General features: G+C 39.9%; 1 long non-coding RNA gene and 5 pseudogenes across 1 annotated transcript in view; 5 read left to right on the top strand and 1 right to left on the bottom strand.

Moving 5' to 3' along the window:
- The first annotated feature begins 1,917 nt into the window (after positions 1-1,917).
- On the top strand, positions 1,918-6,719 carry LOC139460285 (uncharacterized; annotated as a pseudogene).
- Positions 6,720-12,245: 5,526 nt separating this feature from the next.
- Positions 12,246-13,090, top strand: LOC139460284 (uncharacterized; annotated as a pseudogene).
- Positions 13,091-27,920: 14,830 nt separating this feature from the next.
- Positions 27,921-31,624, top strand: LOC139460283 (uncharacterized; annotated as a pseudogene).
- Positions 31,625-45,132: 13,508 nt separating this feature from the next.
- Positions 45,133-53,312, top strand: LOC139460282 (uncharacterized; annotated as a pseudogene).
- Positions 53,313-54,324: 1,012 nt separating this feature from the next.
- LOC139460280 (uncharacterized) lies at positions 54,325-55,324 on the top strand (annotated as a pseudogene).
- A 16,220-nt stretch (positions 55,325-71,544) lies between these two features.
- The window catches only part of LOC139461099 (uncharacterized), a 9,516-nt gene continuing 8,971 nt past the window's right edge, over positions 71,545-72,089 (bottom strand). Inside the window, exon 3 of the long non-coding RNA XR_011652874.1 lies at positions 71,545-71,964. This is a non-coding gene — a long non-coding RNA (uncharacterized lncRNA). The remainder of the gene's footprint in view (positions 71,965-72,089) is intronic.

The raw sequence follows: 72,089 nt of genomic DNA, 5'->3' as shown, positions 1-72,089 counted from the left end.
GTTCGCAATCCACAAACAATCATTTTATTAATGGCGAACATTTACCAACCCGCGACAATCGTGTCAACACGCGGGTTCCCCTAGCAATAAACTCGCATCTAAATTCACTACTGTTCTACTGTCGGCTAGCCACAATGGCTAGACGGGACCCTAGTGGAATGGTTCATGCCATAAAAGTCTAGCAACCGAACACTAATTAAGATGGGCCGACCTTGTATTTACGGTCTGGTGAGCACAGCTCAATGGCCGCTCATTAACTCAAATTTCACATCTCACTGTTTTGTTTTATCTCACTATTCATTTGATAAATTTGTCAACTTCAACTGGAACCCGGTCCCGTGTTACACGCGTGGCACACGCGTGTGCAACGGGTTGCACACGCGACGCACACCCGTTGCACACCCGTGTCCAACGGGTGCTCACCCCGTGTGCAACCCGTTGAGCACCCGTGTCACATGCGTGTTACACGCGTTCTCAACGCGTGTTAGGGGAATGAACTTTTAGGCAGTAGTGTATATGCATTCAACGAAATCACCGAGCACAGGCAGGCTACATGGAAACTGGCTGTCTGACTTATAATTAGTAGGGTTTTAATCCACTTTAGCAATATCCCATCAATATCAAACCGAGGGACAGCAAAAATGGGCTTCATATATTGTACCCATGTGGGTATAGAGTGCTACAGTGTCACAGGATACATGGTGGCTGACTGACTGTCTGAGTAGGGTTTTACACCACTTTTAGCAAAATCCCAGAAATGTCAAAATGGGGGCGTCAGAAACGGGTTGATATAATGTACTCAAGTGGGGAATTGAACCTTCGACGTGACTAGCGAACACTACAAACACTTGGCAACGCTATCGGCTCTTGAATAGATAAGTGAAGACTCAGTTTATACCAAACGTGTTATTGTAATGGAACATACGCTTTACTCCCATTAAACATACCTTTACAAAAATAGAATAATGTGGACGGATTGTGTTTTAACTATGAGCTTAATCTTGAATTTTACATTTAGTAGCCACATCAAAGCACCAAAACGGGTGGTTTCTGTCCGCCGAGTTCGTGGCGGATATCACTGAATACCAGGATACATTTCGGGCTAGCACCAGGTTGTATCCGCAAAGACTTTAGTAGCCATATCACAGTGCCAAAAGGAGTTGTTCTCTCCGCCGCATCTGTTGCGGAGACTATGAGATACTTACCCTTCCTGGTACCAGTATGCATTTCGGGTAGGGAAGGTGGTATCTGCCAAGAATACGACAGACGCTAACCACACCTTTTTGACAAAGTGATTTCTTCTAAATCAACTGACATGCGACGATGTAAAGCACTGGTCTGTTATTAATTTCGTTTGTTTTAACCATTGGTTGGGTTGAAAGTGTACGAGGAGCACCAATGTCAAGTGATCAAAATAAGTAGGCCTTTCCAACCGCTGTTAATTTGCATTTTTATGGGGGTAATGTACATAGGTTCTCAACCGATCTCGAGGAGTATATTGTGTGATGTACCCCGAACTGTCAGGCGAGGGTTACACAGGCTCTAAAACAATGTACATCACGCCATGTGCACCGAGGGTCGGTTGACAACGAATTAATTTTTCCGATATTCATACTTAGAGGTCCGGAATCTTTGTAATGTCATCAATCAATGAACTGTAATTATAGGATTACTTTTGAGCTACCACTTATCTGTTTGTTTGGTATTGTTAGGTTTCTATTTTCATATTGAGCGAGGTATATATTGTATTCTGAAGGTTTTGTTTGATATTGTATTAAAGTAAACAAATCCAAAATCGCGTGAATACATCATTAACATATCCCACTGGAAACCTTCTGAATTGTGTAAGGATTGAAGTTGTATTTGTTCACGTTAATCAGCTGATGAAGACAGTGCCTTACGTTATCAAATTCCATGATGCGCGAAACATCGCAGTTTCAGTTCGCTAAGATACTGTCTGCTTTTTGAAATTCTCATCATGTTCTTATAGTTCATATATTCAAAACACCTGATTCAGGGGACTATCTTCATATAAGTTCTTTTGCGAAATATTTGGCTCAATCCTCACCTATGATTTGGTTACATGTGACGTGTTTAAATCACAACAAATCAGAAATTACAAAGATGTGTTAAGACTGGACTGTGATTTGAAAAAGAAGTTCCAGTCTTTGTCTATTGACATATTCGAAAATGGGTTGAAACGAAAAAATAAGACAATTCCTGTTTTCCTTGCGCACGACAGAGAGCAGAGAAGCTGCTTTGAAGGGTATTTCTCCAAGGAAGCAAAATGTGAAAGCTTTGAGGTTGTGTTATGCCAGACCCATTCTCGTGCCAAATGCCTCTTCTGCACTTAAGGAGAGATAGTGGATGACATCATGACTAGCCTATCTAGCCCTGAACATATGACAGCCCTTTCAAAGAAAAACGTGGCGGAACTATATTCGTTGTTGGAGGTTGGCTCAAATATGAAGACACTCATCTAGATCTACAAGAACATAGAAAGGACCATCTGATGCATGGACTGAAGAAGAATTGTGTGTTCCGAAAAACAACATTAGTTCAAAGCTTCAGTCAGCAATATTCCAACTATATCCCAGCAGCCTTAAATATTAAGTCTGAACCAAGTAAACCAGTAACTTGCGTTTCGAGGTCCAAGTTTGCCGAGGGACAGTGATACGCAATCAACCATCTCACAGAGACCACCCGATCCATTGAGTAAATTCTTGATTGATTTCATAGATTAATGGCATCCTTCCCGTAACTTCACACTTTCCTCAAATTTATATTAGCTATTGTATTAAATGTAATATGTTTTATTACTTGCCCGTGAAGAGATCACCCGTTTAATAAACATGCAGTTGTATTACACATTGTGTAATACCAAAACGCGTGCTTATGTACTCTCGGAACATGTTTCACGAAAAATATTGAAAGCTCTCAACATCCCTTGGCTTATTCAACGACAATTGCGTGTGGAGATGATAGATCACTGAGAGGAGCTGAAGCACACTCGATGACCACAGCAACCTTGTTGCTAGGCTGACGTCACATGGCATTGTTTCGCCGAAGATTCTTGCAACAAAATTCCACAAATTACGTCATCGGGTATTGTGACGTGATTGTAAACTTTGAGGTGCAAGGCCCCGTTCCACAAGGCGATCGTGCTGTAGCGCAACGACAGTCGTTGGTCTAAGTTTAAGTATGTGAGTTGCGATAACCTTAACGCTACGATAATTTTGTGGAACGGACGCCTGAATTCTAAAGATAGACCGTTGTATGGTATTAAATTCATACGTTTCAACTTTTGACGTGTTTGAAGTATTATTCTGTTAAACTCAATTGTATTATGCCGTGGATCGTTTAGGTTCAGCCTATTCACACTCGACAGTATAATTCTAAAAACGTTTTAAATGGCAAGTAATAAATAAAATACTAAACTCGCTCCCGTGTAAAACCAATTTTATGAAACTCGTGAATAGTTGTGGTATCTGACTCGCTTTCGCTCGTCAAATACCACAACTATTCACTCGTTTCATAAATTTGGTATTACACGGGAGCTCGTTTAGTATTCTATATGTATCTTATACACGGGTTTTATGTGTCAATCTACGCACGGATCAATCGAATTTGTGTTTATTTACAGTAATATAATTCGTGGAATGACAAAGCGTAACAGGATACATGGAGACTGACTGACTAAGTAGGGATTTATTCAGCCTTAGCAATATCCCAGAAATATCATGTCCGGGGACAGCAGAAATGAGCTTCATATATTGTACCCATCTGGGGAATTGAACCTACGACGTGTCAAGCGATCGCTACAACCACTGGGCTACCAAGAGGTGCCTTGAATAAATAATGAAGAGTCAGTTTGGACCACCCGTTTTATTGTAATGGAACATACACTTTACTCCCAATAGATGTTCTTTTTCAAACATAGAATCATGTCCACAGTATATGTTTCAAGTAAGAGTTAAATCGTGATATTCACATTCACTAGCCATATCATAGTGCCGAAAGGCATAAGCGTTGTTTATGTCGCTCACATTTGTGGCTGATATCACCGGATACTAGGATGCATATCGTGTTAGCATCACGTGGTATCAGCCATTTGATACATTTGGCCACTTTGTAAATGGCGTTGTGTGCTCATAGATTTCGGACGTGGGAGTCTAGCCAAATGGCAATTTACACTTGTCAGAGGGGTACACAAAGTGTGTGATCTGGACTACCAATGTCGAACTTTCTTTTTTTGTGGAAGCCTCGTTGGCTGAGTGTGTCAGATTGCTGACTTTGAGTGCTGGCGATTAGGTGCCTCACTCTGGAAGTGTGGGTTGGAATCCCGGACGGGACTCAACCCAAAAATGTACGAGAATCTGTACTTTAGTAAGAAAATACTATCCCAAATATAACGTTTGTTACATTTGACCACTTTCTAAATGGCATTGTGTGTTCACATCTATTATAGTAATTATGAACCACGCACCATTGCGCAATAAAATAAAGCAGTATAGGATTCTAGGGGTGATATTGTTATTAGTTACTTCAGAGTTACCAGTCATGTAATTTCTGTGGAAGGGTAAACTTGGACACAAATGTCTTTGTAATTTTTCAGGTGTTTTACATGTGTTAATTTAATTAAGTGTCCAGCCAAAAGTTTGAAATTTTTAGAGAGTTTCCAGAAGTTACCCGTCTCGCAAACCTTTCGGATCCAAAATGAAACAGAACCTGGAACGTTACGGGAGCGTTTTTGGAAAACAGAAACCTGTCGTTTCATTCTCTTATTGGTATTAATGCATGGTTATGCCAGTCCGATGTAAATGGGGGTGGTTTATTATCTTTATTGTCATGTCTTTTATCAAGTTTAAAATTTTGCCAGAATTAAAAATCAGATGGACATCATATCAAATACAGCGAATGACAAAGCGTCACATATCATTAGCAATATCCCAGAAATATCAAGCCGAGGGACAGCAGAAATGGGCTTCATATATTGTACCCATGTGGGGATCGAGTGCCACAGTGTCACAGGATACATGGTGACTGACTGACTGACTGAGTAGGGTTTTACATCACTTTTAGCAATATCCCAGTAATAACACAATGGGGGGCCTTAGAAACGGGGTTGATATAATGTACTCAAGTGGGGAATTGAACCTTCGACGTGACCAGCGAACACTACAAACACTTGGCCACGCTACTGGCTCTTGAATAGATAAATGAAGACTCAGTTTATACCACACATGTTCTTATCATGGAACACACACTTTACTCCAATTAAACATATCTTTGCAAAAATACAATTTATGTGGACGGATTGTGTTTTAACCAGGAGCTTAATCTTGAATTTCACATTCAGTAGCCTCATCAAAGCACCAAAACGGGTGGTTTCTGTCCGCCTAGTTCGTGGCGGATATCACCGAATGCCAGGATACATTTCGGGCTAGCATCAGGTGGTATCCGCCAAGACTTTAATAGCCATATCACAGTGCCAAAAGGAGTGGTTCTCTCCGGCGCATCCGTGGCGGAGACTATGAGATACTTACCCTTCCGGATACCAGTATGCATTTCGGGAATGTATCAGGTGGTATCTGCAAAGAATACGACAGACGCAAACCACATCTTTTAGACAAAGTGATTGCTTCTAAATCAACTGACATGCGACGATGTAAAGCACTGGTCTGTTATTAATTTCGTTTGTTTTAACCATTAGTTGGGTTGAAAGTGTACGTGGAGCACCAATGTCAAGTGATCAAAATAAGTAGGCCTTTCTAACCGCTGTTAATTAGCATTTTTATGGGAGTAATGTCCATAGGTTCTCAACCGATCTCGAGGAGTATATGGTGTGATGTACCCCGAACTGTCAGCCGAGGGTTACACAGGCTCAAACACAAGGTACATCACACCATGTGTCCCAAGGGTCGGTTGACAACGAATTAATTTTTCCGATATTCATACTTAAAGGTCCGGAATCTTTGTAATGTCATCAATCAATGAACTGTAATTATAGGATTACTCTTGAGCCACCACTTATCTGTTTGTTTGTTATTGTTAAATCAGAAATTACAAAGATGTGTTTAGACTGGACTGTGATTTGAAAAAGAAGTTCCAGCCATTGTGTATTGACAAATTCGAAAATGGTTCAAACGAAAAAATAAGACAATTCCTGTTTTCTTCGCGCACGACAGAGAGCAGAGAAGCTGCTTTGAAGGGTATTTCTCCCAGGAGCAAAATGAGTAAGCTTTGAGGTTGTTTTATGCCAGACCCATTCTCGTGCCAACTGCCTCTTCAGCACTTTAGGAGAGAATGTGAAACGACATAGTGGAAGACATCATGACTAGCCTATCTAGCCCTGAACATATGACAGCCCTTTCAAAGAAAAAAAGTGGCAGAACTATGTTCACTGTCGTGGTTTTGGCTAAAATATGAAGACACTCCTTAAGATCAACAAGAATATAGAAAGGACCATCTGATGCACGGACTGAAGAAGAATTTGCGTGTTCCAACAAACAAACATTCAAATGTTTCACTTCAAGACATTTGTGTCATGAAGATAGCATTATCAAAATACGCGGACAATGGAGGCTGTATTATAGAGATTGCAGTGGGACATGTCAATCGCTGTGTGTGTCCTTCAAGGACCCGAATCTTATCAAATTGAAGGGGAGAGAATGGTTCGACCTCCATTTGAAACATGGGTTAACGAGGCCTTTGAGTGAACAACGAGGATTCGACCATATATTCTGAGAAACCTAGGATATTTCTTTTAAGACAGATAATGTTTTTGATACTATCAGTAGTATTCAGGTAGGTTTTGAATTTTGTAAAAATATAAAACAAAAATATGTCTTGATACAATGATAAAGTAAGTATCAAGCACAATAAATTTTTAACACCTAGTTTGTATAGGGATTTGTTATTGTGAAATGAGATATTTACTTTTGGCGAATATTATGGTGTTTCAAGTAGGAGCTTAATCTTGACAGTCACATTCAGTAGCCATATCACAGCACCAAAAGTAGTGGTTTCTGTCCGTCGGTTTCGTGGCTAATATCACCGGATGCCTTTCCAACGAGTATCAGGTGGTATCCGCCAAAACTCCGACAGACGCAAGCAACACCTTTTTGATAAAAAAAATCCTGGGATCCCTACCGATAGTTTAACAGTTATCTATGTACATGTTGTCAAGTGTATTAAATGTGAGCTTTTATATGTCTTGAACACTAATTCAATTTATACGCATAGATCAATTGATTGTGTGTTTATTAACCGTAAAATAATTCTGTCTTCCAGACGGAAGTGTGGAGCTTGCTGAATTGCGTAAGTATGCAATGGTACAGTGTCACAGGATACATGGAGACTGACTGACTTACAGAGTAGGGTTTTACTTCACGATAATTAGCATCACAGGAATATCAAGGTCGGGACAGCTGAAATCAACTTCACTTATAATACCCATGTTGGGAATTGAAGCTTCGACGTGAACACCGAACGCTACAACCACTGAGCTACCTAGCCCTTCCTCAATTAGATAAATGAAGAGTCAGTTTAGACCAACCGTAGGATACTTACACGTCCGGATACCTGTATGCATTTCGGGGATGTATCAGGTGGTATCCGCTTAGAATACGATAGGCGCTCGCCACACCTTTTTGGAAAAATGTCGAAACAACTTATAAGACAATTTGAATTTGTTGTTTACGCTTCGGTCAGCACTATTTCAGCTATATCACAGCAGCCTAAAATTAATTGAGTGGACCACACAGAGCAGTAACCGGCATTTCGAGCACCGTCGCATATTGTCGGGATACAATGACACACAATTAACCAAATCAACGAGTCTGACCACCCGATCCATTTAGGTGTTGCTTATTATTCTCATAGGATACTTGGGACCAATTCGATCCTGACATACCTACCAACAAATTACCACTAACCACACGTTTATGTTATATAATGTATTAAATGTGAGCGCTTCATGGTAAACAGATTCTATTTGGCGTAAAGGGCAAAATAGCTGTAAACATAATTTTTGAATGGCCCTTTGAAAATCATGGTAACGGGAGTGATGACGTTGCTCCTGTTTAGCAAGTGATTAAAATGCAATTCTAGTTTGTTTTTTGTTTTTTATTATTGACATATTGAATTTGAACACGACTGCGTCTCTTTTGGAATCCAATTTTAAATCCTGAAGTTATAATTATGTTAATGAGTGTGATGGTATTCTGTAATAACATCAACAGTATAAATCATAAGTCCCAAGCACGAGAATCTGATGGCACACAAGTTCAGTAGCGTGACTGGCCACCATGTGCGTTGACAACTGCCACACAACGCCTCCGCATGGACCTTGTGATGCTTGTGAACACATGCTTGGGAAGACGACGCCATTGTTGCTGCAAAATGGTGCCAAGATCTTGCAAATTCTCTGGTTCGTTCTGGAGAGTGCGCAGACTTCTGCCAAGAGGATCCCAGACGTGTTCGATGGGATTGAGATCGGGAGACCTTGACGGCCAGTCCTTGATGTTGACTTCCGCATTCTGAAGAAAATTCCTTGTCAAAATTGCTGTTAGGGTTCTGGCATTGTCGTGTTGGAAGATCCTAACGGGTCCATGTGCTGCCATAAAACGCAGACGTTCTGGTGCCGGTACCTGGTCGCGGTAAGCAGCAGCGTTGAGGTTGCCACGGATGACAAGAAGCCTGGAACATGCATTGCCACAGAAAGCACCCTACACCATGACACTTCCGCCTCGAAATCTGTCAATTTCCTGTACACATCACTGGGCGTAACGTTCATGACGGCGCCTCCACACCCTCGCCCTACCATTAGCAAATCGAAGATTAAATCGGGATTCATCGGTGAAGACGACTTGATTCCAATTCCTCTGAGTCCAACGTAAGTGTCGCTGTGCCCACACTTGACGTTGACATCTATGTAATTGAGTCAGAATCGGCCCGCAGTATGGCCGTCGTGCTTGAAGGTGAGCAGTTCTTAGACGGTTTTGAACAGTTTGGGCACTCAGTCTACCACTAAACAGTTCATTTCTAATTGATGTAGCCGTCAAAAATCAGTTACGGAGGTGACGTAAGACAATCTGACGATCCTCTGCATGTGACGTCACACGTGGTCGACCTGGCCAAGGGCGATCAGCGGTGGTACCCGTTCGCTGTAGACGCGTCTGTAAATCATAAACAGTCCGTCGACTACAACTCATCGTCCTTGCGACTTCAGCTACGGAAGTTTCCGTCTGCACCATGCCGATTGAAAGTTCACGTTGCACATTTGAAAGGCGTGGCATGACAAATTTCCGTATTTAATACTTGCTACCGAGTAGTTTAGTATAGGTCACGTTACTGTCTAGATCGGATTGTTCTGTATATATTGTTTGCATATTCTCCAGATAAGTGTGGAAGATACTCAGAGGATACATAGGGCGTCAGAAACGGGGTTGATTTAATGTACTCAAGTGGGGAATTGAACCGTCGACGTACCCACGAACGCTACAAACTACGCTACCGCCTCTTGAATAGCTATATGAAGACTCAGTTTAGACCACCCGTTTTATTGTAATGGAACATACACTTTACTCCAAATAGATGTTCTTTTTCAAACATAGTATCATGTCAATAGTATATGTTTCAAGTAAGAGTTAAATCATGATATTCATATTCAGTAGCCATGTATATATCATAGCGCCGAAAGGCATAGGCGTGGTTTATGTCGCTCAGATTCGTGGCTGACATCACCGGGTACTAGGGTGCATATCGCGTTAGAATCACGTGGTATCCGCCATTTGTTAGATTTGACCTCTTTCTAAACAGTGTTTTGTGCTCACAGCTTGGGATGTCTTTTCATCGTGTGAGCCTAGCCAATTAACACTTGTCAGAGGGGTACACAAAGTATGTGATCTAGACTACCAGTCGTCGGAAAGTGGTAAATGTATTTCCATAGAATAATGTACACCGTTTGCGTTTCAAGTAGGAGCTTAATCTTGAAATTCACATTCAGTAGCTATATCATAGCACCAATAGAATGGTTTCTGTCTGCCGGATTCCACCGGATAGCAGGATGCATATCGGCTAAGTAGCAAGCAGTACCCGCCAAGAATACAACAGACGCAAACCACACCTTTTTGACGATTATTTCGAAACATAGTCGCAAATGTAAGAGTGTAAGACAAATTTAAGGCTTTAGTCGGCAATATAGCAGCTATATCACAGCGGCCTAAACAAACATAAGGTCTGAACCAGATAAACCAGTAACTTGCACTTCGAGCAATGTAATAGGAACAGGTATATGCATTCAACGAAATCACCGAGCACAGGCAGGCTACATGGAAACTGGCTGTCTGACTTATAATTAGTAGGGTTTTAATCCACTTTAGCAATATCCCGTCAATATCAAACCGAGGGACAGCAGAAATGGGCTTCATATATTGTACCCATGTGGGTATCGAGTGCTACAGTGTCACAGCATACATGGTGGCTGACTGACTGTCTGAGTAGGGTTTTGCACCACTTTTAGCAATATCCCAGAAATGTCAAAATGGGGGCGTCAGAAACGGGTTGATATAATGTACTCAAAAGGGGAACTGAACCTTCGACGTGACTAGCGAACACTACAAACACTTGGCAACGCTATCGGCTCTTGAATAGATAAGTGAAGACTCAGTTTATACCAAACTTGTTATTGTAATGGAACATACACTTTACTCCCATTGAACATACCTTTACAAAAATAGAATAATGTGGACGGATTGTGTTTTAACTATGAGCTTTATCTTGAATTTTACATTTAGTAGCCACATCAAAGCACCAAAACGGGTGGTTTCTGTCCGCCGAGTTCGTGGCGGATATCACCGAATACCAGGATACATTTCGGGCAAGCACCAGGTTGTATCCGCAAAGACTTTAGAAGCCATATCACAGTGCCAAAAGGAGTTGTTCTCTCCGCCGCATCTGTTGCGGAGACTATGGGATACTTTCCGATATTCGTACTGTGTGAAATGTTTGGCAGAATAGGTCCGCAGCACCCAATGCTTATTGCGAGCACTGACTTTAGTGAGGATCGGGTGGTAAGAATGAATTACTTGCTGATTGTTGTCATCGTCCTATGGTGGCGTGAATTGGGGCTTGAATGTTTATGAACCACATTTTGTCTGTTCTAGTCTAGATATTTAAAGGCGGCTATTATATAGTAGTGTTGTTGACATTTACTGTTGTATGATATTTCTTAAAAAGGAATGTCCGACTGTAAGACCACATACAAAATCCTTGTTCCTCTGAATCCGAAAATTGTTTTGTATTTTGTGTATGCTTAATTCGGTTCCGGTCCCGCATTTTAAAAGTTATTTGCCATTCCAAAATTCTTCTTTTGTATGTTACCGGTCATGCCTCGTGGCTCACGACACATAAACGCATAAACGTAAACCCTACTTCTTTTCGCTATTGCTTTCATCGGGTATTATTATCACAGTGCCAAAAGGAGTTGTTCTCTCCGCCGCATCTGTTGCGGAGACTATGGGATACTTACCCTTCCTGGTACCAGTATACATTTCGGGTAGGGAAGGTGGTATCTGCAAAGAATACGACAGACGCAAACCACACCTTTTTCACAAAGTGATTGCTTCTAAATCAACTGACATGCGACGATGTAAAGCACTGGTCTGTTATTAATTTCGTTTGTTTTAACCATTGGTTGGGTTGAAAGTGTACGAGGAGCACCAATGTCAAGTGATCAAAATAAGTAGGCCTTTCCAACCGCTGTTAATTTGCATTTTTATGGGGGTCATGTACATAGGTTCTCAACCGATCTCGAGGAGTATATTGTGTGATGTACCCCGAACTGTCAGGCGAGGGTTACACAGGCTCTACAACAAGGTACATCACGCCATGTGCACCGAGGGTCGGTTGACAACGAATGAATTTTTCCGATATTCATACTTAGAGGTCCGGAATCTTTGTAATGTCATAAATCAATGAACTGTTATTATAGGATTACTTTTGAGCTACCACTTATATGTTTGTTTGGTATTGTTAGGTTTCTATTTTCATATTGAGCGAGGTATATATTGTATTCTGAAGGTTTTGTTTGATATTGTATTAAAGTAAACAAATCCAAAATCGCGTGAATACATCATTAACATATCCCACTGGAAACCTTCTGAATTGTGTAAGGATTGAAGTTGTATTTGTTCACGTTAATCAGCTGATGAAGACAGTGCCTTACGTTATCAAATTCCATGATGCGCGAAGCATCGCAGTTTCAGTTCACTAAGATACTGTCTGTTTTATGAAATTCTCATCATGTTCTTATAGTTCATATGTTCAAAACACCTGATTCAGGGGACTATCTTCATATAAGTTCTTTTGCGAAATATTTGGCTCAATCCTCACCTATGATTTGGTTACATGTGACGTGTTTAAATCACAACAAATCAGAAATTACCAAGATGTGTTAAGACTGGACTGTGATTTGAAAAAGAAGTTCCAGTCTTTGTCTATTGACAAATTCGAAAATGGTTCAAACGAAAAAATAAGACAATTCCTGTTTTCTTCGCTCACGACAGAGAGCAGAGAAGCTGCTTTGAAGGGTATTTCTCCAAGGAAGCAAAATGTGAAAGCTTTGAGGTTGTGTTATGCCAGACCCATTCTCGTGCCAAATGCCTCCTCTGCACTTAAGGAGAGATAGTGGATGACATCATGACTAGCCTATCTAGCCCTGAACATATGACAGCCCTTTCAAAGAAAAACGTGGCGGAACTATATTTGTTGTTGGAGTTTGGCTCAAATATGAAGACACTCATCTAGATCTACAAGAACACAGAAAGGACCATCTGATGCATGGACTGAAGAAGAATTGCGTGTTCCGAAAAACAAACATTAAAAGGTCTCACTTCAAGACAATGGTGTGATGGACTTAGCATTATCCAAAGACGCGGACAATGGAGGCTGTATTATAGTGATTGCAGTGGGACATGTCAATGGCTGTGTGTTTTATGACCCTCAAGGACCGAAATCTCATCACATTGAAGTGGAGAGAATAGTTCGACTACCCTTTGAAAGAGGTGTTGAGGAGGCCTTTGAATGAACAACGAGGATTCGACCATATATTCTGAGAAACCTAGGATATTTCGTTTAAGACAGATTATGTTTTTGATATTTTTCATTCAGTTCAAGTTCACAGAGAAAAACCTAGACATATGTGTGTCGCCTGACTGTCTCTCTGTAATTCTGTCTGTCTTCGACTCTGATATAGATATCACGTGTAATATTAACAGTGCTTGAAGTACTGTGTGAAATGTTTGGCAGAATAGGTCCGCAGCACCCAATGCTTATTGCGAGCACTGACTTTAGTGAGGATCGGGTGGTAAGAATGAATTACTTGCTGATTGTTGTCATCGTCCTATGGTGGCGTGAATTGGGGCTTGAATGTTTATGAACCACATTTTGTCTGTTCTAGTCTAGATATTTAAAGGCGGCTATTATATAGTAGTGTTGTTGACATTTACTGTTGTATGATATTTCTTAAAAAGGAATGTCCGACTGTAAGACCACATACAAAATCCTTGTTCCTCTGAATCCGAAAATTGTTTTGTATTTTGTGTATGCTTAATTCGGTTCCGGTCCCGCATTTTAAAAGTTATTTGCCATTCCAAAATTCTTCTTTTGTATGTTACCGGTCATGCCTCGTGGCTCACGACACATAAACGCATAAACGTAAACCCTACTTCTTTTCGCTATTGCTTTCATCGGGTATTATTGTGCAGTTTGGTTGATGTGTGTTAGAAATCGACTAAATAAGATAAAAAATCTACTACTAACAGACCCATTTATTGATTATAAAAAGGGATGAGAAACCAGAATCTTTTATGGCCTAAAATGCAAATGATTGTGATATTTCTTTATTTAGTGATTATGGCTTGCTTTAGGAAACATGCTGGTGTAATTACTGCTAAAGAATACAAAGTTAATGCCCTGTGGTATGTGATAATGACATTCATAGGCGTATAGACGTATAACCTCAACTACGTTGGCAACACATTGGTTCCTTTTCCGACTGTTTTATAGAGGTTACCCAATTGAGTATTTTACGTTGTGGAGGGATGTTCCTCATACGTTCCAAGTTATGACATTGTCGACATTGTTTTCCTCCGACCACGTTGCCACTTGGCATAAATGGTTCCTGACATGGTTTATCTAGGATTCTAAGGTACAGCTTTGAAGGAAACGGGGAACAAATAGTAATTTTGTTCACATTTTGGACTTTTTAAGTTCTTATTGTTTTGATTTTAGAGGTATTTTGATATTGCATTGCATGGTGCGGTTATCAGTGAAATACAATGTCTGTCTCCTGATTTGGGAACTTTTCAGCAAAGAGTGGGACTGAACATCTGCCTCGTCAAGTTCTATCCCTGTACTCGTTACACACAATGCATTAGTGTAGATACGTCCAAGGTGGATGGAAAGAGAAAATGAACAGTAATTAGATGAACCGGTATTCGGCATGACTTTTCGTATTTACACTGAAGCAAAAGTCGGAATCGTTCGGCAGTTTCACTGACATTTTACTGTGAGTTACTTTTTTATATGATGTTTTATTACTGAAAACATGAGGAAATATTACCATGTGCTATATTTTATGTATTTCCATCTTTGCTCGATTATGTAAACTCTGTAGTTTCTTTCATTATGTAATTCATAGTCAAGGCGTGGGGCAGCAGAAATGGGCTTCATATATTGCACCAATGCGAACGGTACCCCACCGCCCGTTGAGTAGATAAATGAAGAGGCAGCTTAGACTTCCAGTAAATACTTTTTCAAACAGGGAATCATGTACACAGTTTGTGTTTCAAGTAAGAGCTTAATCATGATATTCACATTCAGTAGCTATATCACTGTGCCAAAAGGCCTATGTGTGATTTATGTCCGTTAGATTCGTAGCGAAAATCACCGGATACTTACCTTTCCGGATACCAGGATACATTTCGAGTAAGTTTCAGGTGGTAGACTGCCGGGCTACAGTGACATGCAATCAACCAAATCACCGTGAGTGACCATCCGACACACTGAGTTGCATCTCATAACAATCTTAGGTTACTGGGGACCAATTTAAACCTGGAACCCCTACCGACAGTTTAACACTTACCTGGGTTCAAGATATCTATTGTATCAAATGTGAGCTTTTGCATATTTCGTAAACTGATTCAATGTGTCTATATACGCATAGATTTATCAATCGAATTGTGTGTTTATTAACAGTAACTTATTTCGTTTGTTCCAGCCGACGAAACTGAGACAAGGTTTTCAGTCCATGGTAAGTATGGAATAGCACAGTGTTACAGGATATATGGAGCCTTACTGACTGTCTGATTATGGTTTTACTGCACTTTTAGCAATATTCCAGTTACATGAAAGCAGTCGAAAAATAATTGAGTGTGTACCAGACAATGCAGCAACTGACATTTCGAGGAAAGTCCCAGGTTGTTGGGGTACAGTGACATGCAATCAACCAAATCACCGAGAGTGACCACCCGATCCAGTTGCCGCTTATTACTCTCATAGCTCACTGTGAACCAATTTGAACCCGATATCCCTACCAATAAATTAACACTTACCACGAGTTTATGTTATCTACTGTATTAGATGTGAGCTGTTGTATATCTGGTACACTGGTTCCATGTATCTATGTACACATAGATCAGTCAATTGTGTGTTTATTACCAGTAAAACCGTTCGTTTCTTTTTCTATTACTAGGAACGTTAAGTATTGAATGACACAGTGGCACATGAAAAATGGAGACTGACTGACGCAATATGGCTTTAATCCGCTTTTAGGAGTAATCCATCAATATAAAGCTAAGGGACAGTAGAAATGGCATTCATATGTGTTATTCATGTGGGGAATTGAACCTCCCACGTGATCAGAAAACGCTACAACCACTGGGCTACCTCATCGCCCCTTGACTAGATTAATGAGGAGGCAGTTTAGACTGTGTTAATGAAATGAAACATTCACTTTATTCCTGATAAATATACTTTTACAAACATAGAATCATGTACACGGTTTGTGTTTCAAGTAGGAGCTTAATCATGAAATTCACATTCAGTAGCCATATGACAGTACCAACAGGCCAAGGTGCATCTTCTGTCTCTGGGACTCGTGGCGGATGCCACCGGATACTTACCGTTCCGGATACCAGTATGCATTTCGGGTTAGCATCATGCGGTATCCGCGAACAACACGACATATGCAAACCACAGGCTCTTTGAAAATTATGTCGAATCATATTTTAGAACGTTGTAAATCCAAGCGTTTAAGTCAATTTGTTTTTGTTTTTTAACGCTTCACTCAACAAAATTCAAGCCATATCACAGCGGCCTGAAAGTAATTGAATGTTGACTTAGACAAAGCAGCAACTGGCATTTCGAGCAAAGTTCCAGTTTGTCGAGGTACAGTGACATGCAATCAACGAAATCGCTAAGACTGCCTCCCGATCCCCTGAGTTGTATCTTACAACAATATTCCAGAAATATCAAGCCGAGGGACAGCAGAATTGGTTTCATATATTGTACCCATGTGGGCATGGAGTGCTACAGTGTCACAGGATACATAGTGACTGACTGTCTGACTGTCTGACTGAGTAGAGTTTTACACCACTTTTAGCAATATCTCAGAAATATCACGGTGGAGGGCGTCAGAAACGGGTTGATATAATGTAGTCACGTGGGGAATTGAACCCCCGACGTACCCGCGAACGCTACAAACACTTGGCTACGCTACCACCTCTTGAATAGCTATATGAAGACTCAGTTTAGACCGACTGTTTTATTGTAATGGAACATACACTTTACTCCCAATAAATGTACTTTTCCAAACATAGAATCATGTCCACAGTATCTATTTCAAGTAAGAGTTAAATCATGAATCATATTCAAATTCAGTAGCCATGCATATATCAAAACGCCGAAAGGCATAGGCGTGGTTTATGTTCGTTAAATTCGTGGCTCATATCACCGGACACTTGGATGCATATCGTGTTAGTATCACGTGGTATCCGCCATTTGTAACATTTGGCTACTTTGTAAATGGCGTTGTGTGCTCATAGATTTCGGACGTGGGAGCCTAGCCAATTTAGACTTGTCAGAGGGGTACACCAAGTGTGTGATCTAGACTACCAGTCTTTTTCGTGGAAGCCTCGTTGGCTGAGTGTCAGATTGCTGACTTTGTGTGCTGGAGATTAGGTGCCTCACTCTGGCAGTATAGGCTGGAATCCCGGACGGGATTCTACCCGAAAATGTACGAGGATCTGTACTTTACTAAGAAAGTACTATCCCAAATATAACATTTGTTAGATTTGACCACTTTCTAAATACCATTGTGTGTTCATATCAACTATAGTAATTATGAACCACGCATCATTGCGCAATAAAATAATGTAGTATAGGATTCTAGGGGTGATATTGTTTTAAGATACTTCAGAGTGACAAGTCATATAATTTCTGTGGTACAGTAAAATTGGACACAAGACTCATATCAATGAAACATCGTTTCCCTAAAAATGATCAATATATGACTAATACGTTTTTTTTACAGAACTTCCAGGTCCTGTATCGTCAATCCCTTTGTGTAAGTATTGTGGCTAGGACATCCACAACATGAAAAGTCACGTTTCTATTTCCCGTAACCTTCTCGGTGTACTACCTCATTCTAGATATCTTCAGCAGCCTTCAAATGTCTTTGTAATTTTTCAAGTGTTTTACATGAGTTAATTTAATTAAGTGTCCAGCCAAAAGTTTGACATTTTTAGAGAGTATGCCGAAGTTATCCGTCTCGCAAACTTTTCGGATCCGAAATGAAACGGACCTGGAACGTTACGGGAGCGTTTTTGGAAAACAGAAACCTGTCTGTTCATTGTCTTATTGGCATTAATGCATGGTTGTGGTAGTCTGATGTAATTGGGGTGGTTTATTATGTTTATTATCATGTCTTTTATCAAGTTTAAAATGTTGCCAGAATTAATCACATGGACATCATATCAAATATGACGTCCTAATTACCTTGGGGTTTCTTTTGAGACAATGTTTTTCATGTCATGTGTCAGTTTACGCATGGATCAATCGAATTTGTCTTTATTAACAGTAATATAATTCGTTTCTTCCAGTCGCAAGAATCAAAAGTAAGTATAGAATGACAAAGCGTGACAGGATTCATCTAGACTGACTGACTAAGTAGGGTTTTGTTCTGCTTCAGCAATATCCCAGAAATATCATGGCCGGGGACAGCAGAAATGAGCTTCATATATTGTACCCATGTTGGGAATCGAACCTACGACGATTCCAGAGATCGCTACAACCACTGGGCTACCCAAACATGCCTTGAATAGATAAATGAAGAGTCAGTTTAGACCATCCGTGTTACTGTTATGAAACATACAGTTTACTCCCAATAGATGTACTTTTTCAAACATAGAATCATGTCCACTGTATATGTTTCAAGTAAGAGTTAAATCGTGATATTCACATTCAGTAGTCATATCATAGTGCCGAAAGGCATAGGCGTTGTTTACGTCGCTCAGATTCGTGGCTGGTATCCACCGGATACCAGGATGCATATCGCGTTCGCATCACGTGGTATCCGCCATTTGTTAGATTTGACCTCTTTCTAAATAGCGTTGTGTGCTCATAGCTTGGGATATCCTATCACCGTGGGAGCCTAGCCAATTAACACTTGTCAGAAGTATGTGATCTAGACTACCAGTTGTCGGAAAGTGGTAAATGTACTTCCACTGAATAATGTACACCGTTTGCGTTTCAAGTAGGAGCTTAATCTTGAAATTCACATTCAGTAGCCATATCACAACACCAATAGTGGTTGTTTCTGTCAGGGCAGATACCACCGGATAGCAGGAAGCATATCGGCTAAGTAGCAAGCAGTATCCGCCAAGAATACGACAAACGCAAACCACACCTTTTTGACGATTATTTCGAAACATAGTCGCAAATGTAAGAGTGTTAGACAAACTGTTTTGTTTTTTTAAGGTTTTAGTCGGCAATATTGCAGCTATTTCACAGCGGCCTAAACAAACATTAGGTCTTAACCAGATAAGCCAGTAACTTGCACTTCGAGCAATGTAATAGGTTATTGGGGAACAGATATACATATTCAACGAAATCACCGAGCCTGACACAGGCTACATGGAAACTGACTGTCTGACTGAGTAGGGTTTTAATCCGCTTTAGCAATATCCCAGCCCCAAATATCAAGCCGAGGGACAGCAGAAATGGGCTTCACATATTGTACCCATGTTGGGATGGAGTGCTACAGTGTCACAGGATACATAGTGACTGACTGACTGACTGAGTAGGGTTTTACATCACTTTTTGTTTTTTCTTTTATTGTTTTTAGAAAGACGCACCTGTTACATAAATGGGCTTCCGCCCAGGGTAGCAGAAAACCCGTGATATAAAGCCCAACATATCAGTACATCTTACTTTGTTGTTTTTCTTACAGAAAATAACATACTTCTCACTCACACATTCACTCTTGTTTATATATCATATTGCAGTTTAGGAAAGTACATGGTCTCAAACATTAAAATCTTAAGTACAAAACTAAAATTAAATTGAAAGCTGCTCCTCATTTTCGAAAAGTTGATGATGCAGCATCCAACCATAGAATTTCTGTTGATTACCTGTCTTGAAAGCAATATCTTTTTCAAAGTTGTATTGTGAAAAAGCTTCCTTTTTATAAACGTGAAAATAAGGTTTTGTATTTTGGAATTTGCATCTAGAAATATAGTATGTTGCAATCAGTAAAAGTAAATCAAACACTTTATCTGTTTTTATATTTTCTTTAACTCCAAAAAGTATCAATTCTGCAAAAAATGTCATATTATAAACATGAAAGCACTGGTCGATACACAATGACACTTCATCCCAAAATTGTTTTATTACATCACATTCCCAAAACAAGTGAGTAATTGTTTCCTTTTCATTGTGACAGAATGAGCACAAATCATTCTGAGCATAATTGAGTAAATACAGAAAAGTATTAGTGGTGAGAATTCTGTGGGTAATTTTGTATTGAAACCATCGCAGTTTGACATCCTGTGTTGTACTGAAAATTTTATTACAAATATTGTTCCAATTTAAGTTTTCAAATTGTAATTCCCACTTTTCCTGCCCTATAGTTTTTACTTCTGTAGAAACCAATGAAAAATAAATATGTTTTGAACCGGACTTGGAACTACAAATAGTTTTTACCACACAGCGCTGATCCTCCACAGAATGTGTTGGAACTCTAACTAAATTTAGACCTCCAAGGTATTGTTTAACGCTGCTAACAACACCATAAAACTCCAAATAGGATGAACAAATACCATACATATCATTAAATTCCTCACATGACAGAAACTCCTTATTGGCCTTGACCAAATCTATAAATTGGGAGACGCCCTTCTCAAACCAGTATTTCAAGAAAAATGATTTCCTATTAATTTTAATATTAGGGTTATAAAAAATTGGTTCATTTAAAAAACTACTGAAAGATTCTGGCTTGATTTTCTTATCAAGCACTATAAATGACTGAAAACAACTTTTCCAAAACTCATTACTTATCAAAGATAATTTTCTTTCAAAAAACGTCACACCAAACTCACCAAGTTTACACAAATAAGGATATGTAAATTTAAATAGGTGCTTCCATTTTTGATCAACTGAGGACACAAGTCTCCTTATCCATGTGGCCTTAAGAGATGTTGCATATGAAAAGATATTCACCATACCTAAGCCCCCTTGCTTAACAGGTTGACAAACTTTAATCCTCTTTACTTTGTCTCGTTTATCACTCCAAAGAAATTTAAAAAGCATAGCATTTAAAGTAACAAGAAAATCATTTGGGGGATCAGGCAGTGATAACAATAGATAATTGAGTTTTGAAATCAACAAGGATTTAATGATTGCCACCCTACCAATTGATGTAACTATCCGTTTCATCCACCTATTCATAATCTGTTTTAACTCAAATAATTTGTCTTTAAAGTTCAACTGAACCATTTTTTTCAGATTTGTGCAAAATTTGACTCCTAGAATTCTGAACTCTTCTGGATTCCAACCAATAGGCAAATCATCTTTGAACTTTGCCTTACAACCACTCTTGGAGCCAAGCCAGATAACTTGAGTTTTATTATAGTTAATCTTAAGACCAGATATTTTGGCAAAACAATCAAGAGAGTTAATACATGATACAAAGGAGGACTGACTACCATCAAGTAATAATTCCATATCGTCAGCATACTGACTAAGAAGATACTCACTACCGTCCACCAGGATACCTTTGACATCTCTATTAGAGCGGATCATATTGGCTAGTATTTCTGCACCGAGAATAAATATATACGGTGATAATGGGTCACCCTGTCGGCAACCGCGTCTGATATTAAACCAAAATGACAACTGAACATTGATAGACATACAGCTTTTTATATCATTGTGAAATACCGATATATATTTTCTTAAATTTTCACTAAATCCCCAAAAGGATAAAGATTTGTCTATAAATGACCAAGCAATGGAATCAAATGCCTTCTCAAAGTGTATAAGAAGAAGCATACCAGGAATGTTTGATTTTTCTGTACATGAGATGGCATCATAGATTAAGCGAATATTGTCACCAATGTAGCGACCTGTCATAAAGCCAGTCTGATCTTCATTAATGATAAATGGCAATCTTGATTTGATTCTATTTGCTATGCACGAAGATGCCAGTTTATATGAAACATTCAATAGTGATATGGGCCTCCAGTTAGCTATGAAGCGTTTAGGCTTGTCCACCTTTGGAATACAGACAATAACCCCTTGTTTCTGGGTAACAGAGAGTTCACCAGATATTAAACCACAATTCAATGATCGCAATAAAAATTGTCCATTACTTTCGAAAAGAATTTATAAAATTCAGTGGGAAAGCCATCTGAGCCTGGGCTTTTGTTATTTTGCATATTTTTCAAAGCTTTTGCCAGCTCTATCAAGAGTTAATAGATCTTCCATCTCATTCACATCACTTTTATTTAAAAAGGGGAGAGAATCTCTGTCCAACAGGGTATTCAAATCACAATCTTGCACCATTGGTTCTTTGCTACTGTATAAATTCTCATAGAAATTGGCAGCTTCAGCAATAATATCACTTGAATTTAGCAATGTGGTGCCATCGTTTAACTCAAAATGAGTCATAGACTTGCTGACAAAATTCCTGTTCTCAAGGTTACAGAAATAGCTGCTAACTCTTTCACCATCCATAATCCACTTAGTTCTAGATCTTATGGCAATTCCAGCCGTCTTGTGTTTCCTAATTTCCTCCAATTCTTTTCTTTTATCTTCCAAATCATCAAAATTAATAACACTAGCAGTTTCAAGAATTTCGATCTGTTGTATCCGGTTTTGTTCTTTTTCAATAATTTTTTTCTTGAAGGAAGAATAAGAAACTGTTTTTCCTCTGATTTCCAGAAGCAGGACTTCAAAGAATAATTGATCATTTATATTAAACTGAATTTCATGATTAGGTATATCATTAATATTTCGAGCATCCCCATATATTTGAATATACTGCGATTTAACCTTTAAAATAGTTTCTTTTACTAGATCTATGTAATACTTATCTTTCAACAAAGAAGTATTAAATTTCCAGTATGTATTACACTTTGGACAAGTTTGAAATGAAATACTCAGATCAATGATTGAATGATCAGTTCTATAACCTGCAGTGATTTTTGCCTGTGTGGCAAAAGAATAGAGTCTTTCTGAGATGAGGAAGAAATCTAATCTTGCTTGTTTTAAGGGTGACTTTTTACGCCAAGTAAACCTTTTGATTTCTGGAAATCTCTCCACACATTACCAAATCAAAATCACCAATTCATTTTAATATTTTTTCACGAGCACGAGGGTTATTGATATTCTGGTAATTATTAACACCTAGTGACTCATTCAAAACAAGATTCCAATCTGCAGCTAAAATATAATCCTAATTTCCCATGAAATGAGCTTGCTCTTTAACCTGCTCATAGAATTCTGGTGAGTCTAAATTGGGACCATAAATATTCACAAGTGTTACCCGTTGATCACTAATAGTTATATCTAATATAAGTAAGTTACCATTGTCATCCATGTAAGTCCTATGAATCTTATAGTCCACATTTTTGTTAAACAAAATCGCAACACCCCTGGACTGGCTGTTTTTGGAATTGAAGATGCAATCAAATCCCCTCTGTGATCTTATAATTGGTTCTTGTTCTTTTGTAAAATGTCTATCCTGTAGTAGATAAAATGAGTAGGCTTTAGATCGTAAAAAGTTAAAAACATCCTATCTCTTGGCATTATCTTGCAGTCCTCTACAGTTCATAGAGCAACAGGTAAAACCTAAGTTAGCCATTGTCAATAAAAGATTTGTTCACATACACAGAGGCCATATGAAAGATTGAATTTACACATACATACACTTTCACAACTATCTGAAGAAAAAGCTTTAAAACCATAAATGACTGAAATCAAACTCACACTTGCTTCTACAAACTTCAAGTAAAGCATCGTATGATACAAACTGGCACCATGTGGCTACCACCAGAAAAAAGGGGTAAAATCTTCACCCAAAAGTATCAGTTGCATATAACAGAAAAGACCAGGAGCAAAAATAGCTGTCATAATGATAAGTAAGAAGCACACAAGTGTCAAACCATTACACAACTAAATACTGTCCAATGTGAAGCTAACATCCCAAATTCACAGTTACTAGTGATTCGGTTGAATATTTCCTCATGCAATATTCAACTGACCAAAATAACCAAACCAACACGCTGTCCGATATGTGATTTACGAGTTTTACACACTTACAAGTTCTCTATTGATCAAAAGTTTAACTGATGAACTAATGGTGCAATGCATATAAGACTTATATCTGATATTATGCAAATAAGTCTTATCATAATTATCTCATACAGTAATTCTACAGTATACTAGTTTGTTTTTTAATTGATTTCTCCAGTTTTTTGTGTTCTTTTTGTTTTTGTTTTTTTCACAACGAAACAACGTGACAATGGATCTTCACATGTCCAAGAGCGAGATCAAGAAACCCTAACATGTTGATGTGCACTAAAATAAAGTTAACACTTCATTTGTGATTTATAACAAACAAAATAAAAATTGACCGAGAGAATGGGTCACTCATCATCAGTAATTCTACAGTGTATTCCTTATTTTAAGCTCACCTCCCCATAAGCGGCTATCTCATTTTATTTTTCACACCTTATCCATGAAAGAAATATTATAAAAATATCGTCCTCTCCACGAGTCCTGTGGGCCGCCATTTTGAATGGTCACGTGACAGACGTACACACCTTGGTCATGTGATATGCAAAATACCAATGTAAAAAGTTCAAGAAGCGTCTCCGGTAACACTGTGACTCAACGTGACAGTGGATCTTCACATGTCCGAGAGCGAGATCAAGAAACCCTAACATGTTGATCTACACTAAAATAAAGTTAACACTACATTTGTGATTTATAACAAACAAAATAAAAATCGACCTAGAGAACGGGTCACTCATCATCAGTAATTCTACAGTGTATTCGTTATTTTAAACTCACCTCCCAAAAAGCGGCTATCTGATTTTATTTTTCACACCTTATCCATTTAAGAAATATTATAAAAATATCGTCCTCTCCACGAGTCCTGCGGGCCGCTATTTTGAATGGTCACGTGACAGACGTACACACCTTGGTCATGTGATATGCGAAATACCAATGTAAAAAGTTCAAGAAGCGTCTCCGGTAACACTGTGAAACAACGTGACAGTGGATCTTCACATGTCCGAGAGCGAGATCAAGAAACCCTAACATGATCTGCATGTGATCTGCACTCAAATAAAGTTTATACTTGATTTGTGTTTAAAAGAAACAAATAAAACATTGATCGAGAAAATGGGTCACTCATCATCACATACATTTAGCTAGGTTAGATTCTTGGTTCCTCGTCCTCTTTGAGAGTTTTCCATGCGCTCCTGGCATCCTTTCTGTAATACAGGGTAACAACGATACCCTTTTCGCGAACCTTTGCATGTAGTTGTTGTTTACGTAATTCAGCGGCTTTTCGTACCAGGCGGCCACGAAGTTTTTTTAAGTCGACAGGCAGGTCTGTACGAACACTGAGCCGGTCTTGTGCCAATTCCCTCCCCACGGAATAGGTAGTATTCAGAATGAGATCTTTGTCCTCCATGCGCATGAATTTAATGATGATAGGATTAGGTTCTTCGCTCGGTGTGAATCGAGGGAGTCTGTGAATATTCACAAACAACATGTTGTCCACCGCATGTGAATCCAGGTGTAAATTATCCTTGAAAATGCTTCTACAGGCCTTGTCAACATCTGTGACTGTATTCGGTACACCGTAGATAAGTAAGTTGGATCTCTGAGATCAGTAGCTTTTCTCTTAGCTTGTCGATTTCGTCACGGAGGCGTTGTTCTGACGACGCCATTTTGTCACCAAGGTCGTCGATAGATTTCGACATAAATTCCACCGACGACTCCACTGAAGATACCCGTTTGAACAAGTCAGCCACTTCTTCTTTAACAGAGTCGATCTTGGAACATATCTGGCTGGTCTGTTTGTCCAATTCCTCGCGATGGAACGTTTTCAAGTCGCTGGGTGCAACGTCAGCAGGCGGGGAGGACGAAGGTGAATGTAAGGGCAGAATAACGTCAGAGCTTTCCTCCTCATCTGTCAGCTCCGGGCGTAAATACGAGCTGATTTTATGTGTAGCAGTACTGCTGGGGTAGATTTGTTGTTCTGTTTGTTTGTATTTCGTCTCCCCGCCATGCTTGTGGAAAGATTGAAGTGGATTTACACGAGAGCGCCAGTCGCACGTCTTTACGCTTCGAGCGCCATACCGAAAGTCGTTTTACATCACTTTTAGCAACATCCCAGAAATATCGCGGTTGGGGGTGTCAGAAACGGGGTTGATATAATGTACTCATGATGGGGATTGAACCTTTGAAGTGACCAGCGAACACTACAAACACTAGGCTACGCTACCGGCTCTTGAATAGATAAATGAAGACCAAATATGTAATTGTAGTTGAACATACACTTTGCTCCCATCAAACATACCTTTGCAAAATAGAATTATGTGGACGGATTGTGTTTTAACTATGAGCTTTATCTTGAATTTTAAATTCAGTAGCCACATCAAAGCACCAAAACGGGTGGGTTCTGTCCGCCGAGTTCGTGGTGGATATCACTGAATACCAAGATACATTTCGGGCTAGCATCAGGTGGTATCCGCCAAGACTTTAGTAGCGATATCACAGTGCCAAAAGGAGTTGTTCTCTCCGTCGGATCCGTGGCGGGGACTATAGGATACTTACCCTTCCGTACCAGTATGCATTTTGGGATTGTATCTGCCAAGAATACGACAGACGCAAAACATACCTTTTTGACAAAGTGATTGCTTCTAAATCAACTGACATGCGGCGATGTAAAGTACTGGTCTGTTATTAATTTCGTTTGTTTTATAGAGCTGCTTTTTTATAGAGATTGTGTAAATCATAAGTTCTCAACCGACCCCGAGGAGTATATGGTGTGATGTCCCCTGTGTACCCCCAACCGTCAGTCGAGGGGTACACAGGCTCACACACAAGGTACATCACACCACACGCCCCGAGGGTCGGTTGACAACGAATTTCTTTTACCGATATTCATTCACACAGGTCCGGAATGCTTGTAATGTTATGAGTCTGGACTTAATGCTATCAATAAACTGTAATTATAGGATTACTTTAATGCCAACACTTATCTTTTATGTTTGTTATTGTTAGTTGTTCTATTATCATATTGAGTGAGATATATATTAAACCTTCCTATCTTGGATTTGGAAGTTATGGTCTTACATTCTGTAGAATTGACACCTCCAAATATCTGTGAATGCATTATCAAGTTATTCAACTGGTTACTCTCTGAAATTTTAGTCAGCTGTTAATACACCGTAGCCAAAAACATTAAACTTGGCAATTGACGATAACTCGTATTATCTACGCTTCATTTGTGGGCATACATGACTGAATAATTCTAAAAATCTGAACATTTCTCGTAAACTAAACTCTAAATGGATAGAAAAAGCATTTGGAAAAAAACAATCTGTCCTATAGCAGTGTCTCTTCAGTATGGTAGAAATGGAAAGACATAAAATATCTACTTAGTATATAGTAACAGCTTGCTTGTTTACCTTGTAATGATATGCGGCAACTAATAACTTTAAACTCAATAATTGACGAAAAGTCACTTTTTATTATCTACAACTCGGTTGTGATGCCACATTGTTGAATCTTAAATCTGCACAATTCTCGTAAACTAATTTTTATGAAAATAGATATTTCTCTGATTATTTTTCTGATTTATTTAAATTTTATCATATTGTTGATAAAATGAAATACACGCAATATTTATTCGCTAACATTAATAATGTTCTTTACAGTGTATTATCTTGCCCTTGGGCAACTTTTCCCTGATTAGCTGATAACAGAATGGCGTGTCTTGTGTTGGATTAATACGCCGATTGATGAGACAGATTTCGTATTGTTGTCTTCAGCTGTACCACACAAATTATACATCAAATAGTTTCTCCGAGTGATTATCCTAAAACGAATTTTGCTTTCTGGTGTTTCATTTTATTTAGGCAAAGTGTGAAACAAACGGATGCGAAAGGATTGTTTGTCGCCATATAGCCATACACAACAATGTATGTTTGTTTAGGCTTTGTACATCACGGACATCTCAAGTCAATTTTATCGGCAATATACCTGTTTTGTTTCAGTTTTATACCGCTGTGGCGGGCAAATTTATGAAAACCATTAACCCCCAAAACTAACTATTTTAGATGTTAGGCAAGATAAAAGGTAAGTCCCACTACAGGCACATTTAATGGTTTACAATAAGAGAAATATCCATGGGGAGCATTAAGGTTGAATACATAATAGGTATGGTAGTGTATTTATGTCATATTTATATTTACAAGGTTTAGAAACAATTGTAGATGTGTTACTATTACTGTTTGTTTACTTTCAGACTTTTTTAAAAGAATTCGGCCATCGGAAGTCCGTCTTTGTAAGTATTGTGGTCACGACCTGTGGTATTTGTGACATGCTTTAAAACATCCACAGCATGAAAAGTTATGTTTCTATTTTCCGAAAAGCTCTCAGATATATATCTCTCCATTTTCGAGCCCTTCAGCAGTCTTTAAATGTGTTTTTAATTTACGGATGTTTTAAGTTTCAGGTATATTGATGATCTGATACCGTTCAATAACAATCACATAGCCAATTCTCTTCCACTGATCTACAAACCTGAACAAGAAATAAAGGATACCAGTGAGACCTCATCAGTTTCATATTTAGATATATGCATAAAGCTTCAGAGTGACAAAACACTCTCCACAAGACTGTTTGACAATAGTCAACTTTCCCTACATGTCGAGCAATATTCCAGCAGCACCAATCTTAGGTTTTTACATTTCATAACTTTTTAGATATAAACGAGCATGCTCTTTCTACAAAAATTTAAACGAGCATAATACGACTATTGCTCAAATGTTGTTTGATCAAGTTTACCATATTCCAGCCCTCTGTAAAGCTTTCAAAAAGTTTTATGGAAGCCTTGTGGAGGACATTTCCAAATTTGACGCATCAGTGACAAAAATGATGCCAGATGCAATTCTCTGTTTTGACTTCTGCCATATGTTCCGGTATTTTTTAATGTGAACAATTTACTTGCCTTTACTTGTGTTTATGATGGTTACCACCGGTGGTGCAGGATACGCTCACCTTTTCGCGAACACCTGGTATTACTGTTTGATAGTGATTCATAAACACATGCTCATGTAATGATCGGAATCGTACAATCGATTCTGCTTTATGCAGAAATTTCTATTGGGCATGGAAAAAGTTTTGCCGCTTTATTTACAAGGTATCCGTCCCGCAATTTTTCGGATCCAAAATGGGAAGGTACCTGGAGCGTTACTGGAAAGTTATGGAAAACGGAAAACTGACTTTTCATTCTGTTATTGGTAATAATGCATGTTTATGACAGCCCGTTGTAACTTGGGATGCTTTACCATGTTTAATGTCATGTTTTTTTATTAACTTTATAATTTTGCCGAAATTAAACATCACATAAATATAGCGTCTTGATTACCTTTGGAATTCTTACGAGACAAAGATTATTCATGTCATCCCCAATGTCGAAACCTGAAACAATTTACCAGACAACATGTCATCCTCGGGGTGGGTCTGACATGGTCGTGAATGACTTCCATTTAAGGTCAAAGGCACTGTGAATATGTAGCTGTCACTACCATGGCTTTTACTGCATGTTGTTATGTTATAAGTCTTATACAGTAATGAGTAATATAATCACGTGATCACAATCTGTTAATAAAAGTAGTTGATCGCGGTGACCTACTTTTAGCCAATTTCTTGTTGTATTAAAAAACATATATCACATTGTGTTGCCCTTTGAATTTTTCTTAGATGCATGTGAACTATAATGATAGTCAAATTCTTCCTCAAAGTCACTCAAGTCAAGGGCGGTCGGGGTGCCTAGTAGTTAAAGCATTCGCTTGTCAGGCCGAAGACCCGGGTTCGATTCCCCACATAGGTACAATGTGTGAAGCCCATTTCTTGTGTCCCCCGCCGTGATATTGCTGGAATATTGCTAAAAGCGGCGTAAAACTATACTCACTCACTCAAGTCAACAGTGGGTGTGGCTCTGAAGTTTATATATGATATTTATTGAAGGTCGCGGCACTCTTATTGCTATGATACATGGGGATTGAGTACGTAAACCCCGGCCCCTCTGGTTTATCGTGTGATTAGTTGCATTTCCCAAACCGTGGGGCACGGGTGGTCTATGAGTCGTCTAAGATGCCGCAATTTGCTGTACAGAGTTACGTCCCTTGGGCACGCCACATATCTTTGATCGTGGGTTTGGTTCCCGGTTCGCCCCGATTATGTTTCCAACTCTGTCAACACAATACCCGTGCCCGTGGGTGTCACTGAAGTGGAAAACATCAGAGACTTTATCAACTTTCTTCCAGTAAGCTTGCACGCCTTGATATAATTGGAATACCGTTTGAAGCGGCATTAACACCAATGTTTTACAGTCACTTATTTTCGGAAAGGGATAGTGGTGATATCAAACCAAAAGCACATTGTGATTTGTACTGGTTCAGAAGACCTTAAATATATAATGTATATGCAAGAGAATAACCTGTCTTGATTATCCGCCGAAACAGATTCCATTTGGGGTAAAGGGTAAACTAGCTGGGAACATTATGAGAATGGAGCACTGAAAATCATGGTAATAGGAATGATGGAGCTCCTCCTGTTAGCCTCATTAATGTGTCATTTTTTAATGAGTATGTACACGACTGCGTTTCTTTGGAAAATTGTAGATCCTGAAGTTATAATAATGCTAATGAGTATCATATGTCAACCTCACTACTTGGAAAAACTAGCTATCCATGGCTCGGAATCATTAGGTAAACAGACAAAGGAAACAAATCCTTAAAAATCAATATTGACATATGATGAAAGCGCAAAAACTGATTCTCCCAAAATAATATTGATTTAATATTTTGTATAATTGCTTCCAAGTAGATTAGCATAGGTCTGGCGAAGTAGTTGTTTAAAACATATTTTGGTGTTAGTACATGTAGATTTGATGTATTCTCCAGGTGACTGTAGAAGATGCTCAGGGGTGCTTTGGAATTGTGAAAATTTTAGCTGTCAACACTCCCAAACCTATTCTTCATTCATTTAGACCCTAATTTGGAAGACGTGCGCATGAGCACATTGCAGCTTCAGTTCACTAAGATACTGTCTGCTTTTAGAAATTCTCAAGGTGGCGTTCTTATAGTTCATCAGATTCTGTGGACTCTCTTCATAAGTTGGCTCAGTCCTCACCCATGATTTGGTTACATGTTAAGTGATTAAATCACAACAAATCATAAATTTCAAAGATGTGTTCAGAATATACGTCAAACCATCAGAGATGTATATTACGCATGATTACAAAACAAAGTTCCCGTCTTTGTCAACTGGCAAATTCGAAAATGCATCAAACGAAAGAATAAGGCTCGTCCTGTTTTCTTCGAGCACAGTTGCTGCTTTGAAGGGTATTTCTTCCAGGCAGCAAAATGTGAAAGATTTGAGGTTGAGCTACACCAGACCTCATTCCAATGCTGAGTAGTCCTTCAAAGAAAAAACGCAGCGGACCTAAGTTCGTTGCTATGGCAGGACTCAAATTTGATGACTATCCTCTGCATCAACAAGAACCTATGAAGGTTCATTTGATGGAAGCACTGAAGAAGAATTTGCGTGTTCAGAAAAACAAACATTCAAAGGTTTCACTTCAGGACATCGATGTGTTTAAGATAGCATTATCCAAAGACGCGGACAATGGAGGCTGTATTATAGAGATTGCAGTGGGACATGTCAATGGCTGTGTGTATTACGACCCACTTCTGAAGGTGAGAGAATAGTTTGACTACCCTTTGAAAGATGGGTTGAGGAGGCCTTTGACTGACCAACGAGGATTCGACCATACATTCCGAGAAACCTAGGATATTTCTTTTAAGACAGATTATGTTTTTTATATTTTTCATTCAGTTCAAGTTCTCTGAAAGGAAAACCTAGTCATATTTGTGTCTGTCTGTCGTCTGACTGTCTTTTATATGTCTGTCTGTCTGCGACCCTGATATAGATATCACATGTAATATTAATAGTGCTTGAAGTACCGTGTGAAAACTTTGGCAGAATAGGTCCTCAGCACCCAATGTTTTTTGTGAGCGCTGACTTTAATGAGGATCGGGTGGTAAGAATGAGTTACTTGTGTGATTGTTGTCATCGTCCTATGGTGACGTGAATCGTGGCTTGTATTTGTATGAACCACAATTTGTCTGTTCCAGGCTAGATATTTAAAGGCGGCTATTATATAGTAGTGTTGTTGACATTTACTGTTGTATAATATTTCTTGAAAAAGCATTGTTCGACTGTAAGACCACATGCAAAATCCTTGTTCCTCTCAATCCGAAAATGGTTATATATTTTTTGTATGCTTAATTCGGTTCCGGTTCCACATTTTAGAAGTTATTTGCCATTCCAAAATTTTACTTTTGTATGTTACCGGTCATGCCTCGTGGCTCATATAAACGCATAAACGTAAACCCTACTTCTTATCGTTATTGCTTTCATCTGGTATTATTGTGCAGTTCGGTTGATGTGTGTTTGAAATTGACAAAATAAGATAACAATTCCACTACTTACCAACCAATTTATTAATTTTAAAAAGGGATGACGAACCAGAATCTTTTATGGCCTAAAATGCAAATGATTGTGATATTCCTTTATTCAGTGATTATGGCTTGCTTTAGGAAACATGCTGGTGTAATTACTGCTAACGAATACAAAGTTAATGCCCTGTGATAGGTGATAATGACATTCATAGACGTATTCATACCTGAGGTATCCTTAACTACGTTGGCAACCCATCGTTTCCTTTTCCGACTGATTTAACGAGGTTACCCAATTACAACAATAGTAATTTTGTTCACATTGTGGACATTTAAGTTCTTAATGTTTTAATTTCAGAGGTATTTTAATATTGCATTGCATGGTACGGTTATCAGTGAAATACAATGTCTGTCTCCTGATTTGGGAACTTTTCAGCAGAGACTTGGGACTGAACATCTGCCTCGTCAAGTTCTATCCCTGTACTTGTTACTTACAATACATAAGTGTAGATACGTCCAAGGAGGATGGAAACAGAAAATGAACAGTAATTAGATGAACCGGTATTCGGCGTGACGTTTCGTATTTACGCTGAAACAAAAGTCGGATTGTTCGCCAATTTCACTGACATTTTACTATGAGTTACTTTTTTATGTGATGTTTTATTACTGAACACATGAGGAAATATTACCATGTGCTATATTTTACGTATTTCCATCTTTGCCCGATTATGTAAACTCTGTGGTTTCTTTTATTATGTAATCCATAGACAAGGCGTGGGACTTGTGACATGCAGGGCTACAGTGACATCAACCAAATCACTGTGGGACAGCAGAAATAGGCTTCATACATTGCAACATTACGAACGGTACCCTACCGCCCCTTGAGTAGATAAATGAAGAGTCAGCTTAGACCAACCATATCAATGTAATGGTATATCGCTTTACTTCCATTAAAAACTTTTTCAAACAGGGAATCATGTACACAGTTAGTAGAAATGGCATTCATATGTGTTATTCATGTGGGGAATTGAACCTCCCATGTGATAAGAAAACGCTACAACCACTGGGCTACCAAATCTACCAAATAGATTAATGAAGAGGCAGTTTAGACCGACTGTGTTAATGGAATGGAACATTCCCTTTATTCCTAATAATTATAATAATTTTACTTTTACAAACATAGAATCATGTACACGGTTTGTGTTTCAAGCAGGAGCTTAATCATGAAATTCACATTCAGTAGCCATATGACAGTACTAACAGGCCAAGGTGTGGCTTCTGTCTGCCGGACTCGTGGCGGATGCCACCGGATACCAGTATGCATATCGTGTTAGCATCACGCGGTATCCGCGAGAAACACAACAGTTTAGACCACATGGAATGGAACATACGCTTTACTCCAATTAGATGTACTTTTTTAAAACATAGAATCATGTCGATAGTATATGTTTCAAGTAAGAGTTAAATTGTGATATTAACATTCAGCAGCCATATCATAGTGCCGAAAGTCCAAGGCGTTGTTTATGTCGCTCAGATTCGTGACTGATATCACCGGATACCAGGATGCATATCGCGATAGCATCACGTGGAATCCGCCATTTGTTAGAATTGACCTCTTTATAAATAGTGTTGTGTGCTCATAGCTTGGGATATCTTATCACCGTTGGGAGCCTAGCCAATTAACACTTATCAGAGGGGTACACAAAGTATATGATCTAGACTACAAGTTGTTGGAAAATGGTAAATGTACTTCCATAGAATAATGCACACCGTTTGCGTTTCAAGTGAGGCTTAATCTTGAATTCACATTCAGTAGCCATATCACAGCACCAACAGGGGTGGTTTCTGTCTGCCGGATTTGGGGCGAATACCACCGGATAGCAGGATGCATATCAGCTAAGTAGCAAGCAGTATCCGCCAAGAATACGACAGACGCAAACTACACCTTTTTGACAATTACTTCGAAACAAAGTCGCAAATGTAAGAGTGTGAGACAAATTGTTTAAGGCTTTAGTCGGCAATATTGGAGCTATATCACAGCGGCCTAAACAAACATTAGGTCTGTACCAGATAAACCAGTAACTATCACTTCGCGCAACGCCCAAAGTTGTCGGGGAACAGAGATACGCATTCAACCAAATCACCGAGCCTGACACAGGAAACATGGAAACTGACTGTCTGACTGAGTAGGGTTTTGATCCGCTTTAGCAATATCCCAGAAAAGTCAAGCCGAGGGAGGCAGAAATAGGCTTCATATATTGTACCCATGTGGGGATGGAGTGCTCAGTGTCACAGGATACATTGTGACTGACTGACTGACTGAGTAGGGTTTTACACCAATTTTAGCAAAAAATACAGAAATATAACGGTGGGTGGGTCAGAAACGAGGTTGATATAATGTACTCAAGTGGGGAATTGTACCTTCGACGTGACCAGCGAACACTACAAACACTTGGCCACGCCACCGGCTCTTGAATTGATAAATGAAGACTCAGTTTATACCAAACATGTTCTTGTAATGGAAGATACACTTTACTCCCATTAAACATACCTTTACAAAACTAGAATTATGTGGACGGATTGTGTTTTAACTTTAACATTCAGTAGCCACATCAAAGCACCAAAACGGGTGGTTTCTGTCCGCCGGGTTCGTGGCGGGTATCACCGAATACCAGGATACATTTCGTGGTAGCATTAGGTGGTATCCGCCAAGACTTTGGTAGCGATATCACAGTGCCAAAAGGAGTGGTCCTCCCCGCCGCATCCGTGGCGGAGACTATGGGATACTTACACTTCCAGATACCAGTAAGACTGGACTGTGATTTGAAAAAAGTTCCAGTCTTTGTATTGACAAATTCGAAAATGGCTCAAACGCAAAAATAAGACAATTTCTGTTTTCTTCGCACACGACAGAGAGCACAAAAGCTGATTTGAAGGGTATTTCTCTCAGGAAGCAAAATGTGGAAGCTTTGAGGTTGTGTTATGCCAGACCCTTTTTCGTGCAAACTGGCCCTTCAGCACTTAAGGAGAGAATGTTAAACGAATGTTAAATGTTAAACATGGTGGCATCAGAAACGAGCATGATATGTAGTACTCACTATGGGGAATTGAACCTTCCACGAAACCGGTGAACGCTAGAAGTGTGGGCTACCCAAACGCCCCTTGAATAGATAAAATTAAGACTGAGTTTGGTTTGTTTTAACCATGAGTAGGATTCAAAGTGTTCGTGGAGCACCAATGTCAAGTCATCAAAATAAGTAGGTCCTTTCTAATCGCTGTTAATTAGGATTTTTATAGGGATGATGTACATTATAAGTTCTCAGGTAATATCTTCACACAGGTCCGGAATCTAAGTAATGCGTCTGGACTCTATTCTATCGATGAACTGTAATGATAAGACTACATTTGAGCCGCCACTGAGCCATCTGCTTCTGTTTGTTATTGTTAGTTGTTCTATTACCATATTGATTGAGATATATATTAAACCTTCCCATCTTGGATTCGGAAGGTTTGGGATTACATTTTTTGAATTAACACATCACAAAACGTCTGAATACATCAATATATTCCACTGGCAACTTTCTGGAATTTTAGTCACTGAGTCAACTGTTTGTCCATCGTTACCAAAAACACTTTCTTCGACAGTTGACGAAAACTCGTATCATCTACGCTTCACACATGGATGAAAAATTCTAAAATCTAATCCGAACATTTTTTGTGAACTAAACTTTAAATAGATATTGAATGAGAAACACTTTTGGAAAGAACAATCTGTCGCAAAGCAGTTTCTCTTCAGTGTGGTAGAAATAAAAAGACAATATAATATCTACTATGTAAATAGTAACAGCTTGCTTGTTTACCTTGTAAAAATATTTAGCAAGTTATATTATCACACCTGAGCAGTTTATTCACTGTAAGTAATTGATGAAAACTCACTTTGTATTATCTTCAACTCGGTTGTTATGGCTGAATCCATCTTAAGTATGGACAGGTACAGTGTCACAGGATGCATGGAGTTAGACAGAAATATCAAGGCGGGGGACAGAGAAAATCGGCTTCATAAATAATACCCATGTGGGGAATTAACCTTCGACATGACCGCAAACGCTACAACCACTGGGCTACCCAACCGTTCCTTGACTAGAAAAATAAAGAGTCTGTTTAGACAACCGTGTTATTGTAATGGAGCATCCACTTTTCTCCCTTTAAATAAACTTTACATACTTAGAATCATGTGCACGGCTTGTGTTTTAAGTAGGAGCTTCATCTTGAAATTAACATCCAGTAGCCATATCACAGTGGCAAAAGGGGTGGTTTCTGTCCGCCGGATTCGTCACTGATACCACCTGATACCAGGATGTACTTCGAGAAAGTATGAGGCGGTATCCGCCAAGAATACGAGCCACGCAAACCACGCCAATTTGATAATTTTGTCGAAACATCTTTCAGAATGTTGCAAATATAAGAGCGTAAGACAAATTGTTTTGTTGTTCAAGGCTTCAGTCAGCAATATTCCAACTATATCACAGCGGCCTTAAAAATTAAGTCTGAACCAAATAAACTAGTAATTTGCACTTCGAACAACGTCTCAGGTTGTTGAGGGACAGCGATACGCAATCAACATACTCACCGAGCCTGATCACCCGATCCACTGAGTTTATTCTTAATTCATAGGTTACTGGCATCCTACCCATAATTTTACACTTTCCTTAAGTTTATATTATCTATTGTATTAAATGTGAGATATTTATCCGGTACACTGGTTTCATGTGTCAAATTACGCATAAATCAATCGAATTTGTGTTTATTAACAGTAATATATTTCGTTTCTTCCAGTCACAAGATCCAGAGGTAAGTATGGAATGACAAAGCGTAACAGGATACATGGAGACTGACTGACTAAGTAGGCTTTTATTCCGCCTTAGCAATATCCCAGAAGTATAAAGGCGGGGGACAGCAGAAATGAGCTTCATATGTAATATCCATGTGGGGAATTAACCTTCGACGTGACCAGCGAACGGTACAAGCACTGGGCTACCCAACTATTCCTTGACTAGATACATGAAGAGTCAGATTGGACAACCATGTTATTGTAATGGAACATTCACTTCACTTCCATTAAATATACTTTTACAAACATAGTATCATGTACACGGTTTGTGTTTAAAGTAATCTCAATCTGGAAATTCACAATCAGTAGCCGGGGCGGTCGGGTAGCCTAGTGGTTAAAGCGTTTGCTCGTCACGCCAAAGACCCGGGTTCGATTCCCGACATGGGTACAATGTGTGAAGCCCATTTCTGGTGTCCCCCGCCGTGATATTGCTGGAATATTGCTAAAAGCGGCGTAAAACCAAACTCACTCACTCACTCACTAACAATCAGTAGCCAGATCACAGCACCAAAAGGGGTGGTTTCTGTCTGCAGGATTTGGGGCGGATATCACCGGATGCCAGGGTGTATTTAGATTAGGTATCCAGAGGTATCTGCCAAAAATCTGACAGACGCAGACATGGAGACTGAATGACTGAGTAGGGTACTACTCCGCTTATAGCATTATCCCAGAAATATCACTTTGGGTGGCATCAGAAACGGGCATGACATAGTGTACTCACTTGGGGAATTGAACCTTCCACGAAACCGGTGAACGCTAGAAGCGTCGGCTACCCAACCGCCCCTTGAATAGATAAACGAAGACTCAGTTTAGACCAACCTTGTTATTGTAATCGAACATGTACTTCACTCCCATTAATTATGCTTTTACAAACATAGAATCATGTGCAAGGTGAGTGTTTTAAGCAGGGGCTTAATCTTGAAATTCACATTAAGTAGCCACATCACAGTACTCAAAGGGATGCTTCAACATAATTGTCAAAAAGACGTTGTTTGTGTCCGCCGCTTTCGTGGCAGATATCACCGGATACCAGGAGGCATTTCGGGCAAGTATCAGGTGGTATCTGTCAAGAATACGACAGACACAAACCACGCCTTTTTGACAATTATGTTGAAGCATATTTTAGAATATTGCAAATCTAAGAGTGAAAGACTAATTGTTTTGTTGTTTTTTTAAGACTTTAGTCGGCATTATTGCAGCTGTATCACAGCGGCCTAAAAACAAATAAGTCTGAACCAAATAAACCAGTAACTTGCACTTCGCGCAACGCCCAAAGTTGTCGGGGAACAGAGATCCGCATTCAACCAAATCATCGAGCCTGACACAGGAAACATGGAAACTGACTGTCTGACTGAGTAGGGTTTTGATCCGCTTTAGCAATATCCCAGAAAAGTCAAGCCGAGGGAGGCAGAAATGAGCTTCATATATTGTACCCATGTGGGGATGGAGTGCTCAGTGTCACAGGATACATTGTGACTGACTGACTGACTGAGTAGGGTTTTACACCAATTTTAGCAAAAAATACAGAAATATAACGGTGGGTGGGTCAGAAACGAGGTTGATATAATGTACTCAAGTGGGGAATTGTACCTTCGACGTGACCAGCGAACACTACAAACACTTGGCCACGCCACCGGCTCTTGAATTGATAAATGAAGACTCAGTTTATACCAAACATGTTCTTGTAATGGAAGATACACTTTACTCCCATTAAACATACCTTTACAAAACTAGAATTATGTGGACGGATTGTGTTTTAACTTTAACATTCAGTAGCCACATCAAAGCACCAAAACGGGTGGTTTCTGTCCGCCGGGTTCGTGGCGGGTATCACCGAATACCAGGATACATTTCGTGGTAGCATTAGGTGGTATCCGCCAAGACTTTAGTAGCGATATCACAGTGCCAAAAGGAGTGGTCCTCCCCGCCGCATCCGTGGCGGAGACTATGGGATACTTACACTTCCAGATACCAGTAAGACTGGACTGTGATTTGAAAAAAGTTCCAGTCTTTGTGTATTGACAAATTCGAAAATGGCTCAAACGCAAAAATAAGACAATTTCTGTTTTCTTCGCACACGACAGAGAGCACAAAAGCTGATTTGAAGGGTATTTCTCTCAGGAAGCAAAATGTGGAAGCTTTGAGGTTGTGTTATGCCAGACCCTTTCTCGTGCAAACTGGCCCTTCAGCACTTAAGGAGAGAATGTTAAACGAATGTTAAATGTTAAACATGGTGGCATCAGAAACGAGCATGATATGTAGTACTCACTATGGGGAATTGAACCTTCCACGAAACCGGTGAACGCTAGAAGTGTGGGCTAGAATAGATAAAATTAAGACTGAGTTTGGTTTGTTTTAACCATGAGTAGGATTCAAAGTGTTCGTGGAGCACCAATGTCAAGTCATCAAAATAAGTAGGTCCTTTCTAATCGCTGTTAATTAGGATTTTTATAGGGATGATGTACATTATAAGTTCTCAGGTAATATCTTGGAGTATATGGTGTGATGTCCCCTGTGTACCCATAACCGTCAGGCAAGGGTTACACAGGCTCACACACAAGGTACATCGCACCATATGCCCCGAGGGCCGGTTGACAACGAGTTTATGTTACCGATATTCATTCACACAGGTCCGGAATCTAAGTAATGCGTCTGGACTCTATTCTATCGATGAACTGTAATGATAAGACTACATTTGAGCCGCCACTGAGCCATCTGCTTCTGTTTGTTATTGTTAGTTGTTCTATTACTGATTGAGATATATATTAAACCTTCCCATCTTGGATTCGGAAGGTTTGGGATTACATTTTTTGAATTAACACATCACAAAACGTCTGAATACATCAATATATTCCACTGGCAACTTTCTGGAATTTTAGTCACTGAGTCAACTGTTTGTCCATCGTTACCAAAAACACTTTCTTCGACAGTTGACGAAAACTCGTATCATCTACGCTTCACACATGGATGAAAAATTCTAAAATCTAATCCGAACATTTTTTGTGAACTAAACTTTAAATGGATATTGAATGAGAAACACTTTTGGAAAGAACAATCTGTCGCAAAGCAGTTTCTCTTCAGTGTGGTAGAAATAAAAAGACAATATAATATCTACTATGTAAATAGTAACAGCTTGCTTGTTTACCTTGTAAAAATATTTAGCAAGTTATATTATCACACCTGAGCAGTTTATTCACTGTAAGTAATTGATGAAAACTCACTTTGTATTATCTTCAGTCGGTTGTTATGGCTGAATCCATCTTAAGTATGGACAGGTACAGTGTCACAGGATGCATGGAGTTAGACAGAAATATCAAGACGGGGGACAAAGAAAATCGGCTTCATAAATAATACCCATGTGGGGAATTAACCTTCGACATGACCGCAAACGCTACAACCACTGGGCTACCCAACCGTTCCTTGACTAGAAAAATAAAGAGTCTGTTTAGACAACCGTGTTATTGTAATGGAGCATCCACTTTTCTCCCTTTAAATAAACTTTACATACTTAGAATCATGTGCACGGCTTGTGTTTTAAGTAGGAGCTTCATCTTGAAATTAACATCCAGTAGCCATATCACAGTGGCAAAAGGGGTGGTTTCTGTCCGCCGGATTCGTCACTGATACCACCTGATACCAGGATGTACTTCGAGAAAGTATGAGGCGGTATCCGCCAAGAATACAAGCCACGCAAACCACGCCAATTTGATAATTTTGTCGAAACATCTTTCAGAATGTTGCAAATGTAAGAGCGTAAGACAAATTGTTTTGTTGTTCAAGGCTTCAGTCAGCAATATTCCAACTATATCACAGCGGCCTTAAAAATTAAGTCTGAACCAAATAAACCAGTAACTTGCACTTCGAACAACGTCCCAGGTTGTTGAGGGACAGCGATACGCAATCAACATACTCACCGAGCCTGATCACCCGATCCACTGAGTTAATTCTTAATTCATAGATTACTGGCATCCTACCCATAATTTTACACTTTCCTTAAGTTTATATTATCTATTGTATTAAATGTGAGATATTTATCCGGTACACTGGTTTCATGTGTCAAATTTCGCATAAATCAATCGAATTTGTGTTTATTAACAGTAATATATTTCGTTTCTTCCAGCCACAAGATCCAGAGGTAAGTATGGAATGACAAAGCGTAACAGGATACATGGAGACTGACTGACTAAGTAGGCTTTTATTCCGCCTTAGCAATATCCCAGAAGTATAAAGGCGGGGGACAGCAGAAATGAGCTTCATATGTAATATCCATGTGGGGAATTAACCTTCGACGTGACCAGCGAACGGTACAAGCACTGGGCTACCCAACTATTCCTTGACTAGATACATGAAGAGTCAGATTGGACAACCATGTTATTGTAATGGAACATTCACTTCACTTCCATTAAATATACTTTTACAAACATAGTATCATGTACACGGTTTGTGTTTAAAGTAATCTCAATCTGGAAATTCACAATCAGTAGCCATATCACAGCAACAAAAGGGGTGGTTTCTGTCTGCAGGATTTGGGGCGGATATCACCGGATGTCAGGGTGCATTTAGGTTAGGTATCCTGTGGTATCTGCCAAAAATCTGACAGACGCAGACATGGAGACTGAATGACTGAGTAGGGTGCTACTCCGCTTATAGCATTATTCCAGAAATATCACTTTGGGTGGCATCAGAGACGGGCATGACATAGTGTACTCACTTGGGACATTGAACCTTCCTCGAAACCGGTGAACGCTAGAAGCGTCGGCTACCCAACCGCCCCTTGAATAGATAAACGAAGACTCAGTTTAGACCAACCTTGTTATTGTAATCGAACATGTACTTCACTCCCATTAATTATGCTTTTACAAACATAGAATCATGTGCAAGGTGAGTGTTTTAAGCAGGGGCTTAATCTTGAAATTCACATTAAGTAGCCACATCACAGTACTCAAAGGGATGCTTCAACATAATTGTCAAAAAGACGTTGTTTGTGTCCGCCGCTTTCGTGGCAGATATCACCGGATACCAGGAGGCATTTCGGGCAAGTATCAGGTGGTATCTGTCAAGAATACGACAGACGCAAACCACGCCTTTTTGACAATTATGTTGAAGCATATTTTAGAATGTTGCAAATCTAAGAGTGAAAGACTAATTGTTTTGTTCTTTTAAGACTTTAGTCGGCATTATTGCAGCTGTATCACAGCGGCCTAAAGTAAATAGGTCTGAACCAAATAAACCAGTAACTTGCACTTCGAGCAACGCCCAAAGTTGTCGGGGAACAGAGATCCGCATTCAACCAAATCACCGAGCCTGACACAGGAAACATGGAAACTGACTGTCTGACTGAGTAGGGTTTTGATCCGCTTTAGCAATATCCCAGAAAAGTCAAGCCGAGGGAGGCAGAAATAGGCTTCATATATTGTACCCATGTGGGGATGGAGTGCTCAGTGTCACAGGATACATTGTGACTGACTGACTGACTGAGTAGGGTTTTACACCAATTTTAGCAAAAAATACAGAAATATCACGTTGGGTGGGTCAGAAACGAGGTTGATATAATGTACTCAAGTGCGAAATTGAATCTTCGACGTGACCAGCGAACACTACAAACACTTGGCCACGCCACCGGCTCTTGAATAGATAAATGAAGACTCTGTTTATACCAAACATGTTCTTGTAATGGAAGATACACTTTATGGCCTAAAAACAAATAGGTCTGAACCAGATAAACCAGTAACTTGCACTTAGAGCAACGCCCTAGGGTGTTTGGGAACAGTGATACACGATCAACCAAATCACCGAGCCTGACACAGGATACATGGAAACTGACTGTCTGAGTAGGGATTTAATCCGCTTTAGCAATACATTAAGCCGAGGGACAGCAGAAATGGGCTTCATATATTGTACCTATGCGGGGATGGAGTAGCACAGTGTCACAGGATACATGGTGACTGACTGACAGACCGCGTTGGGTTTTACACCACTTTTAGCAATTTCCCAGAAATATCACGATGGGGGCGTATTGTATTAGGCCCTTTCTAATCGCAGTTAATTAACTTTTTTATAGGGGTAATGTTCATCATAAACCGGTCTCGAGGAGTATGTATATAATCTAAACATTTCTCGTAAACTCAACTTTAAATCAATATTGAATGAGGAAAACATTTGGAAAGAACAATCTTTCCTATAGCGGTTTCTCTTCAGTATGATAGAAATGAAAAGACAATACAATATGTACTTTGTATATAGTAACAGCTTGCTTGTTAACATTGTAATAATAATTGGCAAGTTATATTATCACACCTGAGCAGTTTATTCACTGTAATTAATAACTTTAAACTCTATAATTGGCGAAAACTCATTTTGTATTATCTTCAACTTGGTTGTGATGCTATATTGCTGAGTCCCTCTTAAATCTGCACAATTCAATATAGCGCCTTGATTACCTCGGTAATTCTTTCGAGACAAAGATTAGTCATGTCATCCACAATGTCTTAACATGAAACAATGTATGTTTACCAGAAACGTATCTACTGTATGTCAATGAAACTTAGAACATGTCATCCTCGGGGCGGGTCTGAAAAAGGTCGTGAATCACTGCCGTGTCAGGTCAAATGCACTATGAAGCTGTACGCTGTAGTTTTCATAAGCACTTTGTATTATCTACAACTTGGTTGTGATACTACATTGCTAAATCCGTTTTAAATCTGCACAATTCTCGTAAGCTTACTTTTATATTAATATAAGTTTCTTTGATTATCTTCAATTAAATTGTATCGCATATATCTATCACCGTATTGATAAAAATTGAATTCCTCGCAATATATATTCTCTAACATTAATTATATTCATTCCAGTGTTGATAAATAAACAATGCAAGCGATTCCATGGCATTTGATTGGCTAACCAAGGTATTATCTTGCTTTGGGGCAACTTTTCCCTGATTGGCTGATAACAGATTGACCTGGCTTGTGTTGTATTAATACGCCGATCGATGACACTGATTTCGTATTGTTGTCTTCAGCTGTACCACACAAAGGATACATCACATAATTTTCTCCGAGCGATTATCCTGACACGAATTTAGCTTGCCGGTGTTTTATATTATTTAGGCAAATCTTAAAGGTAACGGATGCGAAGGGGTGGTTTGTTGCAATATTGCCATGTGAGCTCAAAACGACAATGTATGAATGTTAAGGCTCTGTACATCACGTATATCTCAGGTAAATGTTTTGATACACATTCAGCGACGCATTTAATGTTTTACATTTAGAGAAATATCCATGAGGTCCATTTACGTTGAACACATAATAGTTGCGGTAGTGTACATATGTCATATTTATAATAACAAGGTTTTGAAACAATTGTAGATATTTGAAAAAAGATATTTGTTACTTATATTATTCTTGCCATTTACTGATTGGCTGCTGTGTTTGGGAAATCGAAAAAATATGATAAACATTCTTCTATTAACCGACCCATTTTTTAATTTTAATAATGGATGAGAATGCAGAATCTTTTATGGCCTAAAATACGAATGAATGTTATGTTCCTTTCTTTAGTGATAATAGCTTGCTTTAGGAAACACGCTTGTTATTGCCCTGTGGTAGGTGATTATGACATTGAAAGACTATGCTTAACTGAGGTAACCTTAACTACGTTGGAAACACATCGGTTCCTTTTCAACAGATTTAACGAGGTTACCCAATCGAGTCTTTTAAGTTGTTCCTCATACGTTCCAAGTGATGACATTATTGACATTGTTTGCCTCCGACCACGTTGCCGCTTCAACACTGGTCTGTATTTGACCTAAAGTTTAACAAATATTTTGACAATGTCGTCGCATTCTTTACAACAATGTTCAGTCAGTTGTGCTTTTCAAAAAAAGGTACAGTATACTTTCAAAATAAAATTGTAATGGTCATTGCCAAAAGTGTGTCTGTATTTCCGAAAATAGTTGAATGTGGACCAGACAAAGCAGTTACTGGTATTTCGATTAACGTTCTAGGTTGTCGGGGTATACTGACATGCAATCAACCAAATCATCATGACTGACCATCAGACCCATTGAGATGCATCTTATAACAACCATAGGTTACCGGGGACCACTCTGAACCTGGGATCCCTGGGAAAACTCACTTTGCATCATCTACAACTCGGTTGTTATGCTACATGCCTGAATCTGTCTAAAATCTGCAAAATTCTTGTATACTCACTTTTATATTAATATCTATTTCTCTGATTATTTTCAATCAAATTGAATTACACGCAATATTTATTCGCTAACATTAATTATGTTCATTCATTTTTGTTGATAAATATACCACGCATGCGAATCGATGGCATTTGATTGGCTAACCAAGCAATTATCAAGTGTTTTACATTTGTTAATTTAACGAAATGTCCATCCAAATGTATGATATTTTTTAGGGTATCCAGAAGGTATCCGTCCCGCTAACGTTTCGGATCCAAAATGATATTGTACCTGCAACGTTTCCTGAGATTTTCTGGAAAACGGAAACCTGAAATGTTATTTGTATTATTGCATTGCTATGGTAGTTAATGGGAATGCTTTATCGTGTTTATTATCATGTTTTATTATCAAGTAAATAATTTTGCTAGAATAAAACATCACACGAACATCATATAAATACAGTGTCTTGATTACCTTGGGAATTCTTTCGAGATAAAAAGTATTAATGTCATCCCCAATGACGAAACCTGAAACAATGTATGTTTACGACAGACGCATCTGTATGTCAATGAAACTTAGAACATGCCATCCTTTGGCCGGGTCTGAAAAGGCCGTGTCAGGTCAAACGCGCCATGATGCTGTCCGCTGTAGTTTTCACAAGCATGTCATTTACTGCAGATAGTAATGTTATAAGTCTTATGCAGGTAATGAGTTATATGATCACGTGGTCACAATCTGACAATCAAAGGAGCAGGTAACGGTGAACTACTTTTAGCCTATTTTTGTTGTATAAAAATCCGTCTCTATATCATATTGTGTTGCCCTTGGAAATGTTCCTAAAATGCTTGTAAACTATAATGATTCGTCCTGAAAGTCACTTAAGTCAACGTGGTTGACTCCCTGTTCTGCAGTCACATATTTTAGGAAAGCGGAAATGGTGATAACACACTGAAAGCACATCGTGATGTGTACTGCTTCAGAAGACCTCACATATAGAATGTTAATGCAAGGATATAACCAGTCTTGAATATCCACTGAAACAGATTCCATTTGGCGTAAAGGGCAAAATAACTGTAAACATGATATGAATTGCCCTTTGAAAATCATAGTAATGGGATTGATGACGTTGCTCTGTTTTAGCAAATGATTAAAATGCAATTCTAGTTTCTTTTATTTCTATTATTTTTTTTATAATGTTTATCATCACTATCATAAATGTGTCACTTTATTAAGGAGTGTGAACACGACTGCGCCTCTTTGGAATCCAATTTTAAATCCTGAAGTTATAATTATGTTAATGAGTATGATGTATGTTCTTATAAAAATGGAACAACTATCTACTCATGGCGAGGCAAAAGTAGTAAACACACAGACGTAACAAATCCTTAAAACTCAATAAAGCAACATGATGAAAGCTAAAACTGCTTCCCAGAAAATGTTTTATATTTCTTATTTTCTTTTATACTTGGTACCGAGTAGATTAGTATAGGTCACGTTACAGTCTAGATCGAATTGAAGATTTTATGTTCTGTATATACTGTTTGCATATTCTCCAGATAAGCGTGGAAGATGCTCAGAGGTGCTTCAGAATTGTGAAGATGAGCTGTCAACACTCAAAAACCTATTCTTCATTCATATTTATCCTTATTTGGGCGCATCGCTGTTTCAGTTCACTAAGATACTGTCTGACTTTAGAAATTATCATGGTGGCGTTCTTATAGTACATCAGCCCAAAACAACCGAGTCAGGGGACTGCCTGTCTTCACAACTTTTTAACCAAATATTTGGCTCAATCCTCACCCATAATTTGGTTACATGTGACGTGTTTAAATCACAACAAATCAGAAATTGCATAGATGTGTTCAGAGTAGATGTCGAGCCATCAGAGATGTTTATTACATGTGATTGTAAACGAAGTTCACTTCTTTGTCTATTGACAAATTCGAAAATGGCTCAAACGAAAAATAAGATATATCCTGTTTTCTTCGCGCACGACAGAGAGCACAAAAGCTGATTTGAAGGGTATTTCTTCCGGGAAGCAAAATGTGGAAGCTTTGAGGTTGTGTTATGCCAGACCCAATCTCGTGCAAACTGCCTCTTCAGCACTTTAGGAGAGAATGTTAAACGAATGTTAAATGTTAAAGATCGTGGCATCAGACACGGGCGTGATATAGAGTTCTCACTTGGGGAATTGAAACTTCCATGAAACCGATGAACTCTGGAAGCGTGGGCTACCCAACCGCCCTTTGAATAGATAAAATTAAGACTCAGTTTGGTTTGGTTTAACCATGAGTAGGATTCAAAGTGTTTGTGGAGCACCAATGTAAAGTGATCAAAATAAGTAGGTCCTTTCTAATCGCAGTTAATTAGCATTTTTAAGTTCTCAGCCAATCTCTTGGAGTATATGGTGTGATGTACGTACTCTGTATCGTCAGGCGAGGGTTACACAGGCTCACACGCAAGGTACAGCCTACAATATGCCCCGAGGGTCGGTTGACAACGAATTTATGTTACCAATATTCATTCACACAGGTCCGGAATCTAAGTAGTGAGTCAATGATGCTATCAATGAACTGTAATTATAAGACTACGTTTGAGCCACCATTGAGCCACCTGCTTCTGTTTGTTATTGTTAGTTGTTCTATTACCATATTGATTGAGATATATATTAAACCTTCCCATCTTGGATTCGGAAGGTTTGGGATTACATTTTATTGAATTAACACATCAAAAAACGTCTGAATGCATCATCAATATATTCCACTGGCATCTTTCTGGAATTTTCAACTGTCAACTGTTTATCCATCGTTACCAAAAACACTTTCCTAGACAGATGACGAAAACTGGTATCATCTACACTTCAGATGTGATCACACATGGATGAAAAATTCTAAAATGTAATCTGAGCATTTCTCGTAAACTAAACTTTAAATGGATATTGAATGAGAAAAAACATTTGGAAAGAACAATCTGTCGCATAGCAGTTTCTCTTCAGTGTGGTAGAAATAAAAAGACAATATAATATCTTCTATGTTAATAGTAACAGCTTGCTTGTTTACCTTGTAAAAATATTTAGCAAGTTATATTATCACACCTGAGCAGTTTATTCACTGTTACTAATTGATGAAAACTCACTTTGTATTATCTTCAACTCGGTTGTTATGCCACATGCCTGAATCCGTCTGAAGTATGGACTGGCACAGTGTCACAGAATGCATGGAGTTAGACTGGCTGACTAAGTAGGGTCTTACTCTGCTTTTAGCAATATCCCAGAAATATCAAGGCGGGGGACAGGGGAAATCGGCTTCATATATAATACCTATGTGGGGAATTAACCTTCGACGTGACCAGCGATCGCTACAACAACTTGGCTACCCAAACGTGCCTTGAATAAATAAATGAGGAGTCAGTTTAGACCAACACTTATCTATGTTCAAATTGTCTATTGCATTAAATTTGAGCATTTGTATATCCGATACACTGGTTCCATGTATCTATTTACGCATATATCTATTAATTGTGATAGATCAATCAATTGTGTGTTTACTAATAGTAAATCATTCTTTTCTTCATTTGCAGGAAAGGAAATGGAAAAAATACGTAAGTATAGAATGGCACAGTGTCATGATTAAATACTTTTTCAAACAGGGAATCATCTACACAGTTTGTGTTTCAAGTGAGAGCATAATCATGATATTCACATTTAGTAGCTATATCACAGTGCCGAAAGGCCTATGCGTGGTTTATGTCCGTCAGATTCGTGTCGAACATCACCGGATACTTACCTTTCCGGATACCAGGATGAATTTTGTGTAAAATTTTAGGTGGTATCCACCAAGAATCACATAGATGCAAATTACACGTTTTTGACAATGTCGAAACATATTTTAGAACGTTGCAAATCCAAAGGGTAAGACAATTTGTGTTGTTGTTTAAGGCTTCAGTCAGCAATATTTCTATTCCGCTATATCACAGCGGCCTAAAATAATTAAGTCTGAACCAGTAAAACCAGTAAATTGCACTTCGAGTAACGTCCCAGTTTGTGGGGGAAGAGTGAAACGCAATCAACAATATCACCAAGCCTGACCACCCGATCCATTAAGTTGCCTCTTGTAACATCCATAGCTTACTGGGACCATACCAGGCATTTTACCCATACTTTCACAATTCCCTCAAGTTTATATTATCTATTGTATTACATGTGAAATATATGTATCTGATACCACCGGTTTCTTGTGTCAATATATGCCTAGATCAATCGAATCTGTGTATTCAGGTATGTAGCAGGTGGTATCTGCGAAGAATACGACCGACGCAAACCACATATTTTGACAATTATGTCGAAACATATTTTAGAACCTTGCCAATGTAAAGTTTAAGACAATTTGTAATCTTTGTAACGCTGCAGTCGACAATACTCAAGCCATATCACAGCGATCCACAACTAAGTGAGTGTGGACCAGACAAAGCAGCAACTGGCATTTCGAGCAACGTTCTAGGTTGTCGGGGTACGGTGACATGCAATCAACCAAATCACCAAGACTAACCTCCGGATCCACTGAGTTGCCTCTAATCGGCTTCATATATAATACCCATGTGGGGAATTAACCTTCGACGTGACCAGCGATCGCTACAACAACGTGGCTTCCCAAACGGGCCTTGAATAGATACATGAAGAGTCAGTTTAGACCAACACTTATCAATGTTCAAATTGTCTATTGTATTATTTGTGAGCATTTGTATATCGGATACACTGGTTCTATGTATCTATTTACGCATATAGCTATTAATTGTGATAGATCAATCGATTGTGTGTTTATTAACAGTAGATCATTCTTTTCTTATTTCACAGAAATGCTACTTGAAGAAACACGTAAGTATGGAATGGCACAGTGTCACAGGATACATGGAGATTGACTGACTGACTGACTGATTAGGGTTGTACTGCACTTTTAGCAATATTCCAGCCATATGTGGCCGAAAAATAATTGAGTGTGAACCAAACAATGCAGCAACTGGCATTTCGAGGACACGGTTTGTGTTTAAAGCAATCTCAATCTGGAAGTTCACATTCAGTAGCCATATCAGAGCACCAAAAGGGGTGGTTTCTGTCTGACGGATTTGGGGCGGATATCACCGGATGCCAGGGTGATTTTAGGGTAGGTATCCAGAGGTATCTGCAAAGAATCCGACAGACGCAAACATGGAGACTGACTGACTGAGTAGGGTACTACTCCGCTTATAGCATTATCTGTGTAGATATTGTGGTTACGACCTGTGGCATTTGTGACATGCTTTAAAACATCCACAACTTGAAAAGTCACGTTTCTATTTTCCGTAAACTTCTCAGATACTACCCCAAATTTCTTTGCAAAATTCAGGTGCTTTAAATGTCTGAATTTAATTAAATGTCCAACCACATGTTTGACATTTTTATAGGGTATCCGGAAGGTATCCGTCTCGCAAACTTTTCAGATGCAAAATGAAACGGTACCTGGAACGTTACCGGAGCGTTGTTTGGAAAACGGAAACTTTTCATTCTGTTATTTGCATCAATGTATGGTTAAGGTAGTCCGAGGGGATGTTTTATTAATATGTTTATTGTCATGTCTTTTATCAAGTTAATATTTTTGCAAGAATTAAAAATTACATGGACATCACATCAAAAATAGCGTCTTGATTACCTTGGTCATTCTTTCGAGACAATGTTTATTCATGTCATCCACAATGTCGAAACCTGAAACACTTTCTGTTTACCAGAGACGCATCTACTGAATGCCAATGAAACTTAGAACATGTCATCCTCGGGGCGGGTCTGAAAAGGTCGTGAATCACTGCCGTGTCAGGTCAAACGCATTATGAATCTGTACGCTGTAGTTTTCACAAGCATGCCATTTACTACAGATAGGTATGTCAGAGGTCTTATACAGGTAATGGTTGGTTGGTTGGTTTGTTGTTCAACGCCGCATTCAGCAATATTCCAGCAATATGACGGCGGTCTGTAAATAATCGAGTCTGGACCACACAATCCAGTGACTGACATCATGAGCATCGATCCACGCATTTGGGATCGATGACATGCATCAACCAAGTCAGCGAACCTGACCACCCGATCCAAGTCAACGTGATAAAGTGATACGTTTCCTATCATATTTATTGAAGCTCGAGGTCACGTTTAATGTCATGATTACATGGAGTATTTAAGACGTAAACCCCGACCACTTTGGTATATCGTGTGATTGGTTTCAATTCCCAAACCGGGGGTCACGGATGGTATAGTCGTCTTAGGTGTTGCAATTCGCTGTACAGAGTTACGTCTCTTGGGCACGCCACAAACCTATGATAGTGGGTTCGTTTCCCGGTTCGCACAAATCATATTTCCAGATCTGTCAGCAACATACCCGTGCTTGTGGGTTTCACCAAACTGGTAAACGTCTGAGATTCACTTCAGGATCAATGGAAGGGAATATCCGCTGAAACAGATTCCATTTGGCGTAAAGGGTAAAATAGCTGTAAACATATGAATGACCCTTTGCAAATCATGGTATTGGGAGTGATGACGTTGCTCCTGTTAAGCAAATGATTAAAATGCAATCCTAGTTTCTTCTGTTTCTTATATTGACATTATTCTTTAATAATGCTAATCAGCACTATCATAAATGTTTCACTCTTTTAAGAATGTGAACACGACTGCGTCTCTTTGGAATCCAATTTTAAATCCTGAAGTTATAATTATGTTAATGAGTGTGATGTATGTTCTTATATAAATGTAACAACTATCTACTCATGGCACGGCCTTATTAGGTAAACACACAAACGAAACAAATCCTTAAAACTCAAAAAACATGATGAATGCTAAAACTGCTTCAAAAAAAATAAGTTTATACACTTGCTACCGAGAAGATGGGTATAGGTCCACGTTACTGTCTAAATCGGATCCAGATTTGATGTTCGGTATATAAAGTTTGCATATTCTCCAGATAAGTGCGGAATATGCTCAGAGGAGCTTCAGAATTGTGAAGATGAGCTGTCAACACTCAAAAACCTATTCTTCATTCATATTTATCCTTATTTGGGCGCATCGCAGTTTCAGTTCACTAAGATACTGTATGCTTTTAGACATTCTCATGATGTTCTTATAGTTCATCAGTTCAAAACACCTGATTCAGGGGAGTATCTTCATAAGTGATTTACGAAATATTTGGCTTAATCCTCACCTATGATTTGGTTACATGTGAAGTGTTTAAATCACAACAAATCAGAAATTACAAATATGTGTTTAGAGCGGACTGTGATTTGAAAAAGAAGTTTAGTCTTTTTGTATTGACAAATTCGAAAATGGTTCAAACGAAAAAATAAGACAATTCCTGTTTTCTTCGCGCACGACAGAGAGCAGAGAAGCTGCTTTGAAAGGTATTTCTCCCAGGAAGCAAAATGTGGAAGCTTTGAGGTTGTGTTATGCCAGACCCATTCTCATGCAAACTGCATCTTCAGCACTTAAGGAGAGAATGTTAAACGACATAGTGGATGACATCATGACTAGCCTATCTAGCCCTGAACATATGACAGCCCTTTCAAAGAAAAAAGTGGCGGAACTATATTCGTTGTTGGATGTTGGCTCAAACATGAAGACACTCCTCAGATCTACAAGAACATAGAAAGGACTGATGCACGGACTGAAGAAGAATTTGCCTGTTCAAAGGTCTCACTTCAAGACATTGGTGTGATTGACCTAGCATTATCCAAAGACGCGGACAATGGAGGCTGTAGTATAGAGATTGCAGTTGGACATGTCAATGCCTGCGTGTCTTATGACCCTCCAGGACCCGAATTTCATAACATTGAAGTGGGGAGAATAGTTCGACTACCTTTTGAAAGATGGATTGAGGAGGCATTTGAGTGACCAACGAGGATTTGACCATATATTCTGAGAAACCTAGGATATTTCTTTTAAGACAGAGGGGGCACGGGTGGCCCAGTCGTCTAAGGCGCCGCGATTCGCTGTGCAGAGTTGCGTCCCTTGGGCACGCCAGAAAGCTATGATTGTGGGTTCGAATCCCGGTTCGCCCCGATTATGTTTCTAGGTTTGTCAGCACCATACCCGTGCTCGTGGGTTTCACCGAAGTGGTAAACGTCTGAGACCTGCATCACTTCGGGCTTTCCTCCTACATTAAGCTGACACGCCGCGATATAACTGGAATAATGTTAAAAGCGGCGTTAAACCAAACTCACTCACTCACTCACTTTTAAGACAGAATATGTTTTTGATATTTTTCATTCAGTTCAAGTTCACAAAGAGATCATTCTTTCCCTGAAAGGAAAAACCTAGACATATGTGTGTCGCCTGACTGTCTCTCTGTATGTCTGTCTGTCTGTGACCCTGATATAGATATCACGTGTAATATTAACGGTGCTTGAAGTACTGTGTGAAATCTTGGGCAGAATAGGTCCGCAGCACCCAATGCTTATTGCGAGCACTGACTTTAGTGAGGATCGGGTGGTAGGAATGAGTTACTTGCTGATTGTTGTCATCGTCCTATGATGGCGTGAGTCGTGGCTTGTATTTGTATGAACCACATTTTGTCTGTTCCAGGCTAGATATTTAAAGGCGGCTATTATATAGTATTATATTGACATTATTCTTTAATAATGCTAATCAGCACTATCATAAATGTTTCACTCTTTTAAGAATGTGAACACGACTGCGTCTCTTTGGAATCCAATTTTAAATCCTGAAGTTATAATTATGTTAATGAGTGTGATGTATGTTCTTATATAAATGTAACAACTATCTACTCATGGCACGGCCTTATTAGGTAAACACACAAACGAAACAAATCCTTAAAACTCAAAAAACATGATGAATGCTAAAACTGCTTCAAAAAAAATAAGTTTATACACTTGCTACCGAGAAGATGGGTATAGGTCCACGTTACTGTCTAAATCGGATCCAGATTTGATGTTCGGTATATAAAGTTTGCATATTCTCCAGATAAGTGCGGAATATGCTCAGAGGAGCTTCAGAATTGTGAAGATGAGCTGTCAACACTCAAAAACCTATTCTTCATTCATATTTATCCTTATTTGGGCGCATCGCAGTTTCAGTTCACTAAGATACTGTATGCTTTTAGACATTCTCATGATGTTCTTATAGTTCATCAGTTCAAAACACCTGATTCAGGGGAGTATCTTCATAAGTGATTTACGAAATATTTGGCTTAATCCTCACCTATGATTTGGTTACATGTGAAGTGTTTAAATCACAACAAATCAGAAATTACAAATATGTGTTTAGAGCGGACTGTGATTTGAAAAAGAAGTTTAGTCTTTTTGTATTGACAAATTCGAAAATGGTTCAAACGAAAAAATAAGACAATTCCTGTTTTCTTCGCGCACGACAGAGAGCAGAGAAGCTGCTTTGAAAGGTATTTCTCCCAGGAAGCAAAATGTGGAAGCTTTGAGGTTGTGTTATGCCAGACCCATTCTCATGCAAACTGCATCTTCAGCACTTAAGGAGAGAATGTTAAACGACATAGTGGATGACATCATGACTAGCCTATCTAGCCCTGAACATATGACAGCCCTTTCAAAGAAAAAAGTGGCGGAACTATATTCGTTGTTGGATGTTGGCTCAAACATGAAGACACTCCTCAGATCTACAAGAACATAGAAAGGACTGATGCACGGACTGAAGAAGAATTTGCCTGTTCAAAGGTCTCACTTCAAGACATTGGTGTGATTGACCTAGCATTATCCAAAGACGCGGACAATGGAGGCTGTAGTATAGAGATTGCAGTTGGACATGTCAATGCCTGCGTGTCTTATGACCCTCCAGGACCCGAATTTCATAACATTGAAGTGGGGAGAATAGTTCGACTACCTTTTGAAAGATGGATTGAGGAGGCATTTGAGTGACCAACGAGGATTTGACCATATATTCTGAGAAACCTAGGATATTTCTTTTAAGACAGAGGGGGCACGGGTGGCCCAGTCGTCTAAGGCGCCGCGATTCGCTGTGCAGAGTTGCGTCCCTTGGGCACGCCAGAAAGCTATGATTGTGGGTTCGAATCCCGGTTCGCCCCGATTATGTTTCTAGGTTTGTCAGCACCATACCCGTGCTCGTGGGTTTCACCGAAGTGGTAAACGTCTGAGACCTGCATCACTTCGGGCTTTCCTCCTACATTAAGCTGACACGCCGCGATATAACTGGAATAATGTTAAAAGCGGCGTTAAACCAAACTCACTCACTCACTCACTTTTAAGACAGAATATGTTTTTGATATTTTTCATTCAGTTCAAGTTCACAAAGAGATCATTCTTTCCCTGAAAGGAAAAACCTAGACATATGTGTGTCGCCTGACTGTCTCTCTGTATGTCTGTCTGTCTGTGACCCTGATATAGATATCACGTGTAATATTAACGGTGCTTGAAGTACTGTGTGAAATCTTGGGCAGAATAGGTCCGCAGCACCCAATGCTTATTGCGAGCACTGACTTTAGTGAGGATCGGGTGGTAGGAATGAGTTACTTGCTGATTGTTGTCATCGTCCTATGATGGCGTGAGTCGTGGCTTGTATTTGTATGAACCACATTTTGTCTGTTCCAGGCTAGATATTTAAAGGCGGCTATTATATAGTAGTGTTGTTAGCATTTACTGTTGTATAATATTTCTTGAAAAAGCATTTTCCGACTGTGAGACCACATACAAAATCCTTGTTCCTCTCAATCCGAAAATGGTTATATATTTTTGTATGCTTAATTCGGTTCCGGTTCCGCATTTTAGAAGTAATTTGCCATTCCACAATTCCACTTTTGTATGTTACCGGTCATGCCTCGTGGCTCATGACATATGAACGCATGAATGACCCTACTTCTTTTCGTTATTGCTTTCATCTGGTATTATTGTACAGTATGGTTGATGTGTGTTGGAAATCGACAAAATAAGATAAAAATTCTACTACTAACCGACCCATTTATTAATTTTAAAAAGGGATGAGAAACCAGAATCATTTATGGCCTAAAATACGAATGATTGTGATATTCCTTTATTTAGTGATTATGGCTTGCTTTAGGAAACATGCGAGTGTAATTACTGCTAAAGAATACAAAGTTAATGTCCTGTGCTAGGTGATAATGATATTCATAGACGTATTCATACCAGAGGTAACCTTAACTACGTTGGCAACACATCGGTTCCTTTTCCGTCTGGTTTAAAGAGGTTACCCAATTGAGCCGTTTACGTTGTGGAGGTGTGTTCTTCAAACGTTCCAAGTGATGACATTGTCGACATTATTCGGCTCCGACCACGTTGCCAATTGGCATAAATGGTTCCTGACATTGTTTATCTAGGATTCTAAGGTACAGCTTTGAAGGAAACGGGGAACAAATAGTAATTTTGCTCACATTTTGGACTTTTTAAGTTCTTAATGTTTCAATTTCCGAGGTATTTTAATATTGCATTGCATTGTACGGTTATTAGTGAAATACAATGTCTGTCTCCTTATTTGGGAACTTTTCAGCAAAGACTTGGGACTTCATCTGCCTCGTCAAGTTCTATCCCTGTAATTGTTACACACAATGCATTAGTGTAGATATATCCAAGGTGGATGGAAAGAGAAAATGAACAGTCATTAGGTGAACCGGTATTCGGCATGACGTTTCGTATTTACACTGAAACAAAAGTCGGGATTGTTCGGCAGTTTCACTGACATTTTACTATGAGTTACTTTTTTATGTGATGTTTTATTACTGAAAACATGAGGAAATATTACCATGTGCTAGTTTTTATATATTTTCATCTTTGCCCGGTTATGTAAACTCTGTGGTTTCTTTCATGATGTAATCCATAGTCAAGGCGTGGGACAGCAGAAATGGGCTTCAAACATTGCACCAATGCGAACGGTACCCCACCGCCCCTTGAGTAGATAAATGAAGAGGCAGCTTAGACCAACCATATTAATGTAATGGAATATGGCTTTATTTCCATTAAATACTTTTTCAAACAGGGAATCATGTACAGTTTGTGTTTCAAGTAAGAGCTTAATCATGATTTTCACATTCAGTAGCTATATCACTGTGCCAAAAGGCCTATGTGTGGTTTATGTCCGTCAGATTCGTAGCGAATATCACCGGACACTTACCTTTCCGGATACCAGGATACATTTCGAGTAAGTTTCAGGTGGTATACTGCCGGGCTACAGTGACATGCAATCAACCAAATCACCGAGAGTGACCATCCGACCCACTGAGTTGCATCTTATAACAATCTTAGGTTACTGGGGACCAATTTAAATCTGGGACCCTTACCGATAGTTTAACACTTACCTGGGTTTAAGATATCTATTGTATCAAATGTGAGCTTTTGCATATTTCGTAAACTGATTCAATGTGTCTATATACGCATAGATGTATCAATCGAATTGTGTGTTTATTAACGAAGAAGAAGAAGAGAAAAGCTCTTCATTCCATTGTAAGTATGGAATAGCACAGTGTCACAGGATATATGGAGCCTGACTGACTGTCTGATTATGATGTCACAGCGCTTTTGGCAATATTCCAGTTATATGACAGCGGTCGAAAAATAATTGAGTGTGTACCAGACAATGCAGCAACTGGCCTTTAGAGGAACTTCCCAGGTTGTTGGGGTACAGTGACATGCAGTCAACCAAATCACCGAGAGTGACCACCCGATCCATTGAGTTGCCACGTATTACTCTCACATCTCACTGTGAACAAATTTGAGCCCGAGATCCCTACCAATAAATTAACACTAACCACAAGTTTATGTTTTCTACTGTATTAAATGTGAGCTGTTGTATATCTGGTACACTGGTTCCATGTATCTATGTACGCATAGCTCAATCAATTGTGTATTTATTACCAGTAAAACAATTCGTTTCTCTATCTATCCCTATGAACGTTAAGTATTGAATGACACAGTGTCACATGATACATGGGGACTGACTGACACAAAAGGATTTTAATCCGCTTTGAGCAATATTCCATCAATATCCAGCTGAGGGACAGTTGAAATGACATTTATATATGTTACTCGTGTGGGGAATTGAACCTTCCACGTGATAAGAAAACGCTACAACCACTGGGATACCACATCGCCCCTTGACTTCAAACAAAGAATCAGTATCGGTTTCAAGTAAGAGTTAACATAGTCAACAGTATCTGTTTCATCATGATATTCATGATATTCACATTCAGTTGCCATGTATATATCATAGTGACGATAGGCGTCGTTTATATCCGTCAAATTCGTGGCTGATATCACCGGACATTAGGATGTATATCGTGTTACCATCATTTGGTATCCGCCATTTGTTAGATTTGACCACTTTCTAAATGGCGTTGTGTGCTCATAGATTTCGGCCGCGGGAGCCTAGCCAATTTACACTTGTCAGAGGGGTACACAAAGTATGTGATCTAGACTGCCAGTTGAAAATAGTTGAATGTGGACCAGACAAAGCAGTTACTGGTATTTCGATTAACATTCTCGGTTGTCGGGGTACACTGACATGCAATCAACCAAATCATCAAGACTGACCATCAGACCCATTGAGATGCATCTTATAACAACCATAGGTTACCGGGGACCACTTTAAATCTGGGATCCCTGAGAACACTCACTCTGCATTATCTACCACTTGTTATGCTACATGCCTGAATCCGTCTTAAATGAGCAAAATGCTCGTGAACTCACTTTTATATTAATATTTATTTCTCTGATTATCTTCAATTAAATTGCATCGTATATATCTATCACCGTTTAGATCAAATTGAATTACATGCAATATTTATTCGCTAACATTAATTATGTTCATTCATTTTTGTTGATAAATATACAACGCATGCGAATCGATGGCATTTGATTGGCTAACCAAGCAATTGTCTTGCTTTTGGGCATTCCCTGATTGACAAATGTATTAATGTTAAGGCTCTGTACATCACGTACATCTCAAGTAAATGTTTTGATACACATTCAGCGACGCATTTAATGTTTTACAATAAGAGAAATATCCATGAGGTGTATTAAGGTTAAACACATAATAGTTGCAGTTGTGTACATATGTCATATTTATATTTACAAGGTTTTGAAACAATTGTAGACGTGTTACAAGATATGTTTTACTTATATCATTCTTTCTATTTAAAAATATACCACAGCTGCAGGTATTTTATGAAACCATTGTAACAAATAACATTGTAATCACATTTGTTCTTCTTTGATGATGAGCTCAAAGTCTTCATACTGGTTATGAAGAGAAAAGCAAATCAATTATAGTAATCCCCATTCACGAACCAGGCACCATTACGCAATAAAGCAGCATAGGATAGTGGGGGTGATGCTGTTATTCGATACGACAGAGTGACCAGTCGTGTCATTCCTGTGGAACAGAATATGTGTATGAATGAATATGAATGAAACATTATTTCCCTTAAAATAACCAATATATGACTAATACGTTGTTTTACCGACCTTTCAGATCCACCCATAACAGTCCTTTTTGGTAAGTATTGTGGTTACGACTTGTGTTATTTGTGACATGCTTTAAAACATCCACAGCATGAAGAGTTACGTTTCTAGTTTCCGTAAACCTCTAAGTTACCACTTCAGTTTAGACTCCTTTAGTCAGCCATCAAATTTCTTTGTAATTTTCAAGTGTTTTACATTGTTAATTTAACGAAATGTCCATCCAAATGTATGATATTTTTTATGGTATCCAGAAGGTATCCGTCCCGCTAACGTTTCGGATCTAAAATGATATTGTACCTGCAACGTTTCCGGAGTTTCTGCAAAACGCAAACCTGAAATGTTATTGGTATTATTGCATGGTTATGGTAGTTAATGGGAATGCTTTATCATGTTTATTATCATGTTTTATTATCAAGTAAATAATTTTGCTAGAATAAAACATCACACGAACATCATATAAATACAGTGTTTTGATTACCTTGGGAATTCTTTCGAGACAAAAAGTATTCATGTCATCCCCAAAGTCGAAACCTGAAACAATGTATGTTTACGAAAGACGCATCTGTATGTCAATGAAACATGTCATCCTTTGGCCGGGTTTGAAAAGGCCGTGTCAGGTCCATCGCGCTATGATGCTGTCCGCTGTAGTTTTCACAAGCATGCCATTTACTGCAGATGGTATTTTTTTTATAAGTCTTACACAGGTAATGAGTTATATGATCACGTGATCACAATCTGACAATAAAAGGAGCAGGTCACGGTGACCTACTTTTAGCCTATTTTTGTTGTATTAATATCCATCTCTATATCATATTGTGTTGCCCTTGGAAATGTTCCTAAAATGCTTATAAACTATAATGATTCGTCCTGAAAGTCACTTAAGTCAACGTGGTTGACTCCCTGTTCTGCAGTCACATATTTTAGGAAAGCGGAAATGGTGATAACACACTGAAAGCACATCGTGATGTGTACTGCTTCAGAAGACCTTACATATAGAATGTTAATGCAAGGATATAACCAGTCTTGAATATCAACTGAAACAGATGCCATTTGGCGAAAAGGGCAAAATAGCTGTAAACATTATATCCATGGCCCTTTGAAAATCATGGTAATAGTAGTGATGACGTTGCTTCTGTTTAGCAAATGATTAAAATGCAATTCTAGTTTCCTTTATTTCTATAATTGATATTTTTGTTTAATAATGCTAATCAGCACTATCATAAATGTGTCACTTTATTAAGGAGTGTGAACACGACTGCGTCTCTTTGGAATCCAATTTTAAATCCTGAAGTTATAATTATGTTAATGAGTATAATGTATGTTCCATAAAAATGGAACAACTAGCTACTCATGGGGAGGCAAAAGTAGTTAACACACAGACGAAACAAATCCATAAAACTCAATAAAGCAACATGACGAAAGCTAAAACTGCTTCCCAAAAATAATTTATATTTCTTATTTTCTTTTATACTTGCTACCGAGTAGTTTAGTATAGGTCACGTTACAGCCTAGATCGGGTGGAAGATTTTATGTTCAGTATATAATGTTTGCATATTCTCCAGATAAGCGTGAAAGGTGCTTCAGAATTATGAAGATGAGCTGTCAACACTAAAAAACCTATTCTTCATTCATCTTTATCCATATTGGGGTGCATCGCTGTTTCAGTTCACTAAGATACTGTCTGATTTTAGTACATCAGCGCAAAACAACCGAGTCAGGGGACTGACTGTCATATTCACATTCAGTTGCCATGTACATATCATAGTGCCGAAAGGCATAGGCGTGGTTTATGTCGCTCAGATTCGTGGCTGATATCACCAGATACTAGGATGAATATCGCGCTAGAATCACGTGGTGTCCGCCATTAGTTAGATTTGACCTTTTTCTAAATAGTGTTTTGTGCTCAGAGCTTGGGATATCTTATCACCGTTGGGATATCTTATCACCGTCGGAGCCTAGCCAATTGACACTTGTCAGAGGGGTACACAAATTATGTGATCTAGACTACCTGTTGTCGGAAAGTGGTAAATGTACTTCCATAGAATAATGTACATCTTTTGTGTTTCAAGCAGGCGCTTAATCTTGAAATTCACATTCAGTAGCCATATCACAGCACCAATAAGGATGGTTTCTGTCTGCCGGATTCAGGGCAGATACCACCGGATAGCAGGATGCATATCGGCTAATATAAGTAGCAAGCAGTATCCGCCAAGAATACGACAGACGCAGACCACCATTTGTTACGATTATTTCGAAACATAGTTGCAAATGTAAGAGTGAAAGACAAATTGCTTTGTTTTTTAAGGTTTTAGTCGGCAATATTGCAACTACAGCGGCCTAAACAAACATTAGGTCTGAAGCAGATAAACCAGTAACTTGCACTTCGAGCAACGTAATAGGTGGTCGGGGAACAGATATACGTATTCAACGAAATCACCGAGCCTGACACAGGCTTCAATGAAAACTGACTGTCTGACTGAGTAGGGTTTTAATCCGCTTTAGCAATATCCCAGAAATATCAAGCCGAGGGACAGCAGAAATGGGCTTCATATATTGTACCCATGTGGGGATGGAGTGATACAGTGTCACAGGATACATTGTGACTGACTGCCTGAGTAGGGTTTTAAACCACTTTTAGCAATATCCCAGAAGTATCACGATGGGGGGCGTCAGAAACGGGGTTGATATAATGTACTCAAATGGGGAATTGAACCTTCGACGTGACCAGCGAACACAACAAACACTTTGCCACACTACCGGCTCTTGAATAGATAAATGAAGACTCAGTTTATACCAAACATGTTCTTGTCATGGAACACACACTTTTCTCCAATTCTCAACCAATCTCAAGGAGTATATGGTGTGATGAATCCCGAACTGTCAGGCGAGGGTTACACAGGCTCAAACACAAGGTACATCACACCATGTGTCCCGAGGGTCGGTTGACAACGAATGAATTTTTCGGATATTCATACTTAAAGGTCCGGAATCTTTGTAATGTCATCAATCAATGAACTGTAATTATAGGATTACTTTTGAGCCACACTTATCTGCTTCTGTTTGTTCTTTTTAGTTGTCATATTGAGTGAGATATGATATTAAACCTTCCCATCTTGGATTCAGAAGGTTTTGTTTGACATTGCATTGAAATGACACATCAAAAAACGTCTGAATACATCATTAACATATCCCACTGGAAACCTGAGATTTTAGTCAGTGAGTCAAGTGTTGATCCATCGTAACCAAAACCAATATACTCGACAGTTGACGAAAACTCGTAGCATTTACCCTTCAGTTGGGACCACACATGGCTGAATAATGCTAAAATCTAATCTGAACATTTCCTCGTAAACTAAACTTTTGGATATTGAATGAGAAAAACATATCGAAAGAACAATCTGTCCCGACAGCGGTTTCTCTTCGGTGTGATAGAAAAGACAATACAGTATCTACGTTGAATATAGTCACAGCTTGCTTGTTTACCTTCTTATAATAATTGGCAAGTTATAGCATCACACCTAAGCAGTTTATTTACTGTAACTAACATCTTTAAACTAGACAACTTAAATCTTCACCGTATTTATAACATTGAATTACACGCAATATTTATTCGCTAATATTTATGATATTCATTATATGTTGATAAATAAACAATGCATGCGAATCGATGGCGTTTGATTGGCTACCCTAGCATTTATCTTGCTTTTGAGCAACTGTTCCCTGATTGGCTGATAACAGAGTGGCCTGGCTTGTGTTGCATTAATACGCCGATTGATGACACTGATTTCGTATGGTTGTCTTCAGCTGTACCACACAAATGATACATCAAATAAGTTCTCCCGGGCATTATCCTAAAACGAATTTAGCTTGCTATTATTTTATCTATTTTTTTAGGCAAATCTTAAAGCAAACGAATGCGAAGGGATAGTTTGTCGCCATATTGCCATGTGAGCTCAAGACGACAATGTATTAATGTTAAGGCTCTGTACATCACGTACATCTCAAGTAAATGTTTTAAAACACATTCAGCGACGCATTTAATCTTTTACAAAAGATAAATATCCATGAGATGCATTTAGGTTGAACACATAATAGTTACGGTGGTTATATATTTTTTACTTATCCTGAATTACTCCTTAATGCATATTACTGCTTGTTCTTGGCAGAGAAAAGAGCTGTGTGAGGGTTTTTGCTTGAAGAAGTTTCTCAAACTCCAACACGGATCCTCACACTACTCTTGTCACTTGATGAGAGAAGACCTGTTATTTTGCTGTAACATAAAACTGATTCAAACCCTCACGTGTTTGCTATCCGAGTTAATGATTTTTGTCTTTGTGTTGTGCCTACGGTTTGTTTACATTCTATGTTTGATAAACATGTGCATAACGTTATTAGACACTTACTGGCCAGGTGTCTTGTTGCTCCAAGTAGCCATCTTGAATATTGTGCGTAGCCATCTGTTAGTGAACTGGTTTTCTTTCTATATTCTTTTTCTAGGTACCCCACGATTGGCGTATCCTCGCAAGTATTGTTTGTTTCGTTTGTCGTAATATTTGTTTCATAAACCACACAGTGGGATAAACAAATTATAGCATACATAATCGGGCAGGGACGCATTGTGATTTTACACTGCTTCATTGCAGATATCATGCCCTCCTGCTTAAAGTGCTGGCGTAATATGTCGGCGTGGGATGCCCACCCCTGTGCCTTAATTGTACATCTCAATCCCTCCAGGGTCACCGATGTAAAGACTGTTTACTGCTTTCACCTTCAGCTTTCAGACAGTACCTCCGTGTGTGTAAAAAACGCAGAACACAGCAGGCCAGGAAACACCGGCGCCCGATAGCAGACCACTCCGAGGTTACGCCTTCCAGATCGGTCATCTCGGACCACCACCCCCCGACCTCAACTGCTACCTTGATGTCGGACCCCTCGGTTGTAGTATCTACCCAGAGCACTTTGACAACCACAACAGCGGTGACCTCCGTGACGCCCGGCGTGGCGCTCACGTTCCAGACGGCGCCGATGCTATCCTCCGGACAGATGCTAGGCCTCCCACAGACGCCCATGCTAGACGCCCCCCTCCTCCAGTATATTCAGTACTTACAGGCCAGTCAGCCATCGACGCCAGCGCCTTTACAGTCGCCTCTACAAGCGCCTCTCATAGCGCCTCTGCAGACGCCTCCTCAAGCGGCCTTTCAGATGGCCATTGTCTGCACAGTGACCTTACAGACGCACGCGCCTTTGCCCCCGCCTTTTTCCCCAAGTACGTCTTCACGGCGGAGTGACAGCAGACCTTCTAGATAGGGTCATAGTTCTAGGAGCCGCTCCCCGGTTAGCAGACGCTCCAGTGGCTATCGATCCGACTCCTCGGTGGGCGCCTTCATCCCTTGCTATGACGACACCCCTATGGACGGTGAATCCCACCTAGGTTTTGACCAAGTCGCAGACTGATTGGCTGACAGATTGGAGGCTATCGCTCCCTCGCCAGGCCTAGAAGTCGATAGCAAGATGGTCATCCGTGCGGACCATACCTCGATTCCTCCTGACCCACTGATCAGAGACATGATCTCAGTTCTGGATGAGGACTTCAGTAAGCTGTCACTGACTCCGTCCTTCAGGGCCCCACGTTATAGACGAGATGACTTCCCAGTCAACTCTCTTCAAGTTGCGGACCACGCTCACTCCTTAAATGAGGACATACACCGCATGACGGGAACGAACAACTCCGCCACAGTCCCCGACAGCCAACTCGCCTACCTGGAGACCGAGATTCGCCACACTCTCAAACCTCTCTCACTGATGGCATCGTCCTCCAGGGCTATACTGCAGGACTTATCGGATGACAACCCCTAGGATTGACCATCTAACTACCGTCGTATCCTACCTCCAACAACAGGTGGAACAGATGCGCTTCCACATGCGCGCCGATCTGATCGAACTCACTACCACCAGACGCCTTGGGTACCTTGCCTTGTCGAACTGGGACCCAGAGTTCAAGAGAGACATATTGCGTCAACCACGGTCCGGCTCTGACCTTTTTAATGGACAAATATCCAAGACACACTCCGGATCTCAGCCTTCGCCCGTGGTGAGACGGCTCTCAAGGCCCTGGCCAGGGTGTTACAGCCAGCTGGGCTCCACCTTAACCTCTCGAGGCAGAGGCAAGCGGAAAGGGAAATCCACAAAGGGGGGGGGGGGGGGGGTAACGCCGACCGCAGGGACCTCCAGTGAACCGCCGGACAGGCATGACTGGGAACTCCCACCCCAGCCGTCCAAGTTGTCGACACCCCAGAAGGTCGGAGACTGACTCACTTCTGGCAGAATTGGGAGATCCTGGAACCCATATGTCACCAACATCATCCGACACGGGTACAAGCTGACGCTTATAGATGACCCGCCACTGACGTCGTCACCCATAATGGACACATACCCCCAACTCAACAGCAGCTGCTAGACAAGAAAGCCTTAGAGGTGGTACACGCCCCAGATGTAACACCGGGCTTCTATTCACTGTCTTCCTGGTCCCCAAGAAGTACTCGGACAAACACAGGATGATCCACAACCTCGCTACCTACGTTCGTCTACCTTATTTCAGGATGACTACGATCAGGCTGCTGTGATCCCGGATCCAGGCACAGAAGGCGCTCATCAGCCTGGATATCGAGGACGCCTACCTACATGTCCCTATACATCCCGACGACCGGAAATTCCTCCGCTTCATCTTCATCGGAGTCCATTTTCAATGGGCGGTCCTCCCGTTTGGAATTTCTTCGGCCGCGTGGCTATTCACACGGCTTACCAAGTCGATAGCCTCGTACCTCCATCGCCGGGACATCCAGTTCGAGGCGTACATAGACGACTGCCTACTGGACCATCGGGACACTGTCACTCTACTCCGCCACAGGGACTTCACCCTTCGACTCCTACACCAGTTGGGGTGGAAGATCAACCTTAGGAAGTCAGAGTTGACACCCTCCAAGCGCCTTCAGTACATCGGGTGCCTCTTCCAGACGGACCTCGACCTCTTCTCTGTACCCAGAGACCGGTGGGAGCGCATGCAGGCGCACCTGACTTCAGCTCTCCACCTACCGCGCACTCTGCATCAATGGCAAGTCCTCCTGGGCCTCCTCACCTCAGCGCAGGACATGACCTAATGAGGAAGGCTACAACTGTGCCAGATGTTCCTGGCGCCCTACATCAGACGCCAGGACCCCTCCATTTCCATCATCCTCCCGGATCATCTCAAGCAGCATCTCCGGTGGTGGACGGTGGAATCGAATGTCATTGTTGCGTCTCCTTGACAGGTGTTTACGACCTCACTACGCCTCTTCATAGACGCGTCCCTACAGGGATGGGGCGCACACCTGGAGGGACAGGTCGTCTCAGCCCTGTGGTCCGCCGATCAGCGCCTATGGCACATCAACAACCTCAAACTGGACGTCTCTAACTGGACACTGGCCCTCAGACACGCTCGGCTCTCCATCTCGACAGACAACATCACTGTCGTATGGTGCCTCCGGGACCAAGGGACGACTCATTCGTCTTCGCTCCGTCAACAGACGTTCCGATTGTTCCACCTGGTGGATCATCAGGGGACCCAGTTCCAGGTTCACCACATCCCCGGCTGCCGAAACATCCTAGCGGATGCCCTGTCTCGGCCAGGCAGAGTGGCTCCCACAGAGTGGAAACTTCACCCAGACGCCTTCGCTCTTGCTTGTCGAGACCACTATCTCCCCAACATAGACCTATTGGCCACCATCCAGAACTACCAGATCCCGACCTACATATCTCCTGTCTCGGATCCACTGGCTTGGGCAGTCGACGCTTTCAGCGTGCCCTGGGAAGGACTAAAAGCGTCACCTGTGCTATCTTTTTCCAGAGTCGTCCAGAAGATCAGATTGACACGTTTGGTCAATTTCTCGTGAGCATTTAACGCCAAGGGCTACTCGGCCAGAGCGGCTAAGGCCATCACGATGGTACATCGCCCAACCACCAAGCGCCTCTATGATGATAAGTGGCAATATTTTGGGAGCTTTCGCAGGAGTAAGCACCAAGACCCCACACCTACATCGCCTCAATTCCTTGCCGAGTTCATGCTCCATCTGCGCCACAGGCGTAAACTCAGGGGCTGTACCATCATGACCTACCTTGTCGTGCTCAACTCAGTCCTGGCATTTCTGAAAGATCAACGCATGACGAAAATCCCGGAACTCCAGGCACTGCTCCGCTTATTCAGACTGGAAGACCAAAAGGTGAAGTTCCGTCACCCAGCCTGGGACTTGAACATCATTCTCACCTCCCTGAGGTCCGCGGGTCCGCTTTGAGCAGGGAGCACACGGAGCCGTGCATCTGTGCCTGTGCTGGGACTTCATTGTATAGAATCAACTCCCAGGCCAGCCCGACAGATCGTTCCTCTCACACACACACACGCACGCACGCACGCACACACACACACCATTGTGGGCGCGGAAGACGAACGAGAGCTCCATCTATGTCCGGTTAGAGCGCTTTGTTGCTACATCCGACAACGACCTCGTATCTGTGACCTCGCGAGCGGAAGTCAGCCGCAACTCGATCGCCCTCTGGCTACAAGCCATCATCCTCCAGGCCTACGAGACTACGGGATTGGACCCCCACGCTCCAACAACCCGCATGAGATCCGAGCGGTCGCCTCCACCATGGCACTACACAGCAACTGATCTCTACGCGCCATCATGGATGGATGTTTCTGGAGATCCAACACGTTCTTCGCCAGTCACAACCTGCGAGACGTCGCATTGGAGGATGTGCAAGGCACGCACAGCTTTGGTCCTTTAGCAGTGCCCAGCAGGTCACCACTACCACACGTCACTGACCTCGCCTCCAAGGCCAGAGCCGGCCTTTCGACCTCCCCTGGCGTAAGCCCTGGACTAGAAGGTTCATGCCTCATTTGCATACGGCTCGGTGCTCCAGTCTCGACCTAACCGAGCGTTATTGTCAGGCTGCGCAGTACCAGGGCACCAGGACACAACGCATACCACACAGTCGAGGACGGGCTGAGGGAACTGGAGCTTTTCACACATGGAGTGGTCACTCGATGCCGACCACACAGCCAAGGATTGGCTAGGGAACAGAGTCTTGAAAGGACAGATGAAAGTCCACATCTGAAGGTATGCCCACCTCCGGTTCCGTCCGATAAAGATGCATTAAGGAGTAATGCAGGATAAGTAAAATATCTAGTAAAATCCTAGATATTTTTTATATTTGTATACTTATCCTGCATTTACTGCGTCTAGAGGGACCCACCATGCCAGATCTACCTTCACACGATGCCTTCCGATGTTTCGGACTACAGAGTAATGTGAGGATCCGTGACGTCACTTCCTTTGGTCACGTGAGAGCTGCGTGATGGGCTGGCCACTCAGCTATTTGGAGCAATTTCTTCAAGCAAAGACCCTCACACAGCTCTTTTCTCTGTCAAGAACAAGCAGTAATATGCATTAAGGAGTAATGCAGAATAAGTATACAAATATAGAAACTATCTAGGATTTTACTTGTTATGTTTACAAGGTTTTGAAACAATTGTAGACGTGTTTCAAGATATGTTTTACTCATGTTATTCTTTCTATTTAAAAATAAACCACAGCTGCAGGTTTTTATGAAAGCATTCTAACAAACAGCAGTGTAATCACATTAGTTCTTCTTTGATGATGAGCTCAAAGTCGTCATACTGGTTATGAAGAGAAAAACACACAAATTATAGTAATCGCCATTCACGAACTAGGCTCCATTAGGCAATAAAGCAACATAGGATACTGGGGATGATTTTGTTTTTGGATACGCCAGAGTGACCAGTTATGTGCTACAGAAAACTTGTAGACAAGACTCATGAATTAAACATAATTTCCCTCAAAATGATCAAAATATGACTAATACGTTGTTTTACCGACCTTTCCGTCGCAAGTCCATCTGCGTAAGTATTATGGTTGCGACCTGTCGTATTTGTGACCTGCTTTGTAACATCCAAACATGAAAAGTTGCGTTTCTATTTACCGTATACCTCTAAGATGCCACCCCAGTTCCTTTGTACTTTTCAAGTATTTGTTAATCTAATGAAATGTCCAACCAAATGTTTGACATTTTCGGGGGTATCCAGAAGGTATCCGTGCCGCAAAAGTTTCGCATCCAAAATGATATGGTACCTGGAACGTTACCGGAGAGTTTCTGGAAAACCGAAACCTGAAATGTTATTGGTATTATTGCATGGTTATGGAAGTTAATGGGGATGCTTTATCATGTTTATTATCATGTTTTATTATATTGATTACCTTTGGAATTCTTTCGAGAAAATATGTATTTATGACATGCCCAATGTCGAAACCTGAAACAATGCATGTTTACCAGAGACGCATCTACTGTAGTTCAATGAAACTTGGAACATGTCATCCTCGGTGTGGGTCTGAAAAGGTTGTGAATAACTTCCATTTAAGAACAAAGACAATGGGAATGTGTAGCCACAGCAAAAAAAGTGTAGGTTTCCGTCTGCCGGAAACCTTCCGGAAACCTTCCGGATACCTTCCCATTTTGGATCCGGCCCGGATACCTTCCGGAAACCTTCCGGAAACCTTCCAAAAAAAATGTCAAAATTTGGGGGGTGCATTTTGTTCACTTAAGTGTGAAACACATAAAAAAATTAACTTGAAAATACCAAGCAATTTGAAGGTTGTTGAAGGCATCTGGAAGGTTTCCGGAAGGTTTCCGGAAGGTATCCGGATGCAAATTTTCTTCATGACTTGCTTCTGGTAAATAATGTTAGCCTGTGCATTACAGGTTCCTGTTGTAATATTCTGTGTTATTTTAATGGTAAATATCCTCCTAAAACATTTTTGGAGAAGAAAATTTTTCAATTTCATATTTTGTCCTTTTTGGATGTTAATGGTATTTAATGAACAAACATCAGTTCTTGTATAATGATATCCTTAAATTTCATGTCCAGACTTCCAGTTTGTACTGAGAAAAAGAAAAAGTTACAGGTACCTGTTGTAATATTCTGTGTTATTTTAATGGTAAATATCCTCCTCAAACTGAGATATGTGGGCATGCATTGTTCACAAGTTGTTTTGCGACATGGGTCCAATGTGTGAAGCTTATTGCTGGTGTCCGCCACCATGATATTGTTGCAATATTGCTAAAAGTGGCAAAACAGCATTCTCACTCAGAAAAAAATGGAAAGTCATTGGCTATGTGATTTGGCATTTGGCCCTGGTGAGATTAACAGATTAGTTTGGAACGGTATCAGTACTTGTTATATCGGGACAGTGTAGTTTCATGGGAATATAAAACAGAATACATCTGTCCCAAATTGGTGCATAAGACTAATGGCATCCATAGAAAACACCTAAATAAAGTACAGAAAAAATATCAATGTCATTTGTCTACTATGGTGGAACTACAACTTTTGTTAAGTATTTATAGTAGGAAAACATTCAGGGCATTAGTACATTTCATATTTGTTCAGCACCTATGTTATGGCTGATCAGTATTATATATCTTTATGCTAATGAAGCAAAACAAATCATGTTTTTGGAAAAAAATCTTATTTATTGATTATATGGCATTTCATTGGTACATATCACAAATTGAAATTTGATCAAGCAAGAAGAGGAACTAGCATAAAGTAACCAGTGGTGTTTGCAAGGCCTTACAGAACAGACGCTTCAATGCCATTTTCTAAATAAACAAATTAGTCAAATCTCAGAAGAATTTTATTGAAGAAGAATATCTAAAGTCAATTATGTTTCTGCAGTAAACCACAAAAGTCATTCAGATTTGTATGGTCAGCATCGGTGTACACAACCTGGACATAGTCACAGTGCTTTGGCATAAATTCATTCAGACTTCATTAGTGTCATAATAAAACCACCTACAGTCACATTAGTGGCATTATTCATTCAGAATCATCACTTTCTGAGGTGAATCTGTTGGTTGTTATCAGGAGTACTGTTCATCTTCCGGCGAGTCCCTTGTCTGAATTGTGTGAGCAAGATCTTCTTAAATGTAGCTGGTGTCAGATTGTGAAATCCAGGTACCTGAAACATTTCATAACATCTTTAGAAACTTGTTAGTCAAAAGTTAGGAAACACACACATATAAATTTACAAATGTTTAAAGTTGTTTTCTCAAACAGTGAGGTATTGACAATTTATCTTGCAAC

Source organism: Haliotis cracherodii, unplaced genomic scaffold (assembly GCF_022045235.1).
Source record: "Haliotis cracherodii isolate W230 unplaced genomic scaffold, xgHalCrac1.p SCAF_14, whole genome shotgun sequence".
NCBI lineage: Eukaryota > Metazoa > Mollusca > Gastropoda > Lepetellida > Haliotidae > Haliotis > Haliotis cracherodii.
This window is presented reverse-complemented; position numbering and strand designations above follow the sequence as displayed.